Source organism: Camellia sinensis, chromosome 4, assembly GCF_055761805.1.
Source record: "Camellia sinensis isolate YWXY chromosome 4, ASM5576180v1, whole genome shotgun sequence".
In the NCBI taxonomy this organism is placed as follows: Eukaryota; Viridiplantae; Streptophyta; class Magnoliopsida; order Ericales; family Theaceae; genus Camellia; species Camellia sinensis.
The window spans coordinates 219,961,206-220,033,294 of record NC_138964.1 but is presented as its reverse complement, the minus strand read 5'-3'; the positions used below and the strand labels follow the sequence as shown (position 1 = coordinate 220,033,294).

The 72,089-nt window shown below is 35.2% G+C and overlaps 3 protein-coding genes, 1 non-coding gene and 1 pseudogene across 9 annotated transcripts; 4 read left to right on the top strand and 1 right to left on the bottom strand.

The window, feature by feature from the left end:
- Nucleotides 1-21,217: 21,217 nt before the first annotated feature.
- On the top strand, nucleotides 21,218-26,654 carry LOC114314491 (uncharacterized). Of its 5 annotated transcripts, XM_082867611.1 has the most exons (9): nucleotides 21,218-21,382; nucleotides 21,482-21,506; nucleotides 21,592-21,679; nucleotides 21,776-21,842; nucleotides 21,959-22,124; nucleotides 22,809-22,926; nucleotides 23,023-23,175; nucleotides 25,484-25,524; nucleotides 25,675-26,654. In XM_082867611.1, the coding sequence occupies exons 2-5, from the start codon at nucleotides 21,501-21,503 to the stop codon at nucleotides 22,110-22,112; spliced, it is 315 nt and encodes a 104-aa protein (XP_082723737.1). In that variant the 5' UTR covers nucleotides 21,218-21,382; nucleotides 21,482-21,500; the 3' UTR covers nucleotides 22,113-22,124; nucleotides 22,809-22,926; nucleotides 23,023-23,175; nucleotides 25,484-25,524; nucleotides 25,675-26,654. The 5 variants fall into 5 exon arrangements, with proteins under 5 accessions (XP_082723737.1, XP_082723736.1, XP_082723734.1 ...); XM_082867610.1 differs by lacking the exon at nucleotides 25,484-25,524; XM_082867608.1 differs by having other exon boundaries at nucleotides 25,484-26,654.
- On the top strand, nucleotides 25,498-25,562 carry LOC114267750 (small nucleolar RNA snoR101). Its single transcript, XR_003631049.1, has one exon. It is a non-coding gene; the product is annotated as a small nucleolar RNA snoR101 (small nucleolar RNA).
- A 7,058-nt stretch (nucleotides 26,655-33,712) lies between the features above and the next one.
- On the top strand, nucleotides 33,713-43,549 carry LOC114316277 (isoleucine--tRNA ligase, chloroplastic/mitochondrial-like; annotated as a pseudogene). Its single transcript, XR_014328449.1, has 8 exons — nucleotides 33,713-35,968; nucleotides 36,830-37,008; nucleotides 37,216-37,369; nucleotides 37,464-37,565; nucleotides 38,076-38,145; nucleotides 38,758-38,870; nucleotides 39,073-39,141; nucleotides 42,899-43,549. The product of XR_014328449.1 is annotated as an isoleucine--tRNA ligase, chloroplastic/mitochondrial-like (transcript).
- A 4,975-nt stretch (nucleotides 43,550-48,524) lies between these two features.
- On the top strand, nucleotides 48,525-49,327 carry LOC114316279 (oleosin 5-like). Its single transcript, XM_082867606.1, has one exon. The coding sequence runs from the start codon at nucleotides 48,598-48,600 to the stop codon at nucleotides 49,069-49,071; it is 474 nt and encodes a 157-aa protein (XP_082723732.1). The 5' UTR covers nucleotides 48,525-48,597; the 3' UTR covers nucleotides 49,072-49,327.
- Nucleotides 49,328-49,669: 342 nt separating this feature from the next.
- Nucleotides 49,670-57,362, bottom strand: LOC114316278 (Transducin/WD40 repeat-like superfamily protein). Its single transcript, XM_028262938.2, has 10 exons — nucleotides 56,988-57,362; nucleotides 55,962-56,062; nucleotides 54,892-55,001; nucleotides 54,730-54,796; nucleotides 53,160-53,259; nucleotides 52,601-52,717; nucleotides 52,383-52,520; nucleotides 52,150-52,231; nucleotides 50,345-50,394; nucleotides 49,670-50,204 (listed from the first exon to the last, which is right to left on the bottom strand). The coding sequence occupies exons 1-10, from the start codon at nucleotides 57,063-57,065 to the stop codon at nucleotides 50,022-50,024; spliced, it is 1,026 nt and encodes a 341-aa protein (XP_028118739.1). The 5' UTR covers nucleotides 57,066-57,362; the 3' UTR covers nucleotides 49,670-50,021.
- Nucleotides 57,363-72,089: the final 14,727 nt, after the last annotated feature.

The window sequence follows — 72,089 nt, the reverse complement described above, 5'->3', positions numbered from 1 at the left end:
TCAAAGAGACAGACATGGCAGTTGCAGTTTTCCTGTCAATCCGTCTAGTAATGAAGTGGAATGTGGCCAAACATGGCCCAGGCGTCAAGCCATAAAGTTAGCATGCAAAGCATACAGAATACGTGTCATGTTTCCTAGAAGGAGAAAAGCTGCAACAGAGAAGCAGTTACTGGCAATTGCAGAGATCATGGGCATTGAAGTAGAGGTAGTTAGCTATATGATGGGACACGTGGCAGCAGAGCAGCAGTGGAGTTTGAAGACCAGCAATATAAAAGCTGGGAATTCGAAGTTAGTGGGGATCTTAAAACAAATTTGCAACCCTTATAGCATTAGGAGTAACTTAATTTAGTTAGTTCTTACTTAGGAGTAGTCTATCTGTAGTTCAGTTTCTGTAACTAAGAATTCCCTGTCGATTTTCATGTACATTGAATTGGAAGTTTAATTTTACTGATTAAATTCAAAGTTTGTTTGTTCAACAATTGATTTTCAGTTTATTCCTTCTTGTTTCTTCACATTACAGCCTCCAAAGAAGTCCTTGAATCTGTCAAGGCATAGGACGTTCAGACCACAATTGTTTGATTTGTTGTTGTTTGTAAAAGTTTGGCTTTTCTGTCGAATCACCTTTGTCGATTTGGCCCATACCAGATTTTTTGCTAACATATTTTGGCACGCCCAGTGGAACCTATCTAATTTGGAGTGATGGTTAGGAAGAAACAGCATGAAGTCTTTGAAGATCTTGAGAAAAGGGTCGAAGATGAAGAGGAGTCGGACGATGGAGTTGAAGGAGTACAAGACAACTTAACTGATGGCCATTCAATGGCCAGGCAAGAAATAGACCAAGGAAATGGCCAAAATATGGCCAAAATTGGCCAATCTAGTTGTCTACCAGTCGATTCAAGAAGGGCTCTTTTGCTGCATACCCAGCAAGCAATTGGTTCCATGTCAGCATATGAGAACTAAGTGATGATTGATGACTTAATGGCTTTGTTTGAGAAAGCCAACATCAAGCCCAGTCAATCAAGAAAGATTGGAGAGGAAGCACAAGAAAAAAGAGCACAACCTAAGCCCCAAATGGCCCCTCAACCGCATAAAAAAGTAAGTGAATCCGTATCATTTTATAGACCTCCCACACTCCAAGAAAGATATGAGGAGGGAATGAACATAAATCCAATGTTTGAGAGGGAACAACCCACATATCATACAAACCCAGTGTTTAATTACAATGTAAATAAAATGGGAATGAGACCTGGGGGGCAACTAAGGCCACAAATGTATGATAATCTTGCATTTGAAGGGCCTGGTTATCAGGCTATGGCAGAACAGAGAAATAGGCCATTTAATCAAGTAAGGCCTCAAGATGCAAGGGATTTTACCATGCCTTAACCATATTTTGAACCCTACATGATACATCCAAGGCCTAAAGGGCCTGGTCCTCTTAATCCTTATTTCCAACCGGAGGTTGAAGGAGAAAGGCAGCAACAACAATACTTAGAACCTCAAGTCAACAGACAACAAATAATGAACATCATGCAGGAAATGTATGGTCCAGGCTTGAGAAGGCCAGATTGTAATAACCCCGACCTCCGATTAATGCTAATCCATGATTAGTTATGCCTAACAGTAATTTAGAAGAAATCTAGAATTAATTTGCATATGTATTACATTATCTTTGCGTTTCTATCTGTTTGCCATAGAATGACCTGTTCATGTTTTAACTTTGAACTGCGAATTGCAAGCCTTATCGGCGCCCGATTTTGAAATTGATTAGTGCTATGTGATAATTAGAATTTATGTGACTTTATGGTAGATTTAATTTAAATTTGATTTGGTATGATTAAATAAAGTTAAATTACATTAAATGAGTTTATTACAATTTTGTCACTTAGTGGACAATCCTAGACCTACACTCCTTATACCTCATACTTGTTGATACACCATAATTCAGACTTTTGTTTCAAGACCAAACCGAGTGAGTGAGAGAGGGAGAGTAGGAGAATTGATTTCATCAAGTTTTGGCTAGGAAATTTGAAGAATTGAAGAAAGGATTGCATAATTAGGCTCCTACACCTTAACATTCAAGACCTAAGGTAGAGATCCATCCCCTTGAACTTGAATTTGAATTGTTCCTTTCTTGGTTCATGGTTAATTAGTGTCTAAAGCTAAGAATTGGTGAATTAAAGCTTAATGCATACATGCATGTGTAATTCATGGCATTTGGGGTTGTTTCTCTAAAGAATCCTTGCATGCATGTCATAATCCAAGTTTTGGTTTAGAAATTCTTCATGTTCCATGTCATATTATCATAGTTGATCTTGTATTTGGGTTGAACATTGCATTTGGTCATGTTTTGGAGGACTTGAGTTCAAGGATTTGCATACAAGTCATGTGCATGAAATTAATTTCAAGTTTCAAGTTGAGTTTTGTACAATTGGTTTACTCTTGGGCCATGATTTCTTGAATTGAAGCTTTAAACATGTTGTTTTAGGGGTTACTAAGTGTTTTCCAAAGATTTGGCCCAGAAAAAATGAGTTTTGGATGGTTGGAGGTCGAGTTTCATGTTTGGAGGTCAATCTGGATTTTCCAGAAATTTGACCCACACTCGAGCGGGGACTTTCACGCTCGAGCATGAAGCCTGAGTACATGCACTTCCGCTCGAGCAACGAGAGTCACGCTCGAGCGTGGAATGCGTATACCCAAAAGTTTGTGTGTTTTGCAGTCCGCTCGAGCGGGGGAAGCCACGCTCGAGCGAGGGTCTGTGTCACACGCTCGAGCGGGGGTCGAGCGCCCGTCGAGCGTGAATTTCATGCATCCAGCACTTTTTCATAAGTTTGTAGTTTGCTCAAGCGGGGAAGTCCACGCTCGAGCGGGGCTTCTTTTTTCTGTATGTCTGCTCAAGAGGGGAAATCCATGCTCGAGCGTGGACCTTATCTTCAGCAAAATTTGAGAAATGTTTTCCAAGGCATCTTTGCATCCTCATTCCATCCTAGGCATTCCTAGGCCATGTTTAAGACTCTATAGTGAGGATTTAAGGTTAGAAACACACTAAGAACCAACGACGTAAGTTTTGTGCAATTAGAATGTGTGTTTCAAGTGTGTGTCCGTTATATGTTATATAGTTCACGTGCCGCGTGATCAATCTGCTCCGTCTGTCTATTTCAAGGCCAACTGTGAGTAATAATTTAGTAAAGTTATGTTCAAACTGTATCTACTTTCTGTGTGATAAAACAAAATCTATTTTCCGAAATGATATGTTCTGTACAATGAATGATTGTTCAATTTCTGATATGTATTCGTGACATCCTTAGTATCATGTGATATATGTTAGCTGTTACCCGGTATCGGAGGTTCCTTTATGGAACTTATTTCTGTCTGTACTCTGTTACCTGTACCGGAGGCCCTGTCACGGGGGCTCAGCTTCTGTTCTGTTCTGCTACTCAGATCCGGAGGTTCCTTCATGGAACTGGTTATTCGTAACCTCACGTGTATATATTTTGTTCTGTTCTGTTCTGTTTATGCTAATGGATGTATCACGTAAACTTAATCATGACTTATGATTTCTATCTGTATATGATCTGGGCAAACTATGATTTTGATATGAACTGAATTATGATTTCTGAATCTATATGAACTCATTCATTGAAACCTTTTACTCTTTTATTATTCACTGGACTTTCGCTCACAGTTTATATTATGTATGTAGGTGAGCCAGCGTGTGACCAGGGCCAGAGTTAACGGCCTTCTGTTCTATTTTGTCAGCCAACTGTTGTGCCTCCCTAGGAGGTTCCGGTCGAAGTCTAATGCTATGGTTGTTTTTGTATTCATGCTAGTCTCTGTATGTGTTTTGTAAGGACAGGTCTTGGGATGTAATACTTTGTAAATATTGGTGTCCTTTGACTGGCATGCTTATGTATATATATATAAGTTTTGAAATGTTCCGTCCCATGTACGTTATCACAGCTCATTGGACCTTGTCTATTTTGTATTATTGCTTTCGCAGCCCCTTATTATTTGCTAATCTGTTCAGAAGCCTTTGGTAATCCACAGATTACTGGCCGATTACGGTGCTAAACCTACACGGGCGAGTTTGGGTCGTGACACAGATAGACCAATGTTTAGGAGTCCTTACCCTCCATGGATGGAAATAATTCCCATTCCAAGGAATTACAGAATTCCTGAGTTTACTTTATTCACAGGGGATGAAAGACAATTAACCATAGAACACGTGGGCAGATTCATACTCCAGTGTGGAGAACCTGGTTATGATGATAATTTAAAGTTAAAGCTCTTTCCTCATTCTTTGTCGAAAGTGGCATTTACTTGGTTTATTAACTTGCCAGAGAACTCTGTTCACACTTGGAAAGACATGGAAAATCAGTTTCATGCTCAGTTCTTTAGAACTGAACCTGAAGTGACAATGGTGGACTTGTCAAAATTTAAACAAAGACAAGGAGAAAGTGCAAAATAGTACATTGACAGGTTTAAAAAAGTAAAAAACCGCTATTATGTATACATGCCTGAAATAGAAATAATAAGATTAGCCTAAAATGGTTTAGATTTTGAGCTTAGGAAAAAAATTGAAGCCATGATGTTTAGGGATTTATTTGAGTTGTCTTCAAGGGCAACTAGTTACGAGGCCATTCTCAGAGAAGAACAACATAGAAATGCAGCTTCATTAGGCACTTATTACCAAGAAGTCAAATTTGACATGGAAGTTGACATAGATGTTGCCCAAGTAATAGGTAAAAAACCTGTGGTTTGTGAGACATTAGGAAAGACAGACCAACCTATAAGCATGCCAGCAACACAACCAGCCAAAAAGAATGTGGCTATATCACATAGACAATATTCTTTTGATTTGTCTAAAGCAGATGCATTATTTTATGAGTTATTAACAAATAAGTTTTTAACTTTAACTTTAGGCCACAACATTCCTAAAGAAAGGGATAGAGTTGGCAAGGAATATTGCAAATGGCATAATTCTTTCAGACATTCTACTAATAATTGTGTTACATTTCGCAATTGTGTGCAGGATTTAATTCAAAAAGGGATGTTGAAATATGCCGAAAAAGATAAAGGGGTAATGGCAGTTGACAGTGATCCATTTCCTAGTATGGTGGAAATCAATATGGTGGCTACTGATTAGAAGAAAAAAGGTAAAAATCCTAGAGTTTTGTTGGTGGAGTTGGAAAAACTTCACAAGGAAAGGCTGGAGAAAATGGCAAAAAAAGCAAAAGGAAAAAGAGTTCAAAAGGAACCAAGTGAGAGTTTCATCTGTTTCAGATGTGGTTCTGAGAAAGAAAAAACTAAGGCCATTGTGATTAATGGGATTCAACAAATTGGAAAAGATGTTGGCCTGAGGTGTAATATTATGGGGAGTGGAGATTAACAAATTTTTTATAACAATTGTTTGTTCTATGATGGAACAGATTCTGGAATTTTTGGACCTGCAGAGAACTATGGTAAAGATGATGCTCCATTCTTATTCCAAGGAGCACTTGTTCATCCATGCTTAGTTGGGGCTAGTAATGTGAGGGCTATGCTCAATCAATATAAGGGTTCTAAGTCTTGTGGAAACCCAAAGGTTCTGACTAGGCCATATAATGGCCATCAGCAGCAATTTGGTGCATCACATAGTGGCCATCAACAATTTGGAAGGCTATATGGAGGGCATCAACAATTCGCAAGACCATCTGGAGGATATCAGCAGCAGCATCATGGCCCAAGAGTGAGGCCAGAAATGCAACTAGTTCAGCCAAGAATGGTGAAACCTCCAATACCACCCCATTTGGGATGGCAAGGAGTGTCACATCCAAAGATTCCCATGAGTGGCTGGAGACCAATGGGAGAAACAAGAACTCAGAAAAGGAGAGAAAAAATAAGGTTTCATGCTATGATGTCCACTGCTGCAGGGGATAAACCATCTGGAAGACAAGACTTAGTGTGGACTAGGGAAGGATTGGTTCATGCTGCTAAAGGAAAAGAAATGAAAAGTTCAACTTCTAAGACCCATCCAGTGCAACCAGTTCAGATTTTGAAAAGAAAAATGGGACTAGAAGAGACTGAAGATATACCTGTGGGTAAACTTTCAGAGAAGGCTTTGTTAAGGTAAAAACTGAAACAGTTAGAAAAAGATCTGATGTCTGATGAAGAAGATAACAATAACAAAAAAGATGTGGTAATGAAAGATGATCAAGATCAGAAGATGGTCATTGATAACAAGAATGTTAATGAAAGGGTTGAAGAAGATGAAATGAAATCAGACAGTTCTGGTGGTGACTTTGGAGAAAAGTTGGTTGCCATTCATTTTAGTTCTTTGCCCCCTTCCAAGGAGTGCAATATGATTATGGCCATCCCGCAGAGGTTTCAAGCTAAACCAAACCAGCCAGATAACTTGGCAAGTGATGTTGAAGATTTGACAGAACCAGCTGTTCAGATAGCAATAGTTGAGACACAGGCCAAGCCATTGAGATCAATCGAGGTCATTAAGTCTGTTGATGGAGAGAAAGTTATACTTCAAAAACCAGAAGATAAGCTTATTAAGCATCTGAAGCCTCTGTATGTTAAAGCTTTTTTGGATGGGGTACCAGTGGAAAAGGTGTTGGTAGACAATGGGGCTATTGTCAATATTCTCCCATCTAGGACACTAAAAGCTATTGGTAAGTCTGTTGATGACTTACTTCCTACTGAGGTAAATATAAGTAATTTTTCTGGTGAATCATCTGAGGCTAGAGGGGTAGTAGCTTTACAGCTTCAAGTTGGTTCCAGGTTAATGGGAACAACTTTATTTGTAATAGACTCCACTTCTAATTACAATGTGCTCCTAGGTAAGGATTGGATTCACCTTAATGGGTGTGTACCTTCGTCTCTACACCAAGCATTAATTTTTCTAACTGGTGGTGGTCAGAATAAAAAATGAATGGAAATCTTCTGGGTTGAGGCAAATCCTTTTGTTGCTGATGTCAACAACATAGAGACTGTGCTGTATGATGAGGATTTGGGCCCAGTTGTGATTGATAAAGAAGAAATCAAATCGCAAGGGAAAGGCTTAACAACTGAAGGGTTCAAGGCCTTCATTTGAGGAAGGTTTCAAGTAGATAGGCCAGGAATTGGCCAAACCAAGCTTGATGCAGAAGCAGAAGAGGCTTGTGATAGAGGAAATTGCTGAAGATTAGGGGTGATGCAAGTGCAAGTAACAGAAGAAGACAAGCTAAATGAGACAGCTGATGTAATTAGATCTACTTTTTCTAGGCCTTTTTTTATTTCATTTTAGAAAGTAAGTTTAGCCCTAAGTGTTTGCCTAATTGTTCTTGGGCAAAATGTGTAATCGACAGTAGCCCTTTGAGTTATAAAGAGGTGTAACTGGAACATCTGAAAGTAGCTCCTGCCAAACTTGATGATCTCACGGCAGATATGCAAGACCCTTTAGAGGAATATACCTTAGGAAGTAAGGCCTGTAAGAGGCCCATCTATGTAAATGCTAATCTATCTAATGAATGTAAGAGCAAACTAGTTAGTTTTCTTTCTGAGTATATGGATTGCTTTGCATGGACTTATGAAGAAATGCCTGGATTAGATAGAACATTGGTGGAGCATAGACTCCCAATTAAAGGAAATTGAATTCCTCATAAACAACCCCCGAGAAGGATGACTAATGAAGTCACCTTATTGGTTAAGGAAGAAATCGAAAGGTTGCTCAATGCAGGTTTCATTAGAACAGCCAAGTATGTTGAATGGCTGTCTAATATTGTCCCTGTAATGAAGAAAAATGGTAAGTTAAGAGTGTGTAGATTTTAGAAATTTGAATCTAGCAACTTCTAAAGATGAATATCCTATGCTAGTGGTTAATCTGTTAGTTGATTCAGTAGCCAAGAGCAAGGTTTTGTCCTTTATGGATGGACATGTTGGGTATAATCAAATCTTTATTAACCCAGAGGATACACATAAGACAGCATTTAAATGTCCTGGTGCCTTAGGGACATTTGAATGGGTAGTCATGCCTTTTGGATTAAAAAATGCAGGAGCAACTTATCAAAGGGCAATGAATTTCATTTTCCATGATTTGATTGGAAAATATTTAGAAGTTTATATAGATGATGTAGCCATCAAATTTGACAGTTTTGATAAGCATCTAGAACATTTGCAGTAGACATTTCAAAGAATGAGGACATACAAACTCAAAATGAACCCTTTGAAGTATGCATTTGGAGTATTTGCTGGAAATTTTTTAGGCTATTTAGTACATCACAAAGGAATAGAAGTGGATGCTAATAAAGCCAAAGCCATTTTGGGGGCAAGACCTCCAGCCAACAAGAAAGAGTTGCAAAGTTTTCTTGGAAAAGTAATTTTTTTGAGGAGATTCATAGCTAATTTGGCCAAGAAATCTTTAGCATTCTCTCATTTAGTGAAAATTAAGTCAGACCACGAGTTTAAATGAGAAGTGTGCCTTCAAGAAGCTTTTGACTTGCTCAAAAAATACTTGACAAACCCTCTAGTGCTTATGCCACCAGTGGCAGGAAAGCCTTTGAAATTGTATACATCAGCTTCTGACCTGTCAATTGGTTGTTTATTGGCTCAAGAAAATGATATGGGTCATGAACAAGCCATTTACTACGTAAGTAGAAGGTTAAATGATGCTGAAACTAGATATAATTCTGTTGAGAAATTGTATTTGGCACTTTATTTTGCAGCCATTAAATTGAGGCATTATTTGCTGCCAACAGAAGTGTTTATGATAGCACAAATAGATGTTATTAAATATATGTTGTCTAAACCAATTTTAAGGGGGGAGACAAGGTAAATGGATATTAGCATTAATTGAGTATTGTCTCAAATATGTGCCACCAAAAATAGTCAAGGGACAAGCTTTGGCTGACTTCTTGGTGGAACACCCTAGCACTTTTGTCGATTTAGACCTATATGAGGTCAATTTGGTGGAAAGTGAACCATGGAAATTGATGTTTGATGGTTCAAAAACAGATGAAGGAGTTGGAACAGGTATTGTGTTGATTGCACCAAATAAGCAAATGTATCAGTTTGCATTTCAGTTGGAAGCACAACATGTACAGTCTTGTAATCAAGCTGAATATGAAGCCTTGATAATTGGCCTAGAATTGGCCATAGAATTCAGGATTAGAAGCCTCCAGGTTTTTGGAGATTCCCAGTTAGTCATTAAACAAGTTTTGGGAGAGTTCAAATGTGTCAATGGTACTCTAGAAGAGTATTTAACTGAGGTTAAATGGTTAACTAGTTTCTTTGACCATATCACATTCACACATAGGTTTAGACTAGAGAATAATGAGGCTAATGAGGCTAATGAGATGGCTCAAGCAACTTCTGGACTAAAAATACCTAAAGGAGCTCAGAAAAGGGTGATTCGAATTCAGAAAAGAAACTTTTCTGCACTTAAAAATAGGTGTAAGAATTTCCTACCTATTCTCACTTTGGATGTGACAGAAGAAGATTGGAGATTCCCTTTAATAAAGTATTTATCGAATCCCAGTGAAAAAAAGCAGTAGGCAGGTGAGGTTTCAAGCCCTAAACTATGTTATCATGGGAGATGATTTGTTTAGGAAGGCTCATGATGGTTTGACTCTGCGTTGTATTGGTAACTTAGACCAAATGAAAGCTATGGCTGAAGCACATGAAGGAATTTGTGAGGCCCATCAAGCTAGTGATAAAATGAGATGGCTGATTAACAGGTATAGTTATTTTTGTCCATCCATTAGAAAAGATTGCATAATGTATGCAAAAAGATGTTAGAGTTGCCAGAAGCATGGCAATATTCAAAAGGTACCAGCTACTAGCCTGCATTCAGTAGTTAAACTTTGGCCTTTTAGAGGATGGGCAATGGATTTAATTGGGCAAATTTTCCCAGCATCTTCTAAAGCACATTCTTACTTATTGGTAACCACTGACTACTGACTATTTTACTAAATGGGTAGAGGCAATACCTTTAAAAGTGGTGACACAGGTCCAAGTTATTGAATTCTTGAAAAAGAATTTGATACATAGGTTTGGTTTACCCCAACCTATCACTGTCAATCAAGGTACAGTGTTCAATGAGGATGAGATTAAAGAGTTTGCCAAAGAATACGACATTCAGATATTAAACTCTTCACCATATTATGCCCAGGAAAATGGACAAGCTGAGGCAACAAACAAGATTGTCAAAAATACTTTAGAGAAAATGATTGAAGACAATCCTACAGATTGGCATAATCTCTTGTCAGAAGTACTTTGGGCTTATAGAAATTCCAAAATGAATAGTACAGGTGCAACTCCATATGAGTTGGTTTATGGACATGATGTTGTATTACCTTTGGAAATGACAGTGAGATCCAATCGACTGGCCAAGCATTTTGTGTATTCCTATGGATGAATGTTCAGAGGCACTATCGATTAAGTTGCAAGATTTAGAAAGAAAAAGAATTGTGGCTTTCAATCATTTGGTGGCTCAGAAAAAGAAAGTTGAGAGAAGTTATAACAAAAAAGTTAAGAGTAAATTATTTTCTGAAGGAGAATTAGTGTGGAAAACCATTTTACTAGTTGGATCTAAAAGCCTAGAATATGATAAATGGTCTCCAAATTAGGAAGGACCATTTAAAATACATAAGGTTCTTAAAGGAGGAGTCTATCATCTTGCTTCTTTAGAAGGTGAGCCACATAGAAGGATAATTAATGGCAAGTATTTAAAGAAGTATTAGCCAATCTTGTGGGAATGCATGAGTTCATACACATGAAAACAAAGATATGTGACAGAAAGAGTAAAGCCAAAGCAAATGTAATAAGTATTTTCATTAAGCTTGTATCAAAAGTACAGAAGGACAAATAATGAATTTTTTTTTTTTTTTTTTTTTTTTTTTACAGTTGGCCTAATCCCTTTGGAAATACATTGAGAGTCTGCTCCAAGCTTGAAGAGCAGTCTGATGCTTTAGCTTATTTTGCCTAAGTTTGGTTTGGGCTTGCTTGAAAGCTACTGGACCACTTTTTGCTTGAGCAAGAAGGTTTGGAATTTGTTGAGAAAGGTTGGCTTGCTCTTGTTCAATGGCAGCTTTCTGGGCTCTCATGTGGACCAGTTGAGCTTCTAGCTGAGCTTCTTCTGCTGTAAGAGTGTTAAATTGAGCAATGAGGGATTGTGATCTAGCAGATGCTTCAGTTAGAGCATGCACTGCTTTCCTCACTTGCTCAGCTTGATTCTCAATAGTTTTTGGCTCAATCTGAAATTGATTGATAGCCATTAAATGCTAAGGAAGCTCTGAAATGAGGGTTTGAAAGATTTGCACTTGGTCTGGATCAAAAAGTTGAGGCATCAGTTGTGCAATGGCTCCCAAACAGTCAGTCAAAATTGAAGTTTGAGAGAGAGCCAAGGCATCCAGTGGTTGACCAAGTAAATTAAAAAGTTGTTCAATAAGTTCTTGTTCTTCATTGGATAGTTACTTCAATTTTTCCTCAACAATCAAATTAGCAACAATTTCTTGAACAGCAGAAATTCCCAAGTGTAAGTCTTGAATAGAAGAAGAGGAGATAACTGCAGGCTGTAGTTATAAAAAGTAAAGTTAACAAATGAAGAACAATGAACATGGAAAATGATATGAGAGATTATTACCTCTGTGACAATATGAGGTGAGGTAGAAGTACCCAAGATCTCTCTTGAGGGACTTTGAGCTGGTGTAGTCTGCACCCCCATGTCAGTAGTCAATGATGTTTGAAAAGGCATCTCAGTCTTGCATAAGAGAATGAAAGGGGATTGTTTTTAAACCGTATACATCTAAATATATATATATATATATATAATAAGAATAAGGTGTATGGGTGAGAAAATGTTACATGTGTTAGAAATGGCTGAGTAATGGAAGTGATGATAGTTGGTTGAGGAACTCTCATATCACTTGAGGTTGATTCATCATCTAAAACCTCAGTGTCAGCTTTGTCAACTTCATTTATAAGGTTGTCATCTGGCTCAAAAACATGCTCATGGACAGGAGAACCTCTGTCGATAGGAGATGTGTGGTTGTCAGAATTAGTGGATAAGTCAATTGGAGCTTCTCTGACATGGTCTGAATTAACTGGATCTTCTTGAGCATGTTCAGAAATTGCTGATTCTTCTGGAGAATAAGCCACACTAGGAAAAGTGATGACTTCATCAGTTCCATGTGGCACCCCTCTAAGAGGGAAGGCCATTAGGTCTTCTAAAGCCACTTCTTGGGGAATTTCAAACAAAATTTGAGCCAGTTCAGGAGCCAAGTTTCTTAAACTGGCTCTCTTTTGATCAATTTGTTCTTCCTCAAGGGGATTTAGTTAAGACTGTGGCAGTTCAGTTTGGCTTTCAGGAGGATTAACTTGTGCCCCAGCCAGTTCTTCATTCTCAGGAAGAGGAGGATATAGGTTGGTATGAGTTTCAAGTATATCTTCATGGGAAGAAGAAGATGTGGCTAAAGAAACAAGTCTTCTCTTTTTGTTCTTTTGTACGACTTAAGATATGTCTAAAAGAGAAAGAGGAAAATGTTAAACAAGCAAAATAGAATGTTATTATGTTTAAAATGATAGCAAAATTGACAGATTGAGTAAGATTTATACCATTATGGGACGAGAAGATGAACTACTAGAAGAAGAAGAAGAAGCTGGTACAGCAGGAGCTTATGAAGGAGCTAGTTGTTCTTGCTTTCTTTTAGGTCTCCTTACAAGTGCTGCACCACTGGAAGAGGAAGAAGCTGGTGCAGCCAGAGATGGTGGAGGAACTGGTTCCTCTTGTCTTCTTTTAGATCTCCTCTCATGTGTTGCACCACCTTCAATGTTGGTTGAGAAATACCACATTCTGGTTGTGATTGAGATGTAAAGAATTTTTGAAGTTCCTCGTCTTTAGTCTGAACCCTTTGTTCAGTCTCTACACCTGGTTTGTAAGGTGTGAAACCTTCAGCATTGGTGGTGTTCAAGGGATTACCCTTATGCTTTCTTTTCTGGATAGTGGGAGTAGGCATTTCTGTAGCCAAATGAATGGCTTTGACTGGGGACTCAGCTGCATATATATAGAAAAGATATATACTGTTATACACCCAAAAAAGAAATTTTAACAAGAAATATTAAGTAAGAAGAAAATAGTTGCTTACCAATGCTCATGGTCACTTCTTTTTTGTTGTCAGGATGCACATTCCAGAGGCATATTTGAGTTTTTTGATTAAAGATTACTGCAGTCATAAGAAGCCACCAGTCTCTGAATCTTGTAGAGAGAAAGGGTGTGACTTTGCAGTAGTAGAAGCTGAATTGATCAAATAGTTCTTGATTGTGGGCTAGAAGGGCCTCCACAACTGTTTGATTTTTGAATTGAATTCTAGCTCCAACTTGCTCATGAATAGTGGGATGAAAATATGGGCAAAAACTGTTTGATAGAGGCCCATTTGCCTAGCCTATTGACAGGGGTTATAGCTTTCAAAACTGCAATTAAAAATTCTGCTAGTTGAAAGGGACCCTCCCACTAAAATGTATCTTGGAGTAAGGATCTGAGCCCAAAAATGCTTTTGTTGTTGTCTCAACTCATCACCTAAGACAGAAGGATCATCATGGACATAGGTGAGTCTAGATGAGGTGTAGTGAAGTTGGTGAAAATGGATGAAAAGCTGAGGATCTCTATCGATAGGTAGTTCATAAAGAAAAGTGAACACCTTAGTGAAAGAGTTAGAGGTGGCTGGTCTAAAGGAAAGAAAAAATTCAGCATAGCTTTGGCATGTGGGGAGAAATGGAGTCTGAGTAGTAGGCCTAATTTCAAGAAAATAAGCATAAAGCCAAGCTTGGAAAAGCCAGAAAAGACCACCACCATTATGATCAATTTCTTTGTCCACTAAAGAAAAGAGACCTCTGTATAAGGTGCCTAGTAAAAAGAGGGCAAGAGCCAATTCTATACCCTCCTGAATACAAGTGGCTAATGCTAGGTATTCTTTAGTGATTTTCAAACCAAGAACACAAAGGAAATGTTGGGAAAACCATAGTAAATAAAAAGTTGTTCTTTCCTCATTTGTGGGTTTAAGGCCAGATTTTTGGTACTTTGTTTGAAATTTCCCATCACAGTGGTCAGTGTCCAACTTGATAGGTGTTTTTGGGGTTAAAAGGGCACTGATTTGTTGACCAGAAAAAGGGAGGCCAGTCAAATGGGCAACATCAAGAATAGTAGGTGACATCATACACTACAGGAAAGAGGGGATATGGTGACGTTTTTTTAACGACGCTTTTTTAAATGTCACTGTTATTAGTATTTAACGGCGTTTTATAAACGCCGCATATTCTATTAGACAAAACGGCACCGTTTGATAATGGGAAAACGCCTCCAAATGCAGTAGCCACACGCGCCTCCTTTTGTAAAACCTTATTTTGAATCAAAACCCTCTCTAAGCATTTCGATCGAAGATTCAGAACTCTCTCTCTCTCTCAACCCTTATACGCACACATCTCTCTCTCCCTCTCAACCCTCTCTAAGCTCCATCGAAGATTCAGATCGAAGCTCCATCGAAGCGATTTCGAAGCTCCATCGAAGATTTAGATCGAAGCTCCATCGAAGCGATTTTGAATCTCCATCGAAGATTCATACCTAAGCTCCATCGAAGATTCAGGTCGAAGCCCCATGAAAGCGATTTCGAAGCTGCACCGGCGAGGTAGCAATCTTCACCATCTCATTTGCAAAGATTCAGAGATTCAGTGATTTCCAGAAGCACAGATCTGAACTCTGACCCCTCGATTACTCACATTTCAAGCTCCGATGGCGGCGAATAGTCTACTTTGTTTCTGAGTGCTCTCTCTCTCTCTCTCTTCTCGGTTTGTTCATGTAGACAAATTGTCCTTTCGTTTGACTGCATTTGTACATGCTATTAGTTGGCTGTAGTTTCTCTCTAGCTCGAAACTTCTGTTTGATTTGGATGTCCCCTGGAGTTGAATATGTACATTTTGAGTTTCTAGGGCTTCTTGAGCTTGTTGAGCTGTGCGGTCTCCTCTCTCTTTCTCTCTCTCTCTCTCCTCTCTCTCGTGAGAAAGTCTGCCGCTTTCCGTCTCATGAAACAAATGGTTAGTTCTTGAAAAAAACTAGAAATCCCCTAGATGTTGATTTGTGATTATGTATCAATTTTAAGCAGAATATAACAATCCCAATCAAACAATCAAACAACAAAGAGACACAACGATTTAACGTGGAAAAAACCACAATTGGACACCTCCAACTGTGATCAAAAAACCACGGGCAACAGCCACAAGACAATCCACTAAGAAGAATTAAAAGAATTACACAGGTATACTCTCAATTACCTAGCGAATCCACAACGCCTAATTGAACCAACCTTTATGTGCCTCTTCCAACCCCATCTTCACCACGGAATTGTCTTTCTGATGAGCCACTCTGGATTCCACCACAGCTTCAGGCTCGAATTCTTCAGAATACATAACTGAAGAACAACACTCTTTTTTGTAGAACAAAACACAACCTTTGATGTACTCTCTTTAGAACATGAGTTGAAGACTCTATCAAAACATCAAAGAAAAACAAACAAAATATCCCCAGATATAAACTTTAAGAACCAAAAAGAAGATCTGGAGGACTTCAATCAATCACTTAGTTTTGGGAGAAAACCAAGTATTTATAGAGAACCAAAAGTAATCCAAGATTGGAAGAAAACAAACTCCTTGAAAAATTCGGATTCTGAGGTTCGCTCGAGCGAAGCTTTTCTGGCTCGAGCGAGCAGTGTATTTTTCATGATTTCTACTAGTGCCTTGGCTCGAGCGACGGATCCATGGCTCGAGCGAGGAATACACTCTTTCAGGTTTTTTGTATGGACGCAATCCTTGGCTCGAGCGTGCATTCCTTGGCTCGAGCGAGACCTAGCTCGAGCGAGAACTCCTTGGCTCGAGCGAGCAACGACGGACATGCAATTTTGAATGCAATTTTGCATTTTGCTTCGGCCGCGAGCTGACCGGGCAGCTCGACCCCCGTAATAATCAGCGAAGTGGCAATCTTGAAAGCATTAACATCACAAACTTCTCTGCATGGTTCGATTCGGGTTTGGATTCGCATCTAATAAACTCATAGCCTCACTGAAATAAAAAGTGCGAAAATAAATACATCTGAAAAGGAGTTTTGTCAAACGGGATTGCCAAGAATAAAAACCTAACAATCTCTCCCTTTGGCAATGCCGTGACAAAACACATCTAACAAATAAAATCCTAATCACCCCAACCCATTACATCCAACAAAAACAAACTTCTTTCTCAAGGTCATGATCTGCAAAACAGTCATTAGTGCCACAATCTCCAAAACAACTATTAGTCCCATAAGAGTATATGAAAAAGCAATAGACATATGACACAGTTATCTTGAAGCAAGAATAGATGAAAACTAAGACTCATGAAAAACACCTCTCAAACAACAAAAGCAAGATCATAAACCAAACAAGCAATGATATGATGATGTAAATATCAGGAGCATGCAAGAAGGAAATAATTAGCAAACAGTGCATAGCAACTGCAAAACAATTAAAGCCAATCTCCCTTTCCAAACCAAAACAAGATGAACCAAACTCCCCCTCACTAACAACAACCACAAGTACTGAAAACAGTGAACAAGAAGAAAACGACAAAAATAATATGGTGGAGCAAGCAAGGAATTTCAGATTTGTACCTTAAAACACATAAGATTATCCAAGAAGCACAATTACTAGTAAACACAATGTGCACAGTCTGTAGAAAATTCCTCATGAAAGAAAGTGATGCATTATGTGAAAAGCATAGATCCCATGATAAAAAGTGTGTGTGTGACTTTTGGAGTTCGACAAACACTAGATTCAATCCTGGTAGTGATATGAAAGCCGGACCTCCGACAAGAGAATCTTAAGCATGAGAAAGAAAAGTCAAACCACTAGGAATCAAGGGGTATTTGGTGAGTAAAGGCGGAGGCTCCCCCTCAATCAATGAATCTTTTCCCTTTTTTTTTCTTTTTTTTTTTTCACATGTTTTTTCTTTCTTTTGCATATTTTGTCTTCTTCTCTTTCTTTTGCTTTTGCTTTTTCTTTTTCTTTTTCTTTTTCTTTTTCTTTTTCTTTTTCTTTTTCTTTTGCACAATCATTGGTGGCTGACACTCTCAAGAGTATGGAAACCGAACCAGAGAAGCATGGATATAATAAGGATGGCCTGGTTGGTGACTCTGAGGTAGCCTTTTCCTCATGGCTAGATTGCAAAGAATTAAGGGGAAAGCCATGGAGATGCAAAAGGATGGTAGGTGGTTAAGAGACTCAACATCACCCATGATATGCTAGTATAGGTCAATTCCTCTAGAAAAGCAAAAGATACAATGCCAGAAGTCCAAAAAAAAATAATCACTAAAGCGGAAGACTCCAAAATTTGCTATTCCAAGAGTGTGTACAGAATGAGACATACTAATCAAAAAACACACACTCCAAAATGAGTAAAGACCACAGAAAGCACACACATATTAACATGTAATGGATATTCTCATCAATTCCAATATGCACCAAAGACCACTCAAAAATTTCAAGCTTGCAAAACCATACTAAGAAAATCTTTTTGGGATTTTTTTTTTTTTTTCAAAAATAAAGCAAGAAAAAATTAACAAGCACACATTTTTTTTTTTTTAATTAAAAACAACACACAAAAACCCAAAAGCTAAAACAAATAAACAAATTAACACAAGTCAAGTTTTCTCACCCAAATCTTTTTGATCTTAACAAAATTAGGTCTAGCGGTCTTGGTAAATGTCGTGGCATTGTGAACACCCTCATGAATCTTGGTATTCTGCCTGGACATGTAAGGTTGTCTCCTAATCCAAAAAGTATTCAAATTCCTACCCTTTTGAGACACTCTCCCATGCAACTTATAACAATAAGGGCGAATATGACCATGCATACCACAATGATGACAAATAAAAACAGGGTGTACCTTTTTTTCTTTTACCTTACCAACTCTAGGAAGTTTAAGAAGTCCATCATTATGTTGAATTTTTTGTTCTCCCTTTCCTTGAGTTCTTTTATGATGAGATGTTGAAGCACTCTGTTTTTGCTCTTTCTTACCACCAAAGCCAATGCCACTCTTGTCACAACTCTTTTGTTGAGATCCAATGATATCCTCCAAAGTCTTTGATCCTTTATTCCAAAGACCAATGGTAGCCATAGCACACTTGAGCTCTTCCTCTTTCTTGATCATTAGTTCTTCCAAAGCAACTTGTGACATCTCAAGAGATTCAATCTTTTCTTCATACATGGCATGGGTTTGCAGCAGCTCATTCCTCTCTGTCTCACAAGTCAACAATTTTCCACAAAGAACTTGTCGATCATCAGCTGCCTTGATGGCATTAATCCTGGCCTCAGAAATCTCTTCCTTAAGTTTGACATTCTCACTTTCACATGCTTTGAGTTTCTTTGTGAGTTTGTCATTCAACTTGAATAAGTTAAGAGACTCCTTGTACAACTTTTCATAAGCTTCCTCAAGCTCTTCATGATCACTCTCTGAGGATTCATTATCAGTGGTGTTCTCAACTGACATCTTCGGAGACTCTGTTTGTCCTACAGTTTCAGAAGCCGCCATGAAAGCAAGGAATTGCTTATGTCCCTCTTCGCCTTGATCATCGTTGTCATTGTCATCGTCATCAGATTCTGACTCATCATCCCAAGTGACAGCAAGGGATTTTTTCTTCCTCAAACGAGTGGGGCATTCTGAAGCAAAGTGGCCAAATCCTTGGCATTCATAGCATTGGACGCTTTCAGAGTTCCCTTGTATCTTTCCTTTCTCCTTCTTGGCTATAGGACTAATTTTGAGTTTATCTTTGCCTTTGGATTTATGAGTATGAGTAGATTCCAAAAGATTAGGATTCTTTTTCAAAAAAGATTTTTTAAATTGTTTAACAAAAGCAGCCATAATCTTGGAATCTATCTCACAATCCTCATCAGAATCCTCTCTAACTTTATGAGCACTACTAAAAGCAATATCTTTTTGTTTCTGTTTGAAATTCCTATGTGCCTCATAAGTTTGGAGATTTCCAACCAACTGATCCAGCTTGAGGTTGTCAACATCTTGAGCCTCCTCAATAGCCGTAACTTTTGGTTGGAACCGCTCGGGCAAGGATCTCAAAATTTTCCCCACAATTTTGGATTCTGGAATTTTTTCACCTAAATTGAAGCTGGAATTAACAATGTCACTCAACTTCGCATAAAATTCATCAAAGGTCTCACTATCTTTCATAGAAAGGTTTTCGAAACTAGATGTGAGCCTTTGAAGTTTTGAGCGTTTAACAGAAGGAGTGCCCTCATGAATAGTTTGTAAGATATCCCAAGCCTCTTTTGCGACTTCACAATTACAAATACGACTAAATTCTTCAGGTGTGACAGCGCAAAAGAGAGAATTGATAGCCTTACTATTCCAGCTACTATTTTGGTAATCAGTTGTGTGCCACTTATCAATTGGTTTGGGGATTGTAACTCCATCAACGGTAATTGTTGGTTCAGTCCACCCATTCATGACGGATTGCCAAACTTTTTCATCAATAGATTTTAAAAAAGATCTCATCCGAGCTTTCCAAAAAGAATAATTGGATCCGTCAAGTAGGGGTGGTCGGACCATAGAATTTCCCTCACGAATTGAATCCATTATCACAAATCAAACAAGATCTCGTTCTAAAAAAATTTTTTTTTTTTTTAAAAAAAAAAAAAAATAGAACGACCTGCTCTGATACCAATTGAAAAAAACTAGAAATCCCCTAGATGTTGATTTGTGATTATGTATCAATTTTAAGCAGAATATAACAATCCCAATCAAACAATCAAACAACAAAGAGACACAACGATTTAACGTGGAAAAAACCACAATTGGACACCTCCAACTGTGATCAAAAAACCACGGGCAACAGCCACAAGACAATCCACTAAGAAGAATTAAAGGAATTACACAGGTATACTCTCAATTACCTAGCGAATCCACAACGCCTAATTGAACCAACCTTTATGTGCCTCTTCCAACCCCATCTTCACCACGGAATTGTCTTTCTGATGAGCCATTCTGGATTCCACCACAGCTTCAGGCTCGAATTCTTCAGAATACACAACTGAAGAACAACACTCTCTTTTGTAGAACAAAACACAACCTTTGATGTACTCTCTTTAGAACATGAGTTGAAGACTCTATCAAAACATCAAAGAAAAACAAACAAAATATCCCCAGATATAAACTTTAAGAATCAAAAAGAAGATCTGGAGGACTTCAATCAATCACTTAGTTTTGGGAGAAAACCAAGTATTTATAGAGAACCAAAAGTAATCCAAGATTGGAAGAAAACAAACTCCTTGAAAAATCCGGATTCTGAGGTTCGCTCGAGCGAATCTTTTCTGGCTCGAGCGAGCAGTGTATTTTTCATGATTTCTACTAGTGCCTTGGCTCGAGCGACGGATCCTTGGCTCGAGCGAGGAATACACTCTTTCAGGTTTTTTGTATGGACGCAATCCTTGGCTCGAGCGTGCATTCCTTGGCTCGAGCGAGACCTAGCTCGAGCGAGAACTCCTTGGCTCGAGCGAGCAACGACGGACATGCAATTTTGAATGCAATTTTGCATTTTGCTTCGGCCGCGAGCTGACCGGGCAGCTCGACCCCCGTAATAATCAGCGAAGTGGCAATCTTGAAAGCATTAACATCACAAACTTCTCTGCATGGTTCGATTCGGGTTTGGATTCGCATCTAATAAACTCATAGCCTCACTGAAATAAAAAGTGCGAAAATAAATACATCTGAAAAGGAGTTTTATCAAACGGGGTTGCCAAGAATAAAAACCTAACAGTTCTCTCTCTCTCTCTCTCTCTCTCTATATATATATATATAGCCAGTATAAGATTACCAAAAAAAAATAAAAAAAATATTTGAAATTTCAGAACACAGTTGCTTCAGCTCAGGTTTGAATCTGTATGTATGTGTAATGTGTGTGTTCGATGAATTTTGATGGTGTGGAGATGGAATTGTGTTGTAGGGGTGGGAAGAAGGCGAAGGGCTTGGGAAAGAGAAGCAAGGAATCAAAGGATATGTCAGGGTTAAGGACAAACAGAACAGAACACTGCAGGTTCTTTTTTTGCTCTGATTTTTGTTTATTTATCAAATTCATCCTCTATTTTGTTGCGTAGAACAGAGAGTTCTTTTACTTTTATTTTCTTAATTGTGTTATGAATCAAAGGAGCTAATAAGGTTAAATTTGTTGTGGGATGAGTCTTTCATTTATTAGAAGAATAAGAACAGTTCAAGACATATAGAGCAGTTTGACAGTTTAAAAATTACAATAGGTATTGGTGTAGATGAACCCAAAAATAATTGGGCGTTTGATACATCACAGTTTGACAACATCCTAAAGAGATTGAAAGTGGTAATTCTTACATTTATCTTTGAATTAGATTTAATAAGCTTTAAAAAAAAATTGTTCTTATGTTTTTCTGTCTGTAAATCTTTCTTTTTATTTTTGCAGCAAGCAGCAGAAATCAAGGATGAAGGTACATCAAGATGAAAATGAATTTAGATTGCACTTAACAATATCATGATAGTTTGTTGTGGATCCTCTTTGTATGCATCTTGCAGCTGTTGAAAAGGATGATGTTCAAGATGTTGATACTGATGCCACCACAGAGACTAATACAGTTGTCAAGTCTACTCGGCCCCAAGGAAGGTCAATATGGTTGCCCACATCATTGCTAGATCATTTTTTTTTTTTTTGAAATTTATTTACTTGTTTATTTTTGTTTCCTTCTTTAATAATCACCAGGTATAAGAAAAGAGAGAGAGGGAAACTTGTCCATGCATATTCTTCCGAGGATCTTGGAGGAATACTTGTGAGTTACTAACCTTTGTAATTTAGGCCCTTCTGTTTTCATTTTATAGAGTTGATTGAAAAAATTTCGGAGCTCTTTTCTTCACTCTCATGAATGTATTGTTTAACGGGTTGCAGCCCAATCCAGAACCCCGAATTCATGCACCTACAGTTGAGAAAGTCCTTCTCAAGTCTAGAGGCTTCTTCACGGATGACTACATGTTTTGGGTTTATGTTGGAGCACTCTTGGGGTTTTCTCTTCTCTTCAACATTTTATTTATTGCAGCATTGACTTTTTTGAACCGTAAGCTATCTCATCTTGTCATTTGGTTCAGATATTTTTATTTGAAAATGGATTTCCTTCGTTGGAAGTACATTTCCAGGCTTAACAACCCTGTTTTCTGGATGTTCTACATCAGCTCTTAGTGATTCAAAATCTATAGTCTTGGCTTAATCTCTGTTTCCTGGTGATGAGGATGTATGTAATTGCTCTCTTACAACATGGACGAACCCTAGAAACTATTGATTTTACTTGGTTTGTTTTGGTAGAAATATTTTATTTTTTTAAAAATGTTTTCTATAATTTTTTACATCTGGTACAATAGAAAATGAAGAAAAAAAAATTGAGTTGATCTGGACAGAAAACGTTTTTCACTTTTTAGGTTAGAGTCTTACCACCACCCAACCACCACCCAACCACCACCACGACCGCACAACCATCAGCATCAATGCTACCACCCATGTTGCTTCTGTCACCATCATCACAATCACACCATTATCACAAACCACTAGTTATCACTTTTTGCAACAAACATTTTTCTTGGAAAATATTAGAACATTAGGACACCCTTAGGAAAATACATCGGGTGTCGCTATGCAGTTCTCTTGCGAGAAAGGACTTCCTCACTAACTTTTTATTTATTTAATTTTTTTTCCCATACTAGATTTCTTTGGGTGATTATAATTTCATTGTTTGGAGGTTTTGCAGACTAAGAGCCAACGCTGGTGCACTTACCAATTTCGAGGTGCTTGATTTTCTACGATCTAGAGGGGCTGCAAAGGATCCCTCATGGATTATTGTTCCCATAGCACCATCAGAATTCAAGGTTGGATATGCTTACATGCTAAAATCCTACTTGTGATGTTATTGGGAAAATTGATGGATATCTTCACATTGTTTTGTTAATTTGATTGTGTTTTAGGTTTGTGATTATTTAGAGAAAAGTGTTGCTTGTATTCAAACAAGGGAAATCATTAAGGAATTTGTGAAAAAATGTAAATGGTACAAGCTAGCAGAAGCTGAGATTCTGAACATCATCAACATTAGACCGTGTTCTGTGGTTGAAATCGACCAGGTAATTCTTATTGAATGCTGTTGCAATTTGTTTTTTCTTGAACTCTCCATGCTCCAACTCCACTGTGCCAAAAGATGTACTTAATGTCTCCTAGTTATTGCTTTAAATGTTACTTCCTAAGAAGCATAGACACTTCTGTGGAGGAGGCGTGTTGTGCCGGACATTGACATTCTACGGGCACTCCTTAGAATGTGTTCAACATTTTTCAATGTGTCTTTATAAAAATTTCAAATCATAATATTAGACACTTTACTAGCACTTCTTCAACACTACCTATGTGATTAATCTTTCAATAATAACAATGTTCAACATTGTTTGGAAATTGAAATGCAACTTGTGGACTCTAAATATGTTTTGAAACATTTATAAGATGAATATATCATATGTATTTCAATGTTCTATAATTGTTTTATATTCTTTAAAATACCATTGTTCTGAGAATTTTTTTTTTTAAATAATGATTTTAGTTATAGAATATATGACTTTTTAATTTTAAATAGTGTTATAAATTTATTATATGCAAAATATATGAATAGTTTATTCAAAGTTTTTAATGTGTTCCAGACATATCATGTATTCTTGAAAATCACCATGTCTGTGTGTCTGTGTTTGTGCTACTTAGGTTACTGCCCCATTAGCTAATTTCCTATAGGAAAAACATGTGATTGGTAGAACATATGTTCTTAAAGAATTGTGAAAATCATATTTTATTGTACCACCATAGCCAGGATATCAAGGTTACTTCAATCAAGGGTACCCTCCTCCACCACCACCACCCCCTCAACCCTAGCCTTACCAGTTGTACCATTGTGAGCATTACCAATACCAAAATCAGAGCGGTTGTACCTCATTCCTCCAAGGCTGGTATGTCATATCTCTCCCTACTCTTTTTCATTTCGTTTCCTTTCCTTTCCTATTCTGAGGTGTCAATGTCCTAGGATTCTCTTTTTCAGTTATCGATCACGTGTGATAGGGATTTTTCTATTTTTTTTTCATCGAAACCTTTTCTCATTAGCCATATTGATAAAGTAAGTTACGTTAAGCATTCAATTTAATGCTTGTTCATTTTAGTTTTAGCAGGGGAATCAAAACAAAACTTGATCTAATCAATCTCTGAATTTATCATAATTCTAGATTCATTCATCCTGAGATGGTACAAGGTTTTTTTTTTCTTTTTCCTGTATTGCTCCATTGCATGACGATTATTGGCAGTTCCACTGGAAAGTAGTAGAACAATTAAAGGTACAAAAATCCATATTTATGTTAAGAGGGCTGCTCTGGACGGATGAGATGAGATGATGTCAAGTGCTTCAGGAGGATTGATTTTTCAATTTCTGTCATGTTGAAAATCTCCTAGCACATTATCAGTTTCTACATTTCCAGATGAATAAACTATTTGTGCTTGGAATGCATGAGAATGGCAGTGGAGAACTTAACTAGGTGACCTGCCCCAACCCAACACATATCTATTTACATATATAGTTATGGTCTGGTCAATATTACTTTTTCAGAACCAGGATTGGCTCATGGTCTGGGCTGTGATGTGGATGCTTTGTGGGTTTTCGTTTCTACTGTTGAATAGCTTGCTTGCTTGTATCCCTGATGTGTCCTAGTGATTGTTATTAAATAGTTTTCCCTTTTTATTCTTCTCTTTTTGATTCCTTTTAAAAATCTCATGTATACTCGAACCTCTTTGCTCCCCCCTCTATCATTTAAATGGAAATATAATTTTTCAAACAATATTAGGAAAAATTACCTTTAGGTTCTTTATGTTCATAATTTACAAGTGAAATCTTGTAGTCAATCTGTGTTCAGTGTCAATTTTATCATCTTGATGGAATCTTTATTGAGCATTTACTTAAGTTTATCTTGGCATCCTTTTTTTCTCATTCCAATGTTTTGTATTTTTTTTCTTAACACTTGACAGTGACTTGGCATAATTTTCCATTTAATACTTTTTCAGCCACATTTACGTTTACGCGTCACATGCCGCGTCTCTAGAACTAATTTATGTGTAGCAGATGCTGTCACCAAACTGTAGAATTTTAATAAATTTACAAACATAGGTGCATTGTTATTTCACTTGCTTTTCTGTCATTTGGTATAACTTTAATCACTATCTCTCTCAAGCACACACGCTACACGTGTATGTAAATATGTTTGTATTTATCTATTTTTATTTATATTTTCAATATATAGATGGGTTTCATTGTTTATGCAAGTGTGATGCATATATTTGTGTAAAAATAATTATATAATTCTTGTCACTATGCTTCTTTATTTATTTCTCTGGTATGTTGGTGCAAAGACTCTGCATATGATGGCTTACACTTGATCTCTGAACTTCAGGTAAATTTTCCTGTTGAGAATTCTTAACCACTGATGCCATTGTCTTTACACATCTTATTTATGCAATTTTGTTGTTTTTCCATTTACTTATATAAGTTATAACATTGGTTGTCATCTTAAAACCTCATGGGTAGTTATCTTATTTTTCAGATGCAAGTGATGATGTGGAGGAGAGCATAATGTGGCTTCGTTTCTCCATATTAGAGGCTTGTCCACATTGTTTGAGTTTCACTTGTCAAACATTTCAAACTTTCAGGACTAGGGCAGTGTCACATGAACTGTGAATCAAGTGAATCTGTTTTCAATTGTATGGTGTAGGATATTTCCTCGGTGTTCATTTTTGGGTAGTGTTTGCTTGTTATTTGGCAAACACACATAGAATTGCTTTGATTGTTTGGTTGTCTAAAGTTGTTTGTCTAGATCTAATGAAACAATGTTTCACTTCACTCTAGTGATTCACTTTTTTATCGTAGATTTATACTGCTGCTAATGATTATCTGCCAGATTGATTAATTTTAATGCTGTAGAAAAAATGTGGCAGACTCATTCCAAATGTTAATGTGAATGTTAAACCATGTTATGTAACCATGAAGTGATTCAATTTCCATGGGATGTTTAAATGACTAGTTAGCGTCAGGTACTTTGACTTTCCTTCCATTTTTTTTAGTCTTTATTTCTTTCTTTTTAGCATTTTGGGTTAGAAGGTGTCTTAAATTAAGCAAAACTGACATTGTTTTTGAAATTAATTTTCTTTATAGGTATTTAGTGCTTCTTGGTATGTGAAAATCTTCTTGTTAGTGCTTCTTCAAGTTTTAATTACTGTTTATAAGTATTGGGTACAAATTTTCAATTTGTGTTTATTTTGGTGAATCTGATTGCAGTTTATGTTCTAATGCAGGCATGTAGACCAGTGAAGACTACAACTTTTATGCTAAGACATGATTTTTGGATATATGTTAGTTTGTGGTTAATATTAAGACATGATTTTTGGATATATGTTAGTTTGTGGTTAATATTAAGACATGATTTTTGGATATATGTTAGTTTGTGGTTAATGTTAAAACATGATTTTTGGATTTTGGATATGTCAATTTTGTGGGTAATGGTGATTGGATATTAATTAAATGAGAAAATGAATTAATGCTTCATTACAGCTATTTGAATGGGAGTTATTATTTTATATTAGTGTTATTATAAGTATTTTTTTAGTTCAATCAAATAAAATTAGCACAATTTCAATCCAAAAAAAAAAAGAGAGGATATGACGGCGTTTCTACAAACGCCTCTTAAACCCTGCATACCAACGGTCATATTTTTTAAAAAAGATACAACAGCGTTTTTTCAAAACGTCGCTAAATATCGTCAGTGACGTCAGCGTGGTCTGAGTAGGACATTTGGCGGCGTTTTCAAAAACGCCGCCTATACTAATATCATGACCTTTTTAAAATGTCATAAAGCTATAGCGACGGCCGCGTCCTCGGCGTTTGATATTAAGTGTCGCAAAAAGAATTGGCGGCGTTTTTGACATTTATAGCGGCGTTTTTTAAACGCCACTAAAAATTGAATTTCCTACAGTGATACCACATTTTAGAATAAGGGAATTACATGATGAAGACCAAAAACATGTAGCAGCACTAATGGCCCATTTGTCCATATCTAGAGAGAAAGTTGATAACCTGATAACATCGTAAATACCTAAAGCTCTCTAGAGATCAATATCGTATATCATCATTCGTTGGACCCATCGTTTCCAGTCTGGATTAGGTCTTTGCCATGTGCGTAGAGGATTAGAGCTGGAATCCCAATGGTTCCATGACAGCTTTGCTTTGTTGAAGAGTAATGTTTCAGTGTCTGCAATAGGATAGTATTGGGTAAGCTCATCAGGAATGATTGCATTGAAAGTAGGGCCCAGTTCTCCTTCTGCAGAATTGTCATGGCGTGGGATAATGCAGCTATTAAAGATGTTTTGACGCAGTAGCTGCTGAAAATCTATTGGAAAGCGTTGTACAGGTGATGACTCAGTTTGTTTCTTTTCTTTGACCTGACCTCGTTTGGGTGCCATTAAAGAGTGTGAGCAGAAGGGTTTTTCGAAGTCAAAATGTTGAAGAAGCAAATAGCAGAGAGAGATAGAGAATAGTGAAATGGTGATTTGAATTATGGCATTCAAATAGCTTGTAGTGGGCCTTTTAAAGTTTGGGCTTTATTTGATAGTTTGATCGGTTGGGCTTACTCGAAGTTCTGGGAAATTATGTTGGACTAATTCTTAGCATTTGGGCCTTATTACAAATTATAGATAAACAACCCAAATATTTAAATATCCAACTTTATTTCTTTTAAATAATCATTCAAGGCAAAAACTCCTTTTTGTCTTGAATGAGAGGGGCATTGTTGACACTAAAAAAATGTATATTCTCTGTCGATTGTATGTATCAAATGTAGAGAATTGGTCCAGCGAATGTTAGGTTTAAAGACCACGAGTTTCCACAAGTTTACAAGTGAAAAGCGAGTGAATATGAAGCCTAGAATACAAAGCAAGTGACAAAAAGGAAATAGTCAAAGAGACAGACGTGGCAGTTGTAGTTTTCCTGTCGATTCGTCTAATAATGAAGTGGAATGTGGCTAAACATGGCCCAGGCGTCAAGCCATAAAGTTAGTATGCAAGGCATACAGGATACGTGTTATGTTCCCTAGAAGGAGAAAAACTGCAACAGAGAAGCAGTTACTGGCAATTGCAGAGATCATGGGCATTGAAGTGGAGGTAGTTGGCTATATGATAGGACACATGGCAGCAGAGCAGCAGTGGAGTTTGAAGACCAGCAATATAAAAGCTGAGAATTCGAAGTTAATGAGGATCTTAAAACAAATTTGCAACCCTTATAGCATTAGGAGTAACTTAATTTAGTTAGTTCTTACTTAGGAGTAGTCTATCCGTAGTTCAGTTTTTGTAACTAAGAATTCCCTGTCGATTGTCATGTTCATTGAATTGGAAGTTTAATTTTACTGATTAAATTCCAAGTTTGTTTGTTCAACAATTGATTTTCAGTTTATTTCTTCTTGTTTCTTTGCATTACAGCCTCTAAAGAAGTCCTTGAATCTGTCAAGGCATAGCACTACAACATTTTCTTAGTTTAGTGACATTTGAAAGTGCCACAAAACTATTGGTTTAATGACATTTTTTAGTCTTGTAGCATTTTGAACAAGTGTCATTTGTATCTGTGTCACGATAGATACTTGCAAATGCCACTACACCATTATGACTAAAAACTTTCAATGACATTTTGATGTCATGGTAGATATTATTTGTGGCACTATCAAGCGCCATTAAAAAAAGAGTTAGTAACACTTATAAGTGTCATTACACCATTAAGACTAAAACCTTTCAATGACACTTTAATGTCATGGTAGGCATTATTCATGACGCTATCAAGTGTCATTCGTGACGATAATTCGTTGTAGAACAATTTGATCCGCTATTGCGGAGACTCGAACCGCCAACCTCCCGCACTATAAACCTTATACACCGCACTCTTTCCACTACACCTCTATAGCATCACATGATTATATATGCAACATATATTATTTATATAGTACATATATCCATATTAATATAAAAGTATATGTATAAACATAATTATTTTATTGAACATAATTTATGTAAAATAAACTATTTACTAGCAAAATAAAAATAAAAAAACCACTTTTGGCGACTAAAAGCAATTCCATGCTTTTGGCTACTAATTGTTTTTTAGTTGCTAAAAAACTTAACTTTTGCCGACCAAAATCGAATTTGGTCGCCGAAGATGCACTTTCAGCTACCAAAATTTTGGTCGCCAAAAAATTTAATTCCCGTCTTAGGATTCTAGTTCTCCCGCACTAAAAATGACCACTTTTGGCGACTAAACTTATTTTTTAGTCGCCAATTGTAGATTTTTGGCTATTAAAATTTTTTTTGGCACCAAAAAGCTTTATTTTTTTCTACTAAAATTTTTTTAGTCAATAAAACCCATATAATCAATGACCAAACTTATTTTAAGTCGCCAATTGTAGACTTTTAGCTACTAAATTTTTTTAGTCACTAAAACCCATATAATCAGCGACCAAACTTAGTTTTTGTCGCCAATTGTAAACTTTTGGCTACTAAAATTGTTTAGTTGCCAAAAAGCTTTACTTTTGGCAACTAATGCTGTTTTGGTCGCTGAAAGCTATACTTTCAGCGACCAAATTTTTTTTGGTCAGGAAATTTAGTCGCCGAATGTGCTTTTTCCTGTAGTGTATATTGAGTTTTATTTATTTATTTTTAATCATTTACTGCATTTTAAAATTTTAGAAAATATATTGGCATTTTTTGTTTTTTCAAAAATGTCATTATAAGCTTGGAAAGTTTTTGGCTTAGTGGCATTTCTCAAAATGCTATAAAATATTTGTTTATGACACTTTTCACCTAAGTGCCATAAAAAGTAATTCGCACCTACCTAGTGTCCTGACATTTTTTAAAAAATGCCATTGTGACTAAAGTTTAGTGGCATCTGTTGGTAAATGTCACGAACATAATTTTTTGTGTCATTATTTTATAAAATGCCATAAAATTGATGTGACATTTCTTTATTGAAATGTCACTAGAGCTTTATATGTTTGTGGTTCTATGGCATTTTCTAAAACATTTAATCCCAATTTTTATTTTTGTGGCATTTTCTAAAAACATGCCACTAGTGTAGTGTCACTAAAATATAAATTTGTTGTAGTGACATTTTTGTTGTAGTGAAGTGACATTTTTTTTAATTGAAATGCCACTAGAGCCTTGTATGTTTGTGGCTCTATGACATTTTTTTAAAAAACGCCACTAAATATTCTTTTTGTGACATTTTTTAAGAACATGCCATTAGTATGGTGTCACTAAAATGTGTTTTTGTTGTAGTGTAGGATGTTCAAACCACAATTGTTTGATTTGTTATTGTTCGTAAAAGTTTAGCTTTTCTGTCGAATCACCCCCGTCGATTTGGCCCATACCAATTTTTTGCTAATAGGATGTTGAAGTTCTGCCAATGAATGGATGCCACTCTCTCTTAAAAACTTGGCAGCCTCAAACTCGAATCCCAGCCGAACTCAAAGGGCTATGCAAACGTCTTCCCGGAAAGTATGCTACATATATATATATATATATATATTTCTATACACACACAGTCATGTACATATTATACACACACTCAAACCAAGCTTTTTCACAATTTCAAAGTTCACTGGAAACTTCAATCAAGTGCTTTTTCGAACTCCTCATGGTGATTTTCGTTTATGTTGGTAAATTTGGTGTTATTTTGTATTGACTGCATGTGTATAAACTCAGGTTATGTGATAATTTGCATAGGCAGGTATGGAATTATAGATTAGGCGTGTGTTTATATGGGTATAGTATGTATATGTGTTGGCTTGAATGAGTTACAAATATTAAATCACTGGCATGCCAGTTGCCCAACAAAATGTCACTATGGGGTTTGCTTCAGTGTCGATGTGTGCACATTCAGCTAAAGGGGTTGTATCATTTTTTTTCAAGGTTTACTTCTAGGCATCATGGGAATGTAGTGTGATATAGACAATTTGGTCAATGCTGGGAAATGTTAGGTGGGTGCTTATCGGTAATTTATCCTATTTTTTCACCCCCACACCACAAATATAAATTGCAACTTTAAGGTTGTGTTTGGTAGAGTTTTATAAATATGATTTGAGAGTATGAGTTATATTTTGAGTTTGTGAGTTGTGGAATTATGATTTGAGTGTAGAAAATTTGTTTGGTTATGATTTTTGAATAGAGTCTTGAATTGAGTGTAGAATTTGAGTTTTGAAAGTTTGATTTGACATGTGAAGTAAGAAAATTTGTTTGGTTATGAGTTTTGGAAAGAGTTTTCAAAACTTAATTCAAATTGTTATAACTTATAACAAAACACACTACTTTCACACTATTGAAAATTCTGATCAACACTCATAACCAAACTCTTTTTAAAATTCAATTAAAAAAATTTATTATTAACAAAAAATAACATTAATCAATTTTTTAATTGAAAATACTACAAAGGAAATAATTTTTTTTCAAAATAAATATTCAAAAAATTTAAATCATAAATATTTAAATAATTAAAATAATCTAAAAAATTTAATAAGTAAAAAATTAAAATAAATATTCAAAAAATTTAAATCGTAAAAATTTAAATAATTTAAAATGTTAATATTTTAAATTTAAAAACAACTCTACACTCAAATCGTAACCAAACATATAAAACAAAACTCAATTAAGAAATTATTTTTAAAACTCATAACCAAACACATAACTCGAAACTCTATACTATTTTCACAACTCTATACTCAAATCGTAACTAAATACATAACAAAAAAATTAAAATATTTAAAAATATTTTTATAAAATAGAGTTTGAATTTATTTTTATAAAATATTTTAAAATTTAAAAAATTAAAATCGTAATATTTTGGAATTAAAATATTTTAAAATATTCAAAAAATTAAAAAAATTAAAAAAATCGTAACATATTTAAATATTAAAATATTTAAAATCTTAACAAAATTAAAATATTTTTAAAATATTTAAATATTTAAAAAATTAAAATATTAATTTAAATTGAGTTAATTGTGTGTTTAGTTATAAGTTTTGAAAAATAATGATTATGTTTTGAATTAAATTTTAAAAAATGAGTATAGAATTATGATTTACAAGTTCAAATCAAATAACACACTCCAATTAATGGGTGAGACTATAATTCAAAACTCTTAGGGTGTGTTTGGTAATATTTACGTTTTCAGTTTATATTTACAAAAATTTTATAAACTGGTTTTTGTTTATTTTTTGTTTATTTTTAGAAAAACATAAACCACAAACGCGTTTGGTAATTGACAAAATGTTTAAAAAATATAAAAAGAGTGAAAAATGGCAAGTGGTGGCAAGTGGCGGCGAAAGACGGTGGTGGAAAGTGGTGACGGCGGTTGGTGAGTAGCTGGTGGTGGGTGACGGTGGCAGGGGGGTGGGTGACGGTGGCGGGTGGTGGGTGGTAGCGATGGCGGTGGCGGTGGCGGGTGGGTGGCGAATGGCGGGTGGTGATGGGTGGTGGCGAGTAGGTGGTGGTGGTGGGTAGGTGGCAGGTGGTGGTAGTGGGTGACGGTGGCGAGTGGTGGGTGGTGGTGAGTGGGTGGTGGTGGTAGCGGGTGGTGGACGGTGGTGGCAGGTGGGTGGCGGATAACAGGTGGTGGTGGGTAGTGGCGGGTAGGTGGTGGGTGGTGATGATGGTTGGGTGGGTGACGGTGGCGAGTAGTGGGTGGTAGTGAGTAGGTAGTGGTGGTGGTGGCGGCGGCGGGTGGTGGGTAGTGGTGGCAAGTGGGTGGCGGATGGCGGGTGGTGGCAGGTGATGGCGGGTAGGTGGCGAGTGGTGGTGGTGGTGGGTGGGTAGGTGGGTGATGGTGGCGGGTGGTAGGTGGTAGTGAATGGGTGGTGGTGAGCAGTGGTGGTAAGTAGGTAGCGGTGGGTGATGGTGGTGGTGGTGGTGGGTGGCGGGTGGTTGTGGTGGCGGGTGAGTGGGTGACAGGTGGCTGGTGGTGGTGGGTAGTTGGTGGTGGCAGGTGGTGGATGGTGGTGGCAGTTGGGTGGTAGGTGGTGATGGCAAGTAGGTGGCGGGTGGTGGCGACGGGCGGTGGATGATAGTGGCGGGTGGTGGTAGCAGGTGGGTGGTGAGTAGTGGTGGCAGGTGGTGGATGGTGGTGGCAGGTGGGTGGTAGGTGGTGATGGCAAGTAGGTGGCGGGTGGTGGCGACGGGCGGTAGATGGTAGTGGCGGGTGGTGGGTGGTGGTGGCAGGTGGGTGGTAAGTGGTGGTGGCAGGTGGTGGTGGGGGGTGGCAGGTGGTGGAAAATGGTGGCGAGTGGTGGGTGGTGGTGGCGGAAGATGGTGGTGGAAAATGGTGGCGGGTGGTGGCTAGTGTTGGGTGGTAAAAAAAAAAAATTAAAAACTCAAAATGGAAACACATTTTTTGTGTTTTCATTTTTTGGCTAAATTTATAAACTGAGACCACTGATTTATAAATCAAAAATTTTACCAAACAAATTTTTATTTAAATTTTTAAATTTTTTTTAAATATAAACAGAAAACAGAAAACTGTTACCAAACAGCAACTTAGCAAACGAAGCCTAAATTTTGCCTCACACACATTTTCAGATTATATCAAAATTACCCTCATTTTATCTAGTTAACCCTAACCACTCCCCACCATCAGCCACCACCCCTACCCTCTGGTCTACCCCCTTTGCCCCCGCTACCCCACCATTGTAGTTCCTTCCATCGCTGCCCCACTACCATTGTAGCCCCTTCCACTGCTGCTCCCATTACTGAGACGTACAACCACCACAACCCCCACCCATCGTGACCCCATCACAATCACAGATCTCTCTTTCTCTCTCTGGATTGTGAGTTACCGATTAGAGGTGAGTTGTGAAAGTGGTGGTCTCTGGGTGACGAGAGGTGCAATGGTGGTGGTCGCAAAGTGGTAGGTCGTCGGGGATGGTTACTGTAATGGTGGAGGTTGCGAAGTGGTGGAAGCAGTGATGGGGCTGGAAAGTGGCGGCAGCGGCGGAGCGACAGAGCTGAGGAGGATGGAGGTAGTTCACCGGCTGCTGGTGTTGATGGCGGCGGCTGGTGTGTATTGAGGAACTAGATTTAGCATTTTGTCCTAAAAGGTGATTTACTTGAGGGACATAATGGTAATAAAAAAAAGAAGGGTTTAGGTTTTAGCCATAAATATATTAGGGATCTCTTCATAAATTCAAAGTATTACACATATGGCATTCAGAAATAGAGCCTGAGGTTTTTAGTTCGTATATATCAATAAATCCTCATTTTCTTCTTCCCCATTCGATGTCAAAAATGGAAGCCACTTTCTTTCTTAAAAACTTGGCAGCCTTAAACTCGAATCCCAATGGAACTCAAATGGCTATGCAAACGTCTTCCCATAGATTATGCTATATACATATATGTGTGTGTGTACATATACACACTCAAACTAAGCGCTTTCCCTGCTTCACACAGTTCACTGGAAACTTCAATTTAGTGTTTGTTCGAATTCCTCGTTGTGATTTTTGTTTATGTTGGTAAAATTGGTGTTGTTTTGTACGGACTGCATTCGCATAGGGAGGTATGGAATTATGGATTAGGCGTGTCACGTGTGTTTCGCATGCATATATGTGTTGGCTTGAATTAATTACAGTGTATAAAATCATTGGCATGCCAATTGCTCAACAAAATGTCATTATGGGTTTTGCTTTAGTTTCACTATTGTTGTGGCATACATATATAATTCAGCTTTATGTGTGGATGTGTGCACATTCAGGTAAAAAGTTTGTATCTTTTTTTCTGTGGGATCAGTGGGTTACAGTAGAAAGTTGATTAATCAAATTTGGATGGATTGCAAGAAGGTATGAGGAAAGGAACTTGGACTTTTTGTAGCTGCAGATTCAACTTTGTTATAACATTCTAAGCTTCCATTGTTGTTTCTAATGCCTTTTGGATGATCAAACAGAGGTGTGGAGCATATGGATTTGTCTAATTCTTTGAAAGAATTAAGAAGGTTTTATTTATTTATTTTTTCTTTGAAAGCATTTGGGAGCATGTTCCTTTAAGTTTTCCTAGTTTGTTTTGAGATCCAAAGGGAGTGTGTAGGTTTAAAGTGACAGAAACTAAATTTCAAGGGTTATTTCTACGCATCATGGGAATATAGAGTAATGTAGACAATTTGGTTATTGCTGGGAAACATTTGTTAGAAAAAGACTTAAAATCTATTGGTGGGTGTTTATCACATAAATTAACATAGACAATGGTGAGTGGATTATTTTGAAGCCATAACTATAGCGATGCGGGGTGGGTAAACAAATCTATGCATCCTTTATGGGGTTTTTTAAGCACCATGAACAAAGTGACATAGGAAGCTTGTTTGACGTCAATATATGATTTTATCAGCTCTCCCCATGGCTTGTGTGGAAGAGTTGGAACTAAACTATCGCAAGATATGTTTCTCTCATCGCATTTTCCTTTGTTGGGTGAGATATTGTTTATATGTCTACCCACCATTACTTGTGCTCATTAAGACTGTGAAGGTCATCTCTTGGGCATAGTTCTTAGCGTGCCTTGTTACAAGGTCTTTCATCTCGAAAGGTAGGTGTTGTAATATTTTGGCTTAGTTGGATTATGCATGTTCAAGTTATCATTGATTCATATGAGTCATCATTTTACTGTATAAAATCCCTCTATGCCCCTCTCTCTTTCTCTTCTTGTCTTGTTTATGCCTCTTATAATGTTGACATTTGTTTGTAGGCCATCTCTCTCTCTCTCTCTCTCTCTCTCTCTCTCTCGGAGGCATTTCATAAGAAGAGCTAGGAAAAGTAAATATGAGGCAATTAACAGGTGCAAATTGGCATGATCTCATGGTGTGGTCAATTGGAACCACAAGTAATAAAGTTTTTTTTTTAGCCTTGATGATTATTAGGTTAGGTATTAATCTGATTGTTTTCTTTTACTTTTTATAATATTTCATTAGTCAAGTTTTTTTTTTTTTTTTTTTTTTTTTTTTTTTTTTTTGGGGGGGGGTGATAATTTTTAGAATTTTCTGGATATGGTCTACGTGTGCTTTTTATGGGTCGTTATGTAATTGAGTTTTTCTTTATGGATAAGTTTTGGAAGTTAGAAGTCTTAGTTCCCAAATTAGAAGTCAAAATCCTATTGAGGGTAAAGAGTTATCTAAAGTGTATACAAAACCATATAATATGACTGTAATTGGACAGAGTTGTGTTTTAGAAAAAAAATTCAGAGAAGCTTCTTTGGGAATGTGTGATGCATTCCTTACCCTATAGGATGCCGCTGTGCTGTCTATGAGATCTAGGTACTATACCTAGAACTTTCTTATTCTCTTTTTCTTTATTGTTTTGCATTTTTAGTCGTTAACTCCGAAGCCAGATTTGTTTAAACCTCTTGTAATCATTAGACACCTCCATAGTACAAGCTTCACCTTTATCCTTGCTTAGGCATTCAACCCTAGGGCTTTAAAACTACAAAACCAGCAAAGGTACTGTTCTCACATACTGTTCACACAGTGCCCAGAGCAATCCCCTTCCAAGGGCCTTGCCCTATTTTTAGTTTTTACCAAGCTTTTTCTCTCTTTCTCTCTGTGCATCAATAAAATAATCACAAGGATGCCTAGTTTAAGACTCTTTAATTGTTGAGTTTGGATGTCATTTTTAATCCATCTTATGTGTTTTATATGTTCAGGTTCTGTCAGGAAGACTACTTCTATTACCTTATTGTATTTTAGAAGAAGCTCTTCAGTCAAAGTCTTCTCTCTTTTAAACCTGGCATGCTATATTCTACTTGTTCTAGTGGCAAGTTTTGTTCTTCATCAAAGCAAAGATCTCAAGGACCTATTATGGCAGCGAAAAAAGCATCTAAAGGTATATGAAGTCATTAATTTTAACAGTTAACAATGAGCTCATCATTGAAAGATATGCTGCTCATTATGTATCAAGTTTCTCAGTGTTTTTGTGTGTGTGTGTGTGTGTGTGTGTGTGTGCATGTGTGTGTGTTTTGTTGTTATGCCTCCTTTCTTCTCTGAGGATAGTTTCTTGTTGTAGTCCATTGACGTGCTTGAGATTATTTAGGGGCAAAGCAAGAAGAAGGGACATACAAGCATACAGTGATCTGCCTAAGACGGCATTTGGCATGAGGGCAAGCTCTGCCATAAGGGAGCCTGAAATTCAAAAATTATGGGATGAGAATCAGATGTTTAAGAGAGTTTCTGATAGGAATAATGGGGTAAAAGTTTATATATATATATATTATATACTGGCTTGGGGTTTATTTTACTATAGTTAAATAAATTTTGGCTGATGTTGAATCACTTTGATAGGGAAGTTTCATTTTTCATGATGGTCCTCCGTATACCAATAGTGATTTACATATGGGCCATACTCTACATAAGATTTTGAAGGATACTACTAATCGCTATAAGGTGTGATTTTCTGCCTACTTTCAACATAAACTTCTCTCCCTTTCTTTCAGACTAATGTTCATCCCTTCAAAATTAATTGCACATGGACATATGATACATTTATATGTCTACACGATCCTTCAACCTTGCTTAGTTTAATTAAACAAATTCACATCCTTTTTTACTACTGATTCATAATTTTACTAAAGTAAATCAATCTTTGAGGTGGCTTGGCTTTGGAAGATGTTAAAATTATGAATGCAATATTCTTTTGGTGAGTTTAATGGATGCTAAAAGGTATCAAGTGTATGTGTTTTGCACCCTTAGTGCATGCAATATTTGGATTGGTGGTGTCCAATATTGAGTGAGTGTTGCAACATTTTCTGATGCATTTAACAATTCTTTTGGGTAATTGTTATGGTCTGAAGGTTGCACAATATTTTATTTGCACATTGTCAACTCTGTACATACAGAAACACAAATATATTAATATAGTTTTTGTTTCGTATCTACTCTCTTTTTCTGCTGTAGCTTCTTCGAAACTATAAATTTCGGGATGTGCCTGGTTGGGATTGTCATGGCCAACCAATTGAGTTGAAAGGCAAGTGTTTGTTTCTATGATGGTTTTTGATAGTGTTGCCATCTAATTTAAACTCACCTAGTATTATGATCGGTTGACAATGATGCTTCCAATTAAACTGCAAACAATGAAGTTTATTGACATATTTCCTATGGTGGGCTATCTTGAAAGTTGAAGGCTTTATGTCATTTTACTGTAATCAAATGTGATCACTTGTAGTAAGATTCATTAACTATCATGATATATCTGCATTTTTTTGCGACGGTTGGATTGCTAATTTGCGAGTGTTGGAAGTCCAAAGGTTGATAGAGATCAAGGAAGACGAGCTTCACACAAGTGTCTATTTATTTGGAAGTTCAAATTTGTTTAGGATTTTTCTTAAAAATTGTAATGTAGGCTTTCATTTATTTATTTCCTTTTTGGGAGAAGCTTGCATATAGGGCTCACCGGTTTAGTGTAATGAATTATCAGAACTTTTTGCATAATTAAGAAGTTTTTTCCATACCTCTCTTTTTCTCGCTCTCTGTTTTCTCCATACCTCTCTGTTTTCTTGCTCTCTCTCCAGAATCTATCTCCCTCTTTTTTTCTTCTTCTCTCTATCTAAGATTTGACTACTGTTTTGAGTTATTTCAGTGTTGCAGTCGTGGGATCACGATGCTAGAAAGGAGCTCACACCATTGAAATTGAGAGCAAAAGCAGCCAAGTTTGCGAAAGCCACCATTAAGACACACATGGCTTCATTTAAGGTTGGTTTCTTGAATTGCTGGTATCCATAATTAAACATCAAAGTAATCTTTAACATATGCCCTCTGTAGCCTTTGTAAGTTAATAATTGTTCTTAGTGTATACTCATTTTCACCAAAAAAAATTCTTTTTGCTTGCAAATCAATGCTAATGGTTAGTTTAGGGGATGCTCAAATATTAAGTATATATGTTCAATTTTTACAGCAATTTGGAAGATGGGGAGACTGGGATCATCCTTATCTAACTCTCAATCTAGATTATGATGCTGCTCAGGTACCTAGTACAGCTGTTTCAACAGTTCCTTTTTGGGGATTCTCGACATTAAATTTAAGTCATGAAGTTCCTGTGACAATGTAGTCTTATAAATATGTAGGAAGAACTATAACTCTTTGAGGTGCCATTAATTCTGGGATTCTATTAATGTTTCTAATTGTTATCACTCTTTAGGATAGCAGTCATACCACACTTGAATAGACACCACTATATAGTTGCAGATGAAAGGGTGTTTCTATCTTTTTCATGCTGATGTTATAATTTGTAGAGTTGCTTAGCTGTTGTTTCTTCTGCACCCTTTCCTTTACGCTATGTTTGGATTGAGTGATTTGGAGAGAAAAGAAAAGAAATGGAAAGAAATATATTTCTTTTACTTGTTTGGTTATCTTAAGTGGAGGGAAATGGGAAGAAATAGAGAAAAATGGAGAGAAACTCATTTCTCTTATAATCATCATTTTCAATCTTCCCAAAAGTAGAGAGATTGGGAGAGAAAAGAAACCAACAAATGTTTATATTTTCATAATACCAATTTTATCCCTGTAAAAATAAGAGAAATAAAATAGTTGACACACATGTCCTTAAGGCTTTTCATATCCAGCACAGGTTTTTGACTGTCCACTTCTCCACCTCTCTCCCCTCTACTCCAGCTCTCTCTACGCTTTCTTCTTCTTGCTGTGCAAGTAATCATCTTCGTATTTTCATTCTTTATTCTGTTATGCATATATTCATAATATATATTTTATTGTTATGTATAAGAACAGAATATATATATATTCTGTTATATATTCTGGAATTCATGGCGTAATGGCACCGCAATTGTTTGTATACACATTTGTAGCAATTGCTTGATCATCTTGAAGTTTCATCTCTGGAATTCATATTTTCAAATCTTTTTGGGTTTGTTCTATTGAATTCATTCAGATGATTAGTTACTTTCCAACGATTTTATATTACACTACTTTGTTATCCATTTGAATTGATATGGCAATAGGACAGATGTGTAGTGCATTGCCCCTGTTTCATATCATATCACGGGCGATATATTTTTATTTAAGAATGAGAATTTTACTAAAAATTATATTATATTATAAATAATGATTTATGATTAATAAGATTTAAAAGATATAATATGAAAAATAAATGAGTGAAAATAAATGTTGTCAAGTGTTAAATAATAGTGTTGTTCTCTGTATTGTGATGGGGCACCCTGCACCCATGTCAATTGCTTAATAAGACATAGTTTGTGAATAGTATGAATGTTCTTTTTTTTTTCCCAAGTATTAAGATTATAAAAATTATGCATGCCCATCAACTTATTTCTTTTTAATCAATTTTGCTCTTTTGGTTTTTGCAATTTGTAGTGCGGTAAAACTTTTAGAGCATGACACTTTTAATTTACAATCTAAAATTCTTGATTTGGCCATTATACGATTATATGATTGGTTTTATAACAAATAACGAAAGACTTTTAAATATTCTAATAATTTTCCTTTATTCATTTGAAATCTACGTTGAAATGGAAAAAAATTATTCCTAACGATTATGGATCAGCAAGATGTATACAAAGAGCTAAGAAAAAATTTATTGTTTTTAGTCAAAATGTATACTGATTTATTTTAATAAAAAAAAATATAGGATAAATGGATCAGCAAGATAAAGAGCTAAGAAAGGACTTGATTATGTGGGATAGAAGGCGAAAGTTAGTTGTTGTTCAAGTTGTTTGCCATGTGGTATATTGGTATATGCAGAGAAAATATCACTTTAGGAAGTATGTGGACCATCCTATTAACTACTTGAAGAGAGAAAAAGTGAGGATTGAACTAATGACAACTTAAATGTATTAAGAATTGTCGTAATATCACTCGTATGGGGCCGTAGGCATTTCAAGATTTGTGTCATATACTTGAAAGAGATGGTGGTCTGAAACTTACAAAACGTGCAACAGTTGAGGAACAAGTTGCAAAATGTCTTTACATTTTGTCACATAGCGTGACGAATAGAAATGTTTCGTTTTTCTTTTGTCACTTCGGTGAGACTGTAAGTCGGCATTTTCATAGTTTTTTTAGAGCTCTTATATCATTAGAAGATCAATTTCTTTGCCAACCTAATGGATCAAAAGTCTTTCCAGAAATACTCAATAATGATAGGTTTCATCCATATTTTAAGGTGAAAATTCGATATTACATTTCGTTTTAAATTTTTAGTTTTATTTCTATATAAAACTGCCACATGATACATTTATGTTAGGATTGTATTGGAGCACTTGATGGAACACGCGTTCGTGTTAAAGTATCTAGCAAGGATGCGCTGAGATATCGTGGTAGAAAAGGTTACCCTACACAAAATATATTGGCTGCATGTTCATTTGACTTAAAATTCACTTATGTCTTACCTGGATGAGAGGGAATTGCATCTGACTCAAGGATCATAAAAAATGCATTCAGTAGAGAAGATAAATTGAAAATACCCAGCGGTAATTCATGCTTAGATAATATGAAACTTTTGTTAAATTATATAGATTTGGGGTTTGACATAGTGATTGGTTTTGTTTTAAATAGGCAAATTTTATCTTGTTGATGCGCGGTATATGCTAAGGAGTGCCCTTGTCCCTCCTTACAGAGGTGTGTGTTATCACTTGAAAGAGTATTTCAACCATCCACCGGAAAATACTCGAGAGTTGTTTAACCACCGACATGCTTCTTTACGCAATGCCATTGAGAGAACTTTTGGTGTGCTAAAGAAACAATTTCCCATCATAGCAGGCATAGCTGAGCCTACTTACTCGGGTAACACACAATCACATATCATAATAGCATGTTACATCTTACATAACTTTTTAATGGGTGTTGATCCAGATGAAAACATTATTGCTGAAGTAGACAAAGAGCTTGAAAATCAATGTCAAACTCAACAAACGACTCGTGCACCAAGGGATACCGATGAGGATGCAAAACAAGGAGAACTCATTAGAAATGTGATAGCAGCTAAAATGTGGTCTGATTATGTTGCTAATCAAGAGTGATATTTTAGTTTTTACATGTTTGGTAGCCATCTTGATTTTATGTGATAAGTACTTGAACATCGGATCAGATGTATCCATAACTTTGTTATTGTGATGACATTATTGTAGTTTATGATGTTACTTTGAATTTGTTTTGTTATAGATTCGGATGTATTCATAACTTTGCTATTGTGATGATATTATTGTGGTTTATAATGTTATTTTGAATTTATTTTATTGTAGATTCGGATGTATCCATAACTTTGCTATTGTGATGACATAATTGTGGTTTATGATGTTATATTGAATTTATTTTGATGTAGATTTTATAAATGGGTAAAAAAACACAGAAGTCCGAAGATTCTAAGAGAGAAAAACTTTCATGGACAAATTAAATGGATGATGCATTGATTGATGCATTATATCACCAACATGTTGAAAGAAATAGGGTCAATAGAACTTTCACTACTTCAGCATATGATAAAATAGTAAAGGAATTACGTGAGATATACAACTTGGGCTGAAAACTATCAAAGAGCATTTTGCTGAGTGCTATGATTTATTCAAACATACTAGTGGTTTTGCTTGGAGCCCGGTTATAAGGATGTTCACTGCTGAACCCGAAGTTTGGGAGGCATTGATTGAAGTACTTCAATTAATTTCAGTTTATGATGATTTTTTAAAAAAAGAATAGAAAAACATAACTATATTTAACTATAACTTTTCCATTTTTTTTTTTTTTTTTTTTGGTAAAAGGTGAAACCACATGCTGAGAAATGGAAATGTACACCCATTGGCAACTATGAAAAGCTAGTTGAGATCTATGGAAAGGATAGGGCAACTGGTGTAGGTGCTGAAACTACTAAGGAAAAAGTACGACAATGGGCCAACTCATCAAATAATGATCATATAGATAGAATTGAAGTCATTGATGAACTGGTGCACCAAAATGAAGCAAACTTGGAAAGTTTTATTGTGGATGAAGATGATGTTGTACTGTCTCTTAAAAGTGGAACATCTTCGAAGGCAAAGAAAAGAAAGCTCTCAAATGATGGTGAGAGGGACGTTGACATACTGAAGACAGCATTGCAGGATATCACATCAGCTATAAGAGAGGGAAATGCTTCTATGGAGAAATCCCAAGGATGTTTTCCAAGAGGAGAGTTGCATAAAGCATTAGAGGAAATTGGAATTGCGCCACACTTATTTACTGAGGCATACCGTTTTCTTACCAAGAAATCTGAGAGAATGATGCAATTCTTTGGTTGCCCAGTGGAGTATCGCAAGGAAACTTTAGAGAGAATGATGTATGACCCTGAGAATCGTTGGTAACTCTTCTATAGATGGGATCGTACTTTATTTGAAGGGAACATTAGAGATGTCTATCATATTTTATACTTAACTCCATTTAGGATGTGGTGTCTTTTGTGGATGACTTTAAACTTATTTTAGATTTTTTGTGAATGATTTTAACTCTTTTTGGATCTTTTGTGGATGATGAATTCCTTGCTTTAGCGTTGGTAACTCTTCTATAGATGAGATTGTACTTTCTTTGAAGGGGACATTAGAGATGTCTATCATATTTTGTACTTGACTCCATTTAGGATGTGGTGTCTTTTGTGGATGACTTTGAACTTATTTTGGATCTTTTGTGAATAATTTTAACTCTTTTTGGATCTTTTGTGGATGATGAATTCCTTGCTTTAATACCCATTTTTCTTTACTCAATTTCGTGCTATTTGCTTGATTGGTCTCAAGATGTGGTGGACTTTTATTCCCCCACAAATGTATTGAGTCACTTTGCAGTAGAGGTCTTCACGAAGCCAACCTGTAATAACAAAAAATATTGGTCATACATTTGTTGGATTTTTTTGTCATGACATCAAAAATTTTGATCTAATGCTTACTTTTGGAAGGTTACCTAATACACTCTCACTCCTACCCATGACATCTTCATTGTTGAAAATTCTCCTTTGCGTTGAATTATAGGTCTATGATGCTACTTAGATCCAGTTAAAATTATAACAATCACATAAAAAAATAAAATAAAATAAAATTTAAATACAGAGTTAAAACTGGTGCTTCCAGATCCTGCAACCTCAGGTTGCCCATTGATACTCCAATAAAAGTTTGGTGTTATATTGTTACTTTGCCATGCATTTTTAAATTCCAATAAAAGTTTGATCGTCCTGTAGTGGTCGAAAGATGAATTATTTGTGTAGGGAACAGCACCTGATAGAAAATAGTTATGTTGATTATATATGTGTTATTACTAAAGTTGAATGCAAAGTCATGATATCCGAAGTTTTGAATCATTAGAGTCATGCACCTATGAAAAATATGAAAAAAATTTTCTCAAAATTGAATGAAAAAAAAAAAAAAAAAAGGAAAAAGTGAAGATTGGGGATGCTCTTATATAATGACAAAATATAAAAAGGTTATTTTTGGTAATATAACATAAAACAATTTCTTTTCTTTTCTTTTCTCTTATGAAATCTAACCAAACAAGAAGGAGAGAAATAACAATCATTTCTTTTCTTTTATTTCTTACTTATCCAAACAAGAATGAGAGAAATTACAATCATTTCTTTTCTTTTCTTTTTTCTTCTCTTATAACTTAAGTAATCATTTCTTTTCTTTTCTCTCCTAGGTTCTCAAACATAGTGTTAATAGATTGAGGTGTTTGGTGAGATGACCCTTCAAGGGTATATCTATAGAGGCAGAAAACCAATCCACTGGAGTCCCTTATCATGAATTGCCCTTGCAGTGGCTGAGTTAGAGGTAATATGGACTTTTTAAATTCTTGTTTCTCTTCCATTAAACTTCTTGTAAAATATCTTACAATTATAACCTCTGTTATTGTGACAATTGATACAATTTAAGTGTGTTACGTGGCTGACATTTACTGAAAAGGGTGGAAGTGACAATAAATTTAAAATACACTTTTTCTAGTTGCTATTGATTATTGTTAAGGCATAAACAGTGCTAATCTGAGTGTAGAAATAAATAGGAAAGGAGTTTTTCATATTTTCAGTACTTGGTAGGTAGTATGAGGTGGATGATCCAGTTAATTGGATCCGGTTGAGGAGCAAACTTCTCCAGTGTCCTATCATTCATGTTCTAATCTATTGGTGAAAACTTGATGCACTACTACTACTAGTAACCATAAACGAGATTAGCTGTACAATGTGAAGCAAATTGTCATGGAAGAAGAATAATAATGTACATGTCATATACTTTATAGCTTTTTAGATGAGGGGTTGAGGGCTAATAAATCGGATTTGAGTGGCTAGACTGGCAGTATTATCTAAGGTGGCAATTATATTAAACAGGTCATGCCTCCATCATGAGGTAGCAATGAATGGTAACCTCAAGAGCAGTGGTTGGGAATGAATAAATAATCATTCAACATGGTCCTCTTTTCTCCACTTTTGAAGCAGACTCTAGTATATCTCAAGCTGGGCATATATCTCAACATTTCTTCATCTTTTGAGCTGTGTACTTACGGTGAGCTCTCAATGTTACACCAACAGCTTCTACATCCTTTTTTTAAAAAAGAATTTGAACAAACAGACACAGGAATTAAGAGAAGTGAAAAAAAAAAAGCGAGAGAATGATTTGTTATTTTTAATGTGTTTCTCCCTGTGTTTCTAAGAATTACATTCTACGAGAATATCCTTATACCTTCACTTATTTGACATGCTATGATGATTTTAATGGTAAAATTTCAGTATCCTGAGGGGCATGTTCCAAAGAGCATATGTGCCACTTTCAGATTAGTCAGCGCACCTCCAACTTCAGGTAGTTTATTGGGGGAATTTTGCCTAATTTGTCCTTGGCCATTGGGACTATTACTCCTTGGACTATTCCAGCCAATTCTGGTAAGTGTTTTATTTTACTTTAATTTTTATAATAAGGATTATTAATTTATTTACTCAATAATTTCAGTGCTTGTATTTATTGTTTGCGACTCATCGTCGATGGTTGCTTTTATAACTAGATTTGTATCAGAGTTTGATATCATTCAATGTTTCAAGTTTAAAACTAAAGCGACTGTTTAAAATCCAGGCTTCATGTTGCCTATTTCCTAGTTCGACTCCACTGGTAGCTCGAAACTTACTACCCCGGATGGCTCGAAATATTTTCGTGAAACCCACGCTCTTGTTAAACAAAAACGAAAAATGCTTGGGAGCACTAATTAGTGCTCCCACTAATTAGGTGGCAGTGGGTCCCGCCATTAATGATATGATGTTTTGGTCTTAGAGTTGTATTTTTTATTTTATTTTTTTACTTTTTTAATGCATTAGTGCTATTAGTGGTGATATTTTTAGTGGGATGAATCATTGTTGAACAAAAACAAAAGAGAAGAGAGAGGAGAGGAGAGGAGGGAGAGAGAGGGGAACCACACATAGCACGACCACCAACCTGGGTGTTCACCGACGAGAGTCACTGACCATCGAGACCACCGTCCTCTCTGTTCGGAATCTCCACCATCATCTCTGCCATGGCAAATTCTATAGCATTGGAGGTTGTTTTTTTTTTCCACCCAAGACCATATCCTATACTCGCATATTGACATTTCATTATAAAGCAAAAGATATTAGAACCATGAACAAGACCTGGCATAAAGAATTACTGAATGAATTACTGAAATGAATGAATGAATTTCATCATCTCTGCCATATTTTGTATTACTGAATGAATTTCATGACTTGCCAAACGGGAAAGTTCTTTTGCTTGATGGCATTGTTCAGTTGACTGAGAAAGCTAGATAAATGTGTCTATCAGGAGATGATCACTCATCTTCCCCTTTGTTCAATTCAATCCCCCAAAACTGTAATTTTCATAAATCATGGGTTCCATAGTTCATGATGAGTTTATTGTTTCTATTTTTATTCAAATTTTAATTTCAAATCACATATAGCCATACTTAGATTATTGAGATTATAATGCAATTAAGTGTGAGGAACCTTTTAAATCCATAGCAGCTTCTTTTTTTCTTCTTTGCTTTTTCTTTTATTCTAGTTGAACTTTAATAGGCATATGTACTTAAGAGATACATTTGAAGTTAAGGAAAAGAGACCAAGTTGTCTGTTTGATACCATGCTCTGTTTTCCTTCATTACAGGACGCGTGGTGGTGGTGGTTTTCCTTCATTCCGGCTGAGAGGAGTTTCCGCGTCGGATGAAAGGAGTTTTCGGCTGTCAGACAGGTCCGATGTCCATGTCGGAGATGAGTTGAATGGCCGTCGTTTGCATCGGAGAGGATGAGAGCCCGACAGGGTTCCCAAAGAGGAGAGAACAATGAAAAATGTTTTAGAGCTCTAAAAGAAGAGTTCTAAAATAGCATTAATTTGTCTTCTTCCTCTTTCTATTTTGTCTTTTTCCTTTTTTCTTTTTTTTTTTCTTTTTTTTGAGGTGTGCCAGCTCAGTAGAGCTGCTGTTAGAGCAGCTCTATTAGAGCTCTCTAGCAAAGCTGGAGAATAATATTTGGGTCTGAGAGACAGAGTGGAGGAGATATTGATAGAGAGATATTGATATATGCAGGCACGTGAGTCTCACGGATTCAGCACATTCGATTCCAAAGTTTCAAGCAACAAAACATTTCTCTAAAATAAATTATATACATTATTATCATAATTCATAGCATTTAATTCATGATGTAATGGGCAACATTAGTTTTGCAAGTTGTCCTAAATGATTAGTGAGTGTACTCTTCATACAATTGTTTATGATTCAAATCTAAAGGCCAAATTAAAAATAAATAAATAAAAAAAATGTTAAAGATTCCAAAAATTCTACTAAATATTTACTTAAATATCTTATATAGGTGTGGATACCTTATTCATATGAGATCTTATGAGATCTACATTCATATCAGATATTTGGTCAAATTTTTTTATATTTCTAACATAACTTAAAAGATAATTTTCCTTAAATTTCTTAATTCCGACATGAAGTAGGAATTAATTGAGATGGTCATTAACTGATCCGAGCACCATTCACCACTGAAATCCAAAATAAAAAATAAAGAATGGGCAGCATTAAAACTCTTTGCATGTGGCACAAAAACAGTAATGCTAGGTATCATGAAAAGTCTTTCATGAAAATGGTCATGAAAGATTTGTGACCTTTGAATTACACTTACAATAAAGTACCACACACTAATCAAGGTAATCTAAAGGTCACAAATTTTTCATGATCCTTTTCATGACAAAATTTTCATGATCTCTAACATTTCTCGGCACCAAAAAGCCACCCTGAAACTTGTTTCTCATGCAAACCATTCAGCCCTTTCTAACTCACACCTGTCACCACGTTGCATATTGCCTTCACCCCCCTCTCTTTATATCACCAACCCCCACATCCACCACCCTCATTCACTCCCCGCCCTGCCTCTCTCTGTCTCTCCAAAATCCCCTCTCTCTCACTCTACAATTCCCTACCACCACCATCCATGGCAGACCGCCCATATCCCCACCAGATCCAAGTCCACCCCCAGTACAGCTACGACAGCGTCATCAAGTCTCTCTACCCTCAGAGCGGCCCATCACCCAGCAAAGTTCTAGCAATCCTAGCTCTCCCCGTCAGCGGAACCCTACTCGGCCTCTCCGGAATCTCCCTCGCTGGCTCTCTCATCGGCCTTGCCGTGGTGACCCCACTCTTCTTCATCTTCAGCCCGGTCCTTGTCCCCGCTGCCATCGTTGCTTGCCTCACCCTTGCCGGACTTATGGCATCGGGAGCTTTCGGGTTGACGGGGCTGACGGCGATGTCATGGGTGTTGAATTATTTCCGGCAGGCGAGTGCAGGAATGCCGCAGCAGATGGAGGAAGTGAACAGGCGCATGCAGGACGTAGCGATTCAGATGGGGCAGAAGACGAAAGAGGTGTGTGAGACGATCCAAAAGAAGGCCCAGGAAGCTGTAAAGTAGACTCAGGATCGAGACTGACTCAGTGAATGAAGGGAAATGGGCTAGGAAATAATGAGGAGCTTTGGTAGTTTAATTATGGGCTTGGCTTCAAGTGTGCTACTACTGTATGTGTGTGCATGTGTAGATGAAAGAGGTTTGGTTTATGGGGTTACTGTGGTAGATCAATGGGGTTGGTTGCTGTGTACTCTTTATTTTATTTTATTTTATTTTTTTAGTTGGGATTTAAACAAACGAGGTGGCTCAAACCATAGCACAAACTGTTCATGAACTCAATTCAGATGAAACTACATGCAAACTCAAGACAAGCCTAAAAGCAAAATTCGTTTGAAGCTCCCACACATGCAATCATGCGATAAACCCAAGACAAAGAAAAACAAAAACAAAAACTTGGCTAGCAGAGACCACTCTGAAATACAGTTCTGTGTTTGAATTTTGGAGACGTGTATACTAATTCACTGACAAGTCTCTAACATGAACATTTCTCCTAAAGATCAAGTAGAACACTGTTTCATCATATCCACCTGTTTTGAGAGAGGAGGGGGAGAGAAAACAGAGATACTGCTCGATCAATAGTACAAGCACTAGTACAAGCACGACGAACCCATGAAAGTTACCAGCATCATATACATCTCATCATAGTTAAAACTCTTACTGGAACAATTTATCTATGTTGTAACTCAAATGAATCAGAAAATTTAGCGATCGGAAATTTGGAGACCTAACAGCCTTATCAACACAATGCTCAACAAAATCTCCAACTAAAAATGAACCAGGACAAGTAGTGGGAATACGAATTTTTACATAAGCTGTGAACCAACCAAAGAAGTGGTCCTCCCCCTCGAATTCTTACCAAAACACAAGCTGCGAGCAAGAAAACTGATCTCTCTCTAGAGTACATGAATGCTGCTGAGGGTTTTATCACGAAGTACTAATTAGACATCACTCTGCAGTCATTGAGAAATATGTTCAGATTGTCCTACAGCTTCAGGGTTGACAGTTCCGAATTCAGTTGCTGGTTTTGAATTATTAGGTATCCAAAACGTGAGAACTGAGGATGCAGCAACAAACATGGCCCTACGAGGCGCCCACTTGAAGCAAGAAGCAATGCCTATGTGGCTGTCCCAGCTTGCCACCTGTGTATCGACAATAGTGTCAGCACTCACTGTATAGTATCTTCAATAAATAGTTCGATTTACTTCATGTATATATCCAATTGTATAAAGAAAATTGACAAAAATTTACTTCAGGATTAGGATTGGATAGAAGGGTGTACCTTATTCTTTGTACGGATACTCCAGGCATACAAGCTTCCATCACCTGATCCTTTTAACACAGGTAAAGAATACGTCAGTTCTAACGTTCCAAATAAAAAAAAAACAAAATAACATATCCAACTATGCATTTGTGTTTCACTGGTATTGTAGTAAATCACGTTATCGTTAAAAGCAAAAACAAGGTCAGGAACCATCAATCAAATGTAAGTGCATGTCTATTTGTCAGGGTCAAACCATGCTATATTTCACAAGGCTGAAAAGGTTTCTCTGTAATGTGAGGTATTTCCAAAAATATGATCTACAGACATGGCATTGGCTTTATGAATCAAATTAGATTAGACTTAATTTTCAAAACCAGTGATGTGGCAATCAATTAGGATATTAAAAGTAACACTCTCTCATATATTCTCTAACAGTTGTGCTACATAGCTCGAATCCCCCCTTCTCCGAATCCCCCAAATTCAAAACGATGCAATTTTGTCGTTTTGATTTTTTTTTTTTTTTTCTCCCAATAACACAGAAGAAGGAGAAGAAGAAGGAGAAGGAGGAGGAAGAGGAGAGTAGCAGAGAGAGAGAGACAACCATTCAACATTATCATCATCATCTTCAAATCTTCATCAACATCATCATCAACAACCATTCAACCAACATCACCCAACATCACCATCATCAACACAGAGCCAGAATTTTTTTTTTAAAAAAAAAAAAAAAAAAAAAAAAAAGAGAGAGAGAAATATTAAGATCGATGCTCCATCAGGCGGTGCTCCATCAAATCTGGTCACCGTCGCACCCTCCATCAAATCGGTGCTCCATCATCGGCGATCAACCCTCTCCATTCCCTCTTCCCCTCTCTTCTCTTTCTCTCCTTCTCTTTCTCTTCCCCTCTCTTCTCTCCCTCTTTCTCTCTCTCCCTCTTCTGTTTTAGACTGCATAAGGAGGAATAATAAAAATAAAAATAAAAAAAATGCCCAAAACAACGTTGTTTTGGACAGTCGGGGGATTCGGGGAAGGGTGAATTCGGGGGAAAAATCATTTTCCATTTTCTAATCATTAACCAATCATATCACTTACACATTATTAGGTTTAAAAAATAGGTCTAGAAAGTGGGCTGGTATATCATTTTCCATCAAATTATGATCCACTGATATCCATCAAGTTCTTTAGTATGGAATGACTGTATAAGAAGGGCGTGCCAAGAAATCCAGTTGCAGGGGGGGCAAACCTACCTTATAAGTTGCAGTTTAAACTTGTGCAGATAAATAGAAATCCTACACAATTATATATGGAGCTGTCTAAGGCCATATGAATCTATTTTTGACTAATGACAACGAATGTGTAGTACAAAGCAAAACTGGGGAGAATATTTATAGATTTCCGTTCCCACATTATAACTTATTGAGTAGAGATGTACGCCTAACAACACTCTTCCTTGAGCTTTTTTACTTGAAAGGCTGCCACTTTTTAAGGCCTCAAGGCATTTATGAGTTATGACTCGGGTTGAGGTGATGTTTTATTCTTATCCACCATTTACTTATTTTCAGAGCTTGTAGCAATTGTAAGTAAACTGGTACGTAGTGTGAAGAGATTTTCATTCACCAAAAGAGAACTATAATGAAGAAGTATTGCAATCTGATTAAAATGTAAAATTTGATCCGTTGATTGGTAGTAGTAGTACTCTACAGAGTCTACACCAGAGACATTCAAGTAAAATACTCCATAAAATCAATAAACATAGATGAGGAAAAAGAAATTCAAACTAAACTGTTTTCTATTTTATACAAAACAATGGCATAGAAGTAGATACCTGAGACCACATACTGGCCATCTGGGGTAAAAGCTGCCTCTATCGTTGCATTTGGAGATGGATCCAAACTGAACGCGCAACGCTGCACCAAATAAAGTTTTTAAATATGATAAATTCAGACACATTTTTCCCAAAAGACAAAGATACTGAAGAAACAAAGCATGGGGCAAAACAGCAGACAGTTTTTAGAAGATATAGCTCCAAGAACAGAACTACAGAAATGGTGAGCTCACCTTCTCTCCGCCATATGCGTCAAGAACATAAATGTTGTTACTTGTGGTCGTCAAAAGCATTGATTTACCATCATTGCTGAACTTAATATCACAGATCTCAGCCATATCTCCACCAACTAAAAAGGTATCAAATGGACCCTATATATTGGAGAAAAACATCACACATAAGTAACAATATAAATAATGCTAAAGCAAGTTAGCAGTTTACAAATAAGAACCTTGTCATAGGATCGTGAATCAAACAATTTGATAGCACCCCCTTCCATTGACATTGCAAAAACGAGGCCTTGTTGGTCATATGCAACTGTAGGTCTACCTCGTAAATGTAAAATTCCCTGAAAACTATAACAGTGAGCATAAATCATAATCATGTAAATTCTTTAAAAGGAAAAGAAGGCTATTGCATGTGTGCAATGCCAAACTGCTCAACTAGAAGCCATTGAACTACCCTTCCGATTGAGTGGCTTATTTGTTTTCAACCAACACAATGACTTACGAATGTATGCATTCTTACACTTCCATGAGCTAATGCATACAGTCTATATCAAACTCTCAAAATTCACATATCAAATGGGGCATGAATTTTAGACCAAATTCAAATAAGTTTTGCAAATTTTAAAAGTAAGACAGATTAGCAAGCAAAAAATTATAGCACCACACTACGCATATAGCATGTACCAATTTTTTTTTCATACATTGTTCTTACATATTTGCATTACCCTTTCAGCCATAATTTGCACACAAAAAAAAAAAAAAAGAGAGAAAATGTGAACCAACCTGACAGGCATTTACACGCAGATCCCATATTCTGACAGTGTGGTCAAGAGAACCAGACATGAAGCTGTCATTAACTGGGGACATACAAAGGGAAACCACCCTAAAGCAATAAAATAGTAGAAAAGTATCAGCATCACAACCTTGTGACTGAAAAAAAAAATAAAAAACAGAAGAAGCAGAGAAAAACCCCAAGTAATATCAATTGGCCCCAATTAGTCAATCACGCTCAGAATATCAAAGTGGCCCTTTATTTTAGATGCTTATAAATCTATGGGTAAATTGCAGGGACCTCCTGTGAGTTTTGGGTTTAGGCAGACCCAATAACAAGAACATTTCTAGTGAAACATCATTTACATCTAGGTCAAGAATGTTTGGAATCCATATTATGCAAGGAGACATTGTCTTTTTTTAACAAATTGAAATGAAGGATGATATAAAATCATTTTGTTTCCGACATCTTATCCATAGTTAGCAGCTCCAACTCTGTATCAAGGTCACGATCAATGTCTCTTTGTTTCTCATGATTTAATTGTTAAAAAATGTCTTGTAAAGCAATACTAATGTATAAGATAACAATGGTATATATTATATTTAACAATTTTGTGTTTTGAGAAAATATTATTGCAGGGACCTCCTGTGTGTTTTGGGTTTAGGCAGACCCAATAACAAGAACATTTCTAGTGAAACATCATTTACATCTAGGTCAAGAATGTTTGGAATCCATATTATGCAAGGAGACATTGTCTTTTTTTAACAAATTGAAATGAAGGATGATATAAAATCATTTTGTTTCCGACATCTTATCCATAGTTAGCAGCTCCAACTTTGTATCAAGGTCACGATCAATGTCTCTTTGTTTCTCATGATTTAATTGTTAAAAAATGTCTTGTAAAGCAATACTAATGTATAAGATAACAATGGTATATATTATATTTAATAATTTTGTGTTTTGAGAAGATATTATTGCAAGTTAATGTCTATACAAAATCGTTCATTTCTAGCTCAGTCTTCCAATTTCCCCATCTAGATCTCGTTTTCCTTACTTCAGCGCACACAAACATCTTGGACCCCTCTTGCTCTCTCTATTCCCCCTTATACATGTAAATTAATTGCATCACCCAATCAAAGTCCTTCATCATTAATTTATCACCATGGTCACAAAACTCAGCTGCCATGGTGGTGGATACAAAAAATAGAGGAAGCATAGATTTGATTTCACACACAGAGTAAAAACTTAGGTTTCCTAAACAGGGTAGTGGTTGTGGTGAGAGAAAGTAAAGAAAGACTGAGAGGCAAAAATTACAAGTGAGAAAAAAAATGGGTGATGATCACCACATCCATTTCCTCTTTCTAATTCCAATGTCTCTCTTTTATGAATTTTTTATTTTTCAATCAACTTGAAGGTTGGTTTGGGTAGTGGTGGTTAGCAACGATAGGTATAGACAACCTTTATAAATTCTTTCTATGGTTCTTTTCTAGTTTATCACCACCAAGACTACTCCATAACCAAACAAGCATATGCAGTTGTCCAGTCATTAAAGAAAGCACCAAAAAGATCAAGGATCCAAACCTGTCTTTATGCCCTTTAAAGTAACGAAGGCACCGATTATCATACATAGACAGATACCGCAGGGTTTCTGATAAGAGAAACAGAGTAAACTGTTTGTCATCATTTTCTCATTTATAAGAAATGGAAGCAGCCTAAATCATAACTTTCCTATTGGAAGCTCACCTCCAGTAGAATCCAAATTGTATCTTGAAGAGCATATAACAGAACTTGGGTGGTGGGTAAAGCATATACGATCAGCACCATGCTTCTTATGATATGTGGTCTTCAACAACCTGAAGTTCATAGCAAAATAGTGAAATAAGGAAAGAATCCTACTTCCAAGTCCAGAACAAATGGGTAGGTCAACTACTCACTAATGTTAATTCTCAAACAAAAACAAATTCAACAATGTCTTTAAATGGAAAAGCAAGGACAGTTGACATAATATTGAAATAAAACCAAGTAATGGGCAAAAGGAAAGTGCGTAAGGTCAGATGTGATGCATTTCTTTTGTTTAATATATATATATATATTTAATTTTTTATATTTTTTTTTTGGGTCCAATAGGGTTTAATGATTCCTTGGCATTTTGTACATCTGCGGCTACAAATTGAAACAATGACAACACCTAGCGAAAGGTTTAGCCAATGTTCATGTTCATGCATTTCTTTTCTCACATTTTTTTTCTCCCTTTTATGAAGTGTCCAACTCTATAAAAATTATTCTTATTAGCAAATAAAATGGAATAAAGACACCTCCCCAAAGGAAACAACTTTATTCATCCACTACCATTCATATGCATATAACCCATATAGATGCTCAAGTACAATTCCTAGTACTTATTAAGACAATCAGCCAAAAACAATTGGCATGCTTTATCCTTATATTCCATACTCTATTATTCTCTCCCAAAAGCATCACAGTGTGACGCATTAGTTTCGTAACAAGACTGTCAGTGTGGCTTGAAATGTCACCTTCTCTCTCAAACACATGGACCAAAGTGCTTTTCCTCAAATCACCACCACAAGCACCATCTCCTTTGCCTCCTCCCTCCTCATCCTCCTTTTCCCTCTATCCTTCTCCGTATCTTTCTCACCCTCCTTCCCACCACCACCACCATCTCTCTCTCTCTCATTTGATGAGAAACCCTACAACAAATCAATCCACTCCTCCTTGTAGAGGCCACCATTGTGAACACTCAACTGCAATATTCTTAACATGCAATATATTTTCATAAAATATAGAATACTCACTTTGCAGTTGCAATGTCATATAGTCTCACAGAATCATCCTCACAAGCCGTAATCAGTAAATCAGCAGTACGATGAAAATCAAGTGAATTTATCTTTCCAACCTAAAAAAAAATAAAATAAAAGTTACTCGAAGCAAGGCCCACCACTAAAAGAACTTGACAAGTTTATATACTAATAAAGAAAAGAAAAGTTCAATTTCAACAAGCTTAAACCTTTTTTTTTTATTGTAGATTATGATTCTGAATCCACACATTTTAAAATAAGATCACAATCTAGTAATTTCAGACACCCATGTATCCATGTGTGAAATTCTGTGGTGAAGATGTGAGTCAGCTTTGAAGTAATAGATGCAGTCTCTCCACCAAAGAGTACATAGCTAGGGTTAGATGTAGACATTAATCATCTCATCTTTAATTCATAATGCAAGAAAAAAAATTAGATTATGCATCTTGTTGCTAATTCAAATAGCTAAACGAGGCTTGTTTACAAATAGACAGATGAGTAAAATAATAGGTGAACTGCCTCAGCTGGATGGGATCCTAATCCTCAAATATTTTTCTTTTGTAAGTTCCTCAAAAAGGCTGCCTGTCCAACCTCAACACAATCCCCGTCTCATACATGAATCATTCATATGTCAATTTACTCTCTGCTCGACTTCTATTGATCCATTTAGAAGAGAAACACAATTTATAACCATCACCATATTTTTTAAGATTTAGCATTTCATTTTCAATAGTTCATCATCTGTTTACAAATGAAACCTGCACTTATACTAAATATATTTACTTTTTCACCAATAGTACCAATTCAACAGATGAAATTCACAACTATACGCGAGATAAAGTAGTTTCCATCGATTTCGTTTTTAAGAGTAAATGAAGTGCATTGACATAGGAAACTACAAAAATCATTCTTATATTGAAATTTGAAAATAAACATGACTTGCTTATCGATAACTGTACAATTCAAGAGAAACCTGTGTGTATATACATACTATTGTGAGCTAGAAAAGGAGGAGAAACTCACGAAATCTGAAAAGACGGCGCCGATTGACATGCTGCGAACGATTTCGTCGTCGAGCTGAGTGAGCGATGCCATCTTCATCACGAAATCTGCAAAAATAGAGAGAGAGAGAGAGAGAGAGAGAGATTGCAGATGAGTTAGAGATGAGCTAGGGTTTCAGAACTTTAAAGCACGGTATTAATGGAGCGACGAAATCGTTTAATAGTCGGAGGAGAGTTAACAGCGACGACACTGGTCTCCCAACACCGGAAAATAAAAATAAAAAAGCATGGTATAAAAATATTCTTTGAGTGGAAGTGAATAAAAGTATGGTAAGAATTTAATTATATAATTTTATAAGTAAAACTTTCAATTGAAAAAAAAAACACACACACATCCATCCATCTATCTATCTATCTATTTATATCTATGCTCTATATTAAGTAAAATGAAGTTTTTAACCCCAAGTCTTGTGGGAGCTCTAATTTCTCAATTTAAATTTCTTGATTTTTTGATTTAAAAAAAAAACCTTAGTATTTATTAACTTCTCTCAATCCCCAAGTCTTACCCTCATAATAACATTTTAATGTATTAAGAACAAGTATAAAAAAAATTAGAAAAATTAGCCTAAAGTCCCTCCTCTACTTTTGATAGGAGGAAATGTCCAAAATAATATGTTTTGATGGCTAAGGTCCCTCAAATTTATTTTAGGTTATAAAGTACCTAAATTACCCTTCCTTTATAACATAAATTTGTTTGAATATTATATTGTTGACTTAACTGATAGATTTTGGAAACTGAATTTGCAATGGAGATTTCGTCAGAGTTTTCGTCGGAGATTTCAGTGGAGATTTCATGGTGGAGATTTCGTCGGAGATTTCAGTGGAGTTGACGAGAAACATTGCTACGATCGTGTAGATTTCGTTGGAGATTTCGTCGGAGATTTCAATGGTGTTACAGTGTGTTGATCGCGTAGATTTTTAGTGGAGTTGAATCAGGTTTATTTTCGATGGAGATACCACATGCATTTTGATTTTTGTTTTGAATTTTTGTTTAGAGAGAGGCCAGTTTGATGGAGTTGATTTTTATTTTTGGAATTAATTTTTGATTCTTTGTTTTTTAATCAATTTCAAAGACTGTTGACAGTGTGTTGATCGCGTAGGCTTTTGAGTGGAGTTGAATCAGGTTTGTTTTCGATTTAGATTCCACATGGATTTTGATTTTTGTTTTGAATTTTTGTTTAGAGAGAGGCCAGCTTGATAGAGTTTATTTTTATTTTTGAAATTAATTTTTCATTCTTTATTTTTTGATCAATTTCAAATAGTGTTGACAGTGTAGGTGATTTTGATGTTCAGAGTTCATTTTTCGTGCTCTGTTCTTTATCAACATGCTAATCAATGATAAGTTTTGTTCTATGTTTTTTCAAACCAGAGAATTTTCATTTTTTGCACTTTTGTTTGTGTAATCCAGAGAAAATTATAAGTGCATACGGACATATTATTAGAAGTTTCTAATGCAGATAGAATATGAGAAAGTGAATGTAAGTTCATAAATTTCTCTGAACTTGTATTTGTCGTTCAGAGAAAATTGTAAGTTTGTTACTTACTTTCAGTTTGTAGTTCAAAGAAAATTATATGTTTGTAGAAGATGAATAGAAGTTTTTGTTTCTCTAAGCAAAAGTTATTTTTTGTGTTTTTTCTTTCAATTTAGATGGACAATGCAGTGTTTTTTGTTATCTTGAAGATGTATATAAGTTTGTAAATTTCTCTGGATTTTTCTATGAGTGCAATATTACAGAATGACGCATAGAAAATTGTTAGCTTGTAGTGAGGTGAAAATCACGGAGAAGCCTATAATTTCATATCAGATATTCTGTGTGATTTTTTTCTATAATTGTGTTTAATAGTTAGTAGTAAATTTCTCTGTGATTCATTAAGTTTTTGTGATTTTGTTTTTTATCATCTTGAAGGTAAATATCAATTTGTAGATGTCTTTGGACTTCTATTTTAAGTTCAGAGAAAATTATAATTTTTAGAAATTTCTCTGGACTTTTATGTTGTTCTTGTGAAGTGTTTCTATGTTAAACAAATTATTTTTCTTGTTTTTTGTTTCAGTTTCAATGGACAGTGCAGTGTTGTTGCTGTGCAAATATGGGAATGATACTATTGTCATTAATGTTTCATGCGAATTGAATTTTGAGGAATTGGTTAGCATTTTGTGTAAAACATGGGAGAATTTGAAACCTGAGACTATGTGTATTTTATATTTTATTTTGGGCCATCCGAATTGTATGGTTCGAAATAATATTGATTTTCTGAATATGTTGAGGGTTGTTTGTGCACGCGGTGTTGATATAGTTGATGTTTCAGTTACTAGATGTAGTACTTCTGATGAAGAGGATGATGTGGGGTCTAATTGGGTAGATGTTGTGGATGGTGAGTGTGATAGGCTGGTGGATATTGAAAGAAATTCACTCTCTAAGTTTTGTTCTCACCAAGAAAATGTGTTATTGTCGGCTAGTTGGCGGAATAATATTACGAGTGTTGGACAAAAGTTTGAGGGTGGTGTGGTTGAGTTCCGTACTTTTTTATGCAAGTATGCTATTGAGGTTGGTTTTCAGTTTATGTATGTTAAAAATGACAAGCTGAGGGTTACGGCAGAATGTGCATATAAGGAATCAAGGGGATGTATATGGCGTGTACATGCATCTGTTGAAAAAACAAATAGGTTCTTCTACATAAGGACTTTGAACAATGAACATACTTGTGGTGTGGCGGTTCGTACGAGTAAACATTTGAGGATGACTTCCAGCTTAGTTTCTAGGCTGATACTTGAAGAGGTAAGTGCAAAACCTTTAACTCGTCTAGTGGAAGTTGTGAAAGAAATAAAAGACAAGTATGGGGTCTCAATCAGTTATAACTGTGGTTGGTTGGGTGTTGAAAAAGCAAAATATAGTACATATGGGGATTCTTGTTTGTCATTTGATCAATTACGGTGGTATTTTGATGAGGCATTGAAGAACAATCCAGGTAGTCGTTTTGAGTTAGATTTTGAAGATAACAAGCGTTTCAAAAGAGTGTTTGTGGCTTTTCATGCATGCATTGTTGGTTTCAAATATTGTCGGTCATTGCGGTTTCTTGATGGAACATTTTTGAAAGAACGATACAAAGGAGTTATGCTTGCTGCAACGGGGAAAGATGGGAATGAAGGTAATTGTAAATATATCTAATTTTATCTAAGTATGTGAATTTTCTATACATGTAGGAATTGAGTGAATGTGAATTTTCTCTAGTTTTGGCCACTGTGGATTTTCTATGGTTGTGGCCACTGTGAGAATTTTCACTGGATTTTAGTCAGTGTGTGAATTTTCTCTGGATGTTGTCATTGTGTGAATTGTATCTGTCGGTGGTCACTAAGTGAATTTTCTCTGGATATTATGATTGTGTGAATTTTCTCTGTAGTTGGTCACTAAGTCAATTTTCTCTGGATGTTGCCAATGTGTGAATTTTCTCTGGAGTTGGGCACTAAGTGAATTTTCTCTGGATGTTGGCAGTGTCAAACTTCTCTGGTTGTTTATTGTTTTATTTTTCTCTGCATATGTATATCTAATATGCTTGTTCCTATTTGTTTTGTAGGTTTTTTTCCTGTAGCTTTTGCTGTTGTTGATGCTGAGAATAAAGACAATTGGTGTTGGTTTCTTGAACATTTATGTGGAGTATTGGGATCAAAAAGGGTGATAAGTTTCATATCAGATCGGCATTGTGGTATTGTGGAGGGAATTGCTAGGTTTTTCCCTAACTGCTTTCATGGATTTTGTCTTGAACATCTAAAAAGAAATTTGAAGGATAAGTTGTCATGTGGAAACACAAATTCGGTTAGGGAGACGATTGTGTCCAAGTTTTCAGAATGTGCATATGCTCCAACAAAGGCATCATTTCATTTCAAGTTAAATGAATTAAAAAGTGAGGGAGGAGACATTGTGAGTATTTTCTTGAGAAGTTTACCATATGAAAATTGGAGTGATGCATATTTTGCGGGGAAACGTTATGGTGAGATGTATTCAAATGTTGCTGAGTCATTCAATTCATGGATACGAGAAGCTCGGCACTTGCCAATAACAAATTTGGTGGATATGATACGGTTGCAAATCAAGAATATGAGGTCTGATAGGAGGCTGCTCTCTAGTAAATGGAATAAAATTCTGTGTCCTCATATGGATAGTGTGTTGGAGAAGTTTTTTTTGGATGGGAGGACATGGAATGTGAGTTTATAATCTGATAATGTCTTTGAAGTGCATTGTTTTCCTTCAGTTATGGTTGATCTTGGGTTAAGAAAGTGTTCATGTCGAAAATGGGAAATAAATGGATATCCATGTCAACATGCTGTTGCTGCAATTTTTAGGTGTGGAAAGAATTTGAATTCATTTGTTGAACCATTTTTTCATGCTGATATGTATCGTCAAGCATACTCGTTTTCGATTGGCCCAATTCGAACTGTTGAAAAACCTGTGTGTAGCATTGAAGATGCTATGATTTTACCTCCGTTGAGCAAGAGACCTGCTGGGAGGCCGAAGAAGAACAACATTGAGGATTATATATTTTATTGATTGAATAATACATTTGATGATTACTTTGTGTATTTTGTTTTGTGAAATGTATTTTTTAGACAGTATATATAATAATATCAATCAAATCCATCCAGAGAAATTTTTCAATATTAGTTAAAGTGTGCATTGTGTTTGTTGATATATACTATAGGCAGTAGGTTTGTAATACCTGTCAAATTCATCTAGAGAAATTTTCCTATGGCAGAGAAAATTCTGTGTATTGTGTTTTGAAACTTCATATTCATCCACATAAATTTGGCAATGGTAGAGAAAAGTACTGTGTGGATTGTGTTTTTTGAATTTGATAATTGTTTTGTACTAACACAGTGCATTAGAGATTGAATGATCATATAGGCACCTTCTTTGGCGAGATATGAGTTAAATTTCTTTGTGAATTTCTGGTAACTTCATATCAGTCATTTCAAGAAATGTGCACACCAGACAGAGCATACAAAAAATTATTGTACAACCAATAAATAAAATTAAGCTCTTTTGAAATTTCTCTGAGTTGAGAATTTCTCTGGACTCACTTCAACTCAGAAATTTTTGTCAAAGCCAGAGAAATTTTCCTTACAAACTCGGAGAAATTCCTCCTCTCCAAATCACTCAACCCAGAGAAATTCATAACTCAGAAATTTCATTTTTTGTCACCATTCGAATCCGTCAATTTCATCTAGAGAAATTTTTCACCATCAGAGAAAACTATCTGGGCATTGTGTTTTGAAATTTGAAACTCATACAATGAAATTTTTTAGTGGCAGATAAAATTACTGTGCGCTTTGTGTTTTGTTGAGTTTGATGATTGTTTTGTACCAACACAAAGTATTACAGATTACATGATCATATAGGCATCCCCTTAGGACGATACAAGTTAAATTTCTCTGTGAAATTCTGGTAGTTCATACCAGAGAAATTTCTGCAGACAATTTTCTCTGTGTGGATTGTGTTGACAATCACAATAAATAAATATATATATATATATATATATATAACTATCAATAGGTATGAAATTTACATTAGTCGAAATAAAAAAAAAAATGAAATTTAGATTAGTCAAGAAAGGATATATACATATATGTCAATGATCATCATTCCTTCAATGTATCAACAAAAAAATGAATGGTTAATACTGTATGGATATATACATATATGTGAGACAATTTTCTCTGTGTGGATATGTACATTGTCTTCCTTTCACTAGTTTCACTATTACATTTGTGGTTCTTCTGGAGGTATTTCAATTGGTTCAGTCCATGACCGGTCAACTTCGGTCACAAATCTCTCTATGAGTTCTGCCTTCATCAACCTTATCTCTTGTGTGGACAATTTGGAGCTGATAGGTTCATGCTTGCTATATTGTTTCATTATACAGCAGACAAAGAGGCCACAATCCAGACTGCATACAAATTATAGGTATGGTTAGTTTTAAGAAACATGCAAATCAGATTATCTTATTTATAGATGTATGAAACTTACGAATCACTTTCTTGTTGTGGAGCATTGTTGACATATTCAAAGTCGTAACTTGTGTTTTGTGAGTTTATTAATTTGAAAGAGGGTTGTGATTGAGTGTCTCTTTCAAGGCAAGCTTTCAAAAAATTCTCTACATAATCTTGCTGCAAAAAAATAATTGTTAAATAACAGAGAAATTTACGGACAAATCAATGGGATTCTATGAAAATTATCATCACATAAAGATGATGATGGATCAGAGAAATTTGCACTCGTTACCAATTGTTTTGTATCTTTGACATATTTGTCTTCTGCATCATCCCTCATTGGCCTCAGTGAGTTGTAGAACCTCCATAAATTGTCTTGTTTGTCCAGGACAAGCAAGGTCCAGTAATTTCCATGTGTGGACTTCTCACTACCTCCAGTATTTATTGGGAAATGGAGGAACCTGTAGTTCCTCCATGCTGTTTCAATATGCTTGTCAAATAAGGACACTCGAAAAGATTGATTTTCTGTCATCTTGATGAAATTCTGTGTTCAGGGAAAATCAAAAAATGGTTTTGTTATGACTAGTGATACAACTGGCTTCAAGAAGTATCTTAAGAAGAGAAAGTAGTAAGTAAATTCCAGAGAAAATCAAATAAAATAGTAATAACATACTACGCTCATGGATGTGAAAAAAAATGAGGTTGGTTGTTGTCTTCTCTTATTTGGTCAGCCAAAATGATCTTTCCATAGCCATCAATAACCTGAAAAATATGATTTATAATTGTAATATTGGTTTATAAAGGCTGATGGAACATTGCAGAGAAATTTTGATGAAAGGGAAAGACTTACATTGTTGGCAATTTCTTTTTGCTTTATTAGGTTTCCAATGTCTTCAAAGGTAATGAGATTCAACTCACTTATCCAAATTAAAGCCCTACAAGATGACAAAGAAGGGATTGAATTGTTGTTAATGCAATATAAGTTTGTAATTTGTTGTTTGTTATCTTCTATTTTGTTTGTTGTACTTACTCAAGTTCAGACACATTTGATATGTGCTGCAAGATGTCTTTTACATGATCTTTTATCAATCTTGAAATCGGAAGAGTTTGTGGAAAGACCCAAGATTTTCTGATGTTTATAGGTTGAGGCAAGACATACGCATCAGCATCAAGCACTTCTTTGTCCTTTGTGCTTTGCTCAACTTGTTTTGAAGCTCTAGTCACTTTCGCAACTTTGGGATATTGGAATTCTGGATCGTGTTGCTTTTCCTTCCTTTCTTTTGCCTTTAAATTTTTTATCATTGACATCGGATCTTTTTTTACTGTAGACAGTGAAAATATTAGGAAAAGTGAAATTTCTCTAAAGTAACAGATGATATTTCAATATGTAAATTTATTTGATTCAATATTTTACAATTACCATAAACTTTTTTCTTTTGTTTCAGTTGTTCTTTGTGTGCCATTTGTTCTTATTGGGTTGTTGGTTGTTGTTCCACTTGCATTCCAACTATACACAGTGAAAATCAAACAAGCCCTAAAAATGGAATAAGAAAATATATAGAGAAAATGAAATGAGCAGTAGAAATATAATTAATGTGTTCAGAGAAATATAACTTCCAGAGAAAATTACCAATGACAGAGAAAATTATAATAAATAGAAATTTCTCTGAGTTATGTTGACACAAGGACATAACTTTTTGTGGCTTAAGATTTTCACTGACCTTGTGGTTAAAGTTGTGTTGGTGTTTGGTATGGTTGTGTTGCTAGTTGGACGGATAGTTCTTGAACTTGTTCATGCAATTTAGCATTTTCAGTTTCAAGCTCCGAATTTGAACACCTCAACTGTTGAATTGTTTTTGTATCGTCTGCTTTTTCAACCTCCAACATCCTTAGTTTCATTTGGATTGTGCTTTCTTTTTCTTGAAGTTCTGAGTTAAGTGATGTCAAGATTCTTATTGAAATATCCTTTTCAGCAAGTAATTCAATCCAATTTCTCTCTTCTTCTTTTTTAGATTGAGAAAGTGCCTTCAGTCTTTGACGTAGATCAGCAATTTGGGCATCCTTTGATTCCTCAAATTCTTCAGGCTGATGCATTGTTGAGCCACAAATGCTATGACGTTGTTAGTTCATCGGCTCATTATGTTCTTCTTCATCACTTTCCTCCTTGTTTTCTTCTTGCTGTTCATCTTCTTCTTCATCTTCTTGTTCACTGTCTTCTTCTTTCTGTTCATTTTGTTCTTTGTCTTCTGTTTCTATTTCTTCACTTTCTTCTCTAGTTTCTTCTTCTCCACTGCTTGCTTGATGTTCTCGTCCATTGCTGGCTTCGTATTCTTCTATGTTGCCTTCTGCTTGTTAATTTCCTCCATCTTCAGATGGATCTTGTAATGTCTCCTTGAATTTGACAATTGCCTTTTTTTATTCTTTCTTCGTCTTTTTGCCAAGACAGAACTCCTCTGATGGGTTTTTGACTAACTGCTTGTTATCTATCTATAACAGGAGACTCTTTTATTAGAGAAATGTTACAAGATTCACTGAGAGAAAAAATTCAAATAAGGAAAATAAAATTCATCTAAATGATACTAATGGGAAACAAACTTCAGAGAAAATTGTATGGGCCAGAGAAAATTAGAGACAAGGAGTTAATTTTACGAGGCAGAGAAAATTATGAAACAAGCAACATAATTTAGATATCAGAGAAAATCAATCAAGGCATATAAGTTAATGTTTTACTATAATTGTGTCAGAGAAATTTGGATTCCAGAGAAAATTCATTAGGAGGATAGAAATAAACAGTGTTTATCAAAGATGCAAGGCACATAAGTTATGCGCAGAGAAAATTACACACAAGGAGATAAAATTTTATAGGCCAGAGAAAATTATAAAACAACCAACATAATTCAGATATTAGAGAAAATCAATCAGGGCATATAAGTTAATGTGTTACAATTGTGATCAGAGAAATTTGGATGACAGAGAAAATTGATTACAATGGCAGAAATAGACCAGTGGTAACCAAAAAAGAAAACATAAATTGATAGTTCAGAGAAAATTGATCTTAATCAATCAATGCACAAGGAGGGAAACAAAGTAGTGGTCAGAGAAATTTTGGAATTTCACTGAGATTTCAGTAGCAATAGGAATCTAACCTGTCGAGGTGCAAGAGAGTGGACTGGTGTCTTCTGCAGCTGTTTCGTCAAGGTTTGCAGGTTCCACTTGGCACATCTTGGCAAGTCAGCTGTGTTACTGTTTTCCGAGTCAATGATAGTTGCATGTTCACATAGCCAATACTGTGATGAAAATTAAAGTAAATAAAATTTTCTAAACGCACAAATTTGTAAGTATGATAACTGCAAATTTGAATGGATATTATACTTACCAGCAATGCAATGACACACCCTGTAACTTTTTCTGGAGTTTTGTGCAATGCCATGATAGAATCAATCAATGTTGATGTGATTGCTTCCGGCCAATCATATTGTTTCATTGATTCAAGAGGTTCCACATACTTTATAAAAACTCAACCTATTGAATTCCCACTTGTTGCAAAAAATAGGGTGAGACACAAGTACAATGTAATAATGATTGCTACATCTTTGAAGTCAGTTGGTTGCTTGCCTTTCATTGCTTTGACCAAGGCATTTTTAAGAACAAGACCAGTGAGCCTTGTGTCCTTTTGGAATCTTCTCCTGAGGAATGCAGATTTTGGGTTTTTAGAGTATCTTAATAACATGACTCCTTTACCTCCTTCAAAACCAAAAATCAAGGTCATGTCATTTGTTGTAAAGGTCAGGTTCTTCTTACCAACTGTGAATGCTTTTATTTTTTCATTGTAACATTGGATTATGGCAACTACATCATCATCGGATTTCCTAGATTTCTTTGGATCCATCCTTCCAGTGGTTAGAGCTTGGATCAAATACCAGAATGGGGTCTTTTGAAGCTCTAGAAGTTGTTTTGAATTGAATTTAAGTGTTTGAAAAAATGAGACGACAGATGAGAGGTTGGATCGGAATTGAATGCTGTAGTGAGCTCTCTTTCTGTGGAGTTTAACAGGTTTTTTCCCCCTTGAGCTTGAGTCTTTTGAAGTTGGGGTACTCATCTGGATACTAGTTGCTTCATCACCTTGGACTTGTGTGTTTTGGTGAGGAGTTTGTGGTGTTTTGCTGCTGGTTTTTTATCTTAGATGATAAGAAGACTGAGAGAGTTGTTCTTTCTTACTTGGTGTTTCTAGTGTTTTGCTGCTGGTTTTTTTATCTTAGCCCATAAGAAGACTGAGAGAGTTTTTATTTTTTGCTTGGTGTTTCCGGTGTTTCGCTGCTTTTACGTTTTGCCATTTCTAGACAATGATTAAAACATAAAGATGTCAACATTAAATCCCAGAGAAAATTGGACATGTCAGAGAAAATTACAGAAAAGAGAAAATTGGAGATGCTAGAGAAAATTACAGATAAGGGAAAATTATAGAAAATTTGATATGCTAGAAAAAATTGGACATTAAAAATTAAATGTCAGAGAAAATTAACACAACATCATAAATATGGGAGAGAAATTTTCAATAATTGTTAAAATTACATATAGAAGTAAACATACCAGAGAAAATGAATGATAGAAAAAAGTAAACATGGCAAGCGAAAGAAAATTTTCATTCCACAATTAGCAAGATAAAATAAACAAAGTAATATAAACATGCCACTGAGAATTACACCATATTGAAACCAAGAATTGAACAAAATAAACATACTAGAGAAAAATACACATTCCAGAGAAAATTACACATTCTTGATGAAATTTTCATTCCAGAGAAAATTTTAATTCATAATATTAAAATGCAAGAGAAATTTACATATACAACCAAAGAAAATTAACCATGATAGAGACACACAAGGGAGGAAAGTGGTGTGATGTGGTCAGAGAACATTATAAATACCAGAGAAACTTAGACAGGGGCAAGAGAGTAATAGACATTGCAGAGAAAAATACATATTCCAGATAAATTTACAAAGCAGAGAAATTCATAGACAAAATCACAGAAACATGTTCAAGAATAAGATCAAAATTCAGAGAAATAACTTTTTCTCAAAATACACATGGCAAAGAAAATTCAAAGAAGAAACATTCATTCCAGTCCATAATATTAAAATTCCAGAGAAAATTAAAAATGATAGAGACACACAAGGGAGGAAAGTGATGTGATGTGGTTAGAGAAAATTATAAATACCAAAGAAACTTAGACAGAGGTAAGAGAGTAATAGACATTCCAGAGAAATATAGACATTCCAATTAAAAATACATATTACAGAGAAATTTACAGAGCAGGGAAATTTATAGACAAAATTACAGAAACATGTTCAAGAATAAGATAAAAACACAGAAAATTATTTTTGTGAAAATAAACATGCCAGAGAAAATTGAAAGAAGAAACATACATCAAGCAAAAATCAGAGAAATTCAAATGGCAAAGAAATTTACAGATAAAATCACACAAACATGTTCAAAAATAAGTTCAAAACACACAGAAATAACTTTTTCCAAATTCAGGTAACTTTTTATTTTGAAATTGAAACCCTAATTTATGGAAGGTTAATATAAAATGCTATTAACTGTGTTTCTAGAGAAAATCTAGTTGTGTTGTAGAAAAACTGACCAGAGTTAGGATGAAACTTGAATGACGAGCTGATATGGCCTGAGATGAAGATGTGACGTGACGAAGATGGACTGAGATGATGATGAGCAGTGAAAACGAAGCTTTAACGTAGGTCAGAGAAATTTGTGAGGAAGGAATGTGAATGATTTTTGCAGAAGATAACGAAGCTCTAATGTCGATGGTGAAGATGATGTTGAAACCCTAATTCTGCTGTTCTCCTGTTCGTAAAGATGCTGGATATTTGGAATGGAACTCAGACGTCGGAATGAGTTTCGTTTCTGTGTTGATTTTGGCAAGGGTATTTTGGTCCACAAAATAATTAAAAAAGCGCGCCAAGTTGTTCAGGGACCTGATGCATCACTATTTTTTTGGGTGTCCTTTATCCTCTAAATTATTATTATTAGGGACCTTAAAAAAAATTCTCCAAAAAAATTCTTTGAAATTTAACACATATGAATTTATTGAAAAGTCCGAACACATATGATATTATCCCTTATAATAATACTTTAATGCGTTAACAACAAACATAAAAAAAATTTTCTTGAAAAGTCCAACACATATTATTATTATCAAAATATTAAACTTTAATATAATATAATAATAATAAAAAAGACATTTAATTTTTTGAAAAGTTTAACACATATGATTATTATCAAAATATTAAACTTTAATATAATATAAAAAGGAAAAAAAGAAGGCATTTTAAAAAAAAAAAGACATTTAAAAATCGCAATTCACATATATAGATAACTAGCCTATCACTCATGCTATGCATGGAATAATTATAGATATTTATATTTGTTTTAGATTTTTTTAGGGTAAATTACATTGACACCCCCTGATGTTTATGTTTATTACAGTTTTTCCCCTCACATTTGGGAAAAATATTTTCTTTTAAAATTACATATATTTTATGCTAACAATTTAAAAATATGTTTGACATAACTATAAATAGTTTTTTTAAAATTCAATCTCGTGCATAGGACGGGTGATATGCTAGTATTATATAAAGAAAAATGAGTTTTTAATTCGCAAGCCTCGTGAGAGCTCCAATATGCTAATCTTAATTTTTTAATTTTTTACTTTAAAAAAAAATAATCTCAGCATTTGTTGACTTCTCTCAACTCTCAAACCTTTGACTTCTCTCGTAGTTATTGCAGCACCATTTTCAACGTCTTTCATACACTATGATTAGTGATGGAATTGTTAAATTATTTTTATAAAAAATCCAAAAAATAATTTGTATATTAAAAAATATCTAAAATAAATATAAATATCTATATCTATATCTATCTATATATTATATAAGAAAAATGAGGTTTCTAATGAGAAGCCAGCCTCCTAAGAGCTCCAAACTCATTCTAAAATTATTGATTTGTCAATTTATAAAATAGATTAAAAAAACCTATTGGTTGTTTTATTTATTTAATTATTTTAGAAATAATAATGGGAATATAACAAAAATATTTCATAATCTTTTCATCATAATCTCTCTCACCAATTTTCAAAAAAAAAAAAATTAAAACTTGCATTCCTTTTCTCTCTTCCAAAAAATCAGATAATTTTTCATGAAAGTTACGGTTATCTGTCTATATCTTATATATTATATTATAACATAACAAAAAAAAAATTAAAAATCAGATATACAAACAGATAAAATTAGTAAATTAAATTTTTATTTATTCAGTTAAAATGTTTCTTTTGCCTCGCAATATCCAATTTTAAATTTTAAAAATCTATAAAATCTATCTAAACAAATCTGATTTGAAAATATCTCTCACTATCATACTTTAAATCAATAAAACTTACATATCTATCACATATTTAACTCGCATCATAACTTACCTAAATAATAATAATTAAAAACAAATAGAAACCACAGACAAATTAAATTTAAAAGAAAAAAATAAAAACCCACAACTCCATCTAAAATAAATTGAAAAAAAATTAACTAGAAACCATACAAAAATAAAGAAGATAAGAATTTAGATATGGATCTCAAAAAGATATAACAATATTTAAATTTGAATTATGATTTAATAATATAATTATCTATTTTTTTGATATATATCTATCAAAATTTGAAATCATGGACAAATTAATTAATTTTCTAAAATTATTGATTTTTTAATTTATAAAAAGATTTTTTAAAAAAATATTGACTGATTTATTTATTTAATTATTTTAGAGATAATAATTATCATTTGATTCATGAATTTCAAATGGAAATATAACAAAAATATTTCATAATCTCTCTATCCTAATCTCTCTCACCGATTTCTAAAAAAAAATATTAAAACTTGCCTACGTTCTCTCTTTCCTAAAAAATCAGATAATATTTTTTATGAAAATTGTGAATGTCTATCTATATCTTATATAATATATTATATTATATCATAACAAAAAAAAAACCTACAAATAAGATATACAAACAGATAAAATTAATAAATTTGATTTTTATTTATTTAGTTAAAATCTTTCTTTTGCATCTCAATATCTAATTTTAAATTTTAAAAATCTTTAAAGTTTATCTAAACAAATCTAATTTGAAAATGTCTCCCACCATCATATTTTAAATCAATAAAACTCACATATCTATCACATATCTAACTCACATCATAACTTACCTAAATAACAATAATTAAAAACAAATAAAAACTATAGATAAATTAAATTGAAAAAAAAATAGAAACCCACAACACCATCTTAAATAAATTGAAAAAAATAAAACAAAACAAAACAAAAAATAGAAACCACACAAAAATTTAAAAAAAAGATAAGAATTTAGATATGGATCTCAAAAAAATATGACAATATCTAAATTTGAATTATGATTTAGTAATATAATTATCTATTTTTCTTATGTATATCTATCAAAATTTTAAATTACTTAATGGGTCAAATTAATCAATTTTTAAGTCTTATTTAAAGAATAATCTGATTAGTTATCCTAGCTCCTAGACTTCGCGATCACTGGCAAATAAGCTAACAGATTGAATTAAGTGAGGTCTAAGTTGTTGGAGGTAACATTCTCTCATTCCATAAATTTATTTATTTTTTTAATTTTATTTTTTTATGTATAATTCTCTTTTTCTGCTGTTGGTTTGGTTTTGGTTTGGTTTCAGTTTCGGTTTTAGTGAGGTTTATGTGTTTATTTACAGGTTTGCATGGTAGAGAAGAATTATTAGTGATTATGGTTGCAATCGAAGTATTTATGTCGGTTATGTGTCAAGAATTTTGATTGAGTTTTGTTTTCTTCAATGAAAATCATAAAATTGAAATAAAAAAATAGCTATCAAAATTTTTTATTTTTTATTGTCATTTTATTTTATAAAAAATGTGAAAATTTATTGAGAATTCAAGATTTTACTATAACATTAGGTAAATTTAAAACTTTTAAATATTATTGTGTTATTTATTTTTATCCTCTTTCCATC

What these genes read in the sequence shown, in the direction of transcription:
- LOC114314491 (XM_082867610.1), top strand. An exon ending in TCTACTCGGCCCCAAGGAAG is followed by an intron (nt 21,680 to 21,775) that starts GTCAATATGGTT and finishes AATAATCACCAG; the next exon opens with GTATAAGAAAAGAGAGAGAG. An exon ending in AGGATCTTGGAGGAATACTT is followed by an intron (nt 21,843 to 21,958) that starts GTGAGTTACTAA and finishes AACGGGTTGCAG; the next exon opens with CCCAATCCAGAACCCCGAAT.
- LOC114316279 (XM_082867606.1), top strand. Translation starts at nt 48,598, where the DNA reads ATGGCAGACCGCCCATATCCCCACCAGATCCAAGTCCACCCCCAGTAC.
- LOC114316278 (XM_028262938.2), bottom strand. Translation starts at nt 57,065, where the DNA reads ATGAAGATGGCATCGCTCACTCAGCTCGACGACGAAATCGTTCGCAGC. An exon ending in TTTAAAGGGCATAAAGACAG is followed by an intron (nt 53,260 to 54,729) that starts GTTTGGATCCTT and finishes TTATTGCTTTAG; the next exon opens with GGTGGTTTCCCTTTGTATGT. An exon ending in ATTCACGATCCTATGACAAG is followed by an intron (nt 52,521 to 52,600) that starts GTTCTTATTTGT and finishes TCCAATATATAG; the next exon opens with GGTCCATTTGATACCTTTTT.